General features: G+C 34.0%; 2 protein-coding genes across 2 annotated transcripts; both read left to right on the top strand.

Annotated features, from left to right (window-relative positions):
- The first annotated feature begins 26,230 nt into the window (after positions 1–26,230).
- LOC140045418 (uncharacterized) lies at positions 26,231–29,799 on the top strand. The gene is made up of 3 exons (XM_072090298.1): positions 26,231–26,465; positions 28,340–28,496; positions 28,664–29,799. Exons 1-3 carry the CDS (start codon positions 26,459–26,461, stop codon positions 28,926–28,928), a joined length of 429 nt encoding a protein of 142 aa, XP_071946399.1. The 5' UTR covers positions 26,231–26,458; the 3' UTR covers positions 28,929–29,799.
- A 1,081-nt stretch (positions 29,800–30,880) lies between these two features.
- LOC140044351 (toll-like receptor 2) lies at positions 30,881–43,237 on the top strand. Its single transcript, XM_072088830.1, has 3 exons — positions 30,881–31,523; positions 31,920–32,028; positions 40,843–43,237. Exons 1-3 carry the CDS (start codon positions 30,881–30,883, stop codon positions 41,384–41,386), a joined length of 1,296 nt encoding a protein of 431 aa, XP_071944931.1. The 3' UTR covers positions 41,387–43,237.
- Positions 43,238–62,412: the final 19,175 nt, after the last annotated feature.

The following is a 62,412-nucleotide window of genomic DNA, read 5'->3' as shown; positions in this document are numbered from 1 at the left end:
AATTACTTCGGTTTGGATTTGGATTCAATCCTCTGAGCTGCGATTGTAGCCTAGTATGGTTTCGTCAGTGGCTTAACCAAACTAACGCTACGTTGATAAATATTGATGACGCCATATGTGAAAAGAAAAATATAACAATGATGAATTTCGATGCAGAATCTCTCAAATGCTATGACGTCACAATCATTATTATAATTGCAACTTGTAGCTCTGCAGCTTTCTTGTCAGTTGCTGGTTTTCTTATTTATGCATTCCGATGGGACATCAGGTAAGTCTACGTATGTTTTGACTTCACACTCTTTACACTATGTTTGCAACTTGTAGTTCTGAAGCTTTCTTGTCAGTTGCTGGTTATGTATTTCACTGTGACATCAGGTAACTACGTATTTCATGGCGACGTCATTGACACTTGTATCTTGTTAATAGCGTTCTTTCTTTTGATGCATTGTTTTTATTTCAAACATTTAGATTTTTACACTTAATACTTATTTACTCACGGCATCATTTTTGTTTACTCTTTTGCTCTAATGTTGTTTTTCTTTTTATTTTGATTATATATTGGATGTAAAAAGAAGAAATTTGTTATAAAATGAAAATGGGACATAAAGTCTAGTCGAAACTGTCTAATGGCATATCTTGATTTCTTCTACAACCATCTTTAAATTATTGCAATCTTTCACTATTTTATAAGGACATAAATACTATACTAAGCAGTGTAACACGAACAAAACAAAACAAACTTCGAAATGCTGTGAAAAATCCATGCAATACCCAAACATGAGTATGGTGATACGACGCCTTTGTCGCTAACCATGGTTTCAGTGAGTTTCTGCCATCTCATGAATCAGGCGCCTTCTATCCTGGTAAGGCTATGAAAACTGACGGGCAAGAATGAAAATCAATAATTAAACTGACGAAAATAAATGGTATTAAGCCGTTCTTTCAAAATACAGAAGGCGAATCATGAATAAAAATTCTTAAACAAATTTGACACAGCAACTATAAACGGTCGCTCTTCATATGCATTCAACCGACAGTGTGGAGAATGGAGAGTTCAGTTTCATCTGATGTTGGTCCGAGTGTAAGAGCGCAGATTACTGAACGAAGATGAATTAGTTCAGAAATGTACGGTGGGGAAATATGACGAATATAATTATTTGAAAACAAATAAATGAACGTGGATCTTTCACTGGTAACCAATTGAGACGCTGGAATGTACGAGTGAAATGTTCGGGTGTGTTCGGGTATGTTCGAGAAACAAGACGAGCGGTTATATTCAGTAAAAGTTGATGATGAAAGCAATCCGTAAATAAAGAACTCTATTGCAATAATCTATTCCAGATGAACGAGCATACATGTAGCATCTTCATTGAGAAAACGCCTTACTGATTTGATGTTTCGGAGTACGGTAAGATAATTGCAGTCCTCAATTTTTTATATTTGGTAACGTGGTATAGACGTTCAACTGGCCATATGATAATATCACGACATCCGATAGATACAATTTTGGAATTTGTTTACATGATGACGTCATAAAATTAAAATGTTTGTAACACATGTGAAAGAGAATTGATTGAGAAATGGAATACAAATAAGCGCGATGCTCTCTATTAAATGTGATTAACTAGAACAAAAGAGGAAAAATAATATGATGACGTCACGATATCCGGTTGGTACAAATGTTACACGCATTCATAATAAGTTGAAAAAAGTTCCATATTATGAAGTATACTTTTAACAAGTTTCATTAAGAAATGTCGTTTAGTTCAAAACTTATGATCAATCATAAGCTTCATAAAATCACGCGTACGTTACGAAAATCTTATTAATTCACATAAGGTCTGAATTCGGGTAAAGTTACAAAATGTTCTGTTTTCAAGTTTTAGAGATAGACTGCCAACACAATTCGTGGAAAGAAAGAAGAATAACAAAGAAGAACAACAAATATCCTGACAATCACAATTGGGTTATCCACAATACCTTGCGGATAACCAATAAGACACACAACAGGAAGTAAAATAATATTATTTTTATTTCAATTTTTAAAATTTAAATTTAATTCACAAAGAACAGGAAAGAAAATAACTCAAATGGTCGTTAATAGTGGTTTCAAAAACACTTCCTTGGAAGCACAATACTTTATATTTCTAACACACGGATAACATTTATTCCAAGGTGAAGATCTGCTTCCATTACTTACTTATCTGGAGCAACATGAATATTAACATTACTCTGTTTTATGTGTTTATGCTGATGACAAATGTATCTATTTCGGCAAAGGACTGTACCGGTACCTCATACAATCCGTTCAGAATAAACGGAACTCAAGCACCGAATACAACGATTTGTCCACGTGAATGTTATTGCGTATACTGCATTCGTCATATCGATGAAACACATATGTATGCAAGCCATGAAGTAAGGTGTAAGCAGAAGCAATTTCGTCACATTCCAGCCAGAGATATCCCTATCGACGTTAGCTATTTACGTCTTGATTACAATCACATTAGTGGAATCAAATCTGAAGAATTGGCTAATTTTCGAAAAATGGAAGTATTAATATTGACTGCAAATAAATTACAGTACAACTATATAGACGGTGATTCGTTTAATTATCTCACTAAACTTGAAATATTAAATCTGGATTACAATATAGCTCTTTCGCACATACCAAGAGCTTGGTTTTTAAAGTTAACTGCATTAGAAAATATTTACATTAGATATTCAGCTGTAAAGACTTTGCAAAGTGGAGTGTTTAAAAATTGCGTTAATCTAACTTCAATTCACTTAACTGGAAACCAGCTAACAAGTTTACCTGCTGATATAGTAAGAAATCACAGATTTCTAAAGAACGTTGATTTTTCGCGTAATTCTATTACCAATCTGGAAGATAACATGTTTGTGGATTCTTTAAACATTTCCTATCTTTTTATACACAACAACCAAATAAGATCAATTAATAAAGATGTTGGAATTCAGAATTTAACTAAATTACTTCAGTTTGGATTTGGATTCAATCCTCTGAGCTGCGATTGTAGCCTAGTATGGTTTCGTCAGTGGCTTAATCAAACTAACGCTGTGTTAGCAGATCTTGATGACGCTATATGTGTCAAGAAAAATATAACAATAATGAATTTCGATGCAGAATCTCTCAGATGTTATGACGTCACAACCATTATTATCATTGCAACTTGTAGCTCTGCAGCTTTCTTGTCAGTTGCTGGTTTTCTTATTTATCTGTTTCGATGGGATATCAGGTAAGTCTCGTATGACGTCACAATCATTATTATCATTGTAACTTGTAGCTCTGCAGCTTTCTTGACAGTTGCTGGTTTTCTTATTTATGTGTTTCGATGGGATATCAGGTAAGTCTACGTATGTTATGACATCACAATCAGTATTATCATTACAACTTGTAGCTATGCAGCTTTCTTGACAGTTGCTAGTTTTCTTATTTATGTATTTTGATGGGATATAAGGTAAGTCTACGTATGTTATGATCACACTCCTTACAATGTGTTTGCATCTGTAGCTTTTAATTACTTGTTCTCATCCATAACATTTAAACAGACGTAGTACGTTTTAAATTTACATTATGTTTCACTCATTTTTACCAAAGCAGGAAACAATAAACAACATATAGGTGCGCCTCGGTCACTTCCTTTCATTTCGCTTCTAACTCTAGGAAAGTGAATACCATAAGCACAGTATTTTAGGTTAAACGATGTGCAAGTTAAGAAGGGAGAAATATTCAAAAAGAGTTCTACGTAGACATCTTAATCAGAGGAATTGGCAAACCAGGAATCTTTCTTCAATTTTTAAGATTATCTACAACAAACTATACGCACTAAGTTCAGACTACAGGCTGAATTCTTCCACCCAACACTTCCAGATATTTCAGAATGTTCTTATTTCAGGTTTTAAAGTCCATTGCTTCATTAAGCCTTCTACTTGAAGTCAGCTGTACGTGTTATAAATACAACCAATTTCGAATCAATGGAACAGCAGACAGAAACACTACAACTTGCCCAGACAGATGTCATTGTAAATATTGCCCAAAATACCTGAAACACTCGGCGACGATGCGACATATAGTGAATTGCCAACGTAAAGGATATTCACGTATACCTTCACATATTCCAGTGGATGTAACAGAACTTAACTTAAGTGGCAATGAACTAACAACTATTAGCAATACAAGTTTGATAAACTTTTCACAGCTTGATAAAATTGATTTGCGTTACAATAGCCTACAATTTAGTTATCTTCATATCTTTGACAGTCAAGCAAATCTAAAGACTATATTTCTGCACTTTAATTTAAATTTGATTAACCTTCCTAAAATATGGTTTCGAAACTTGCGGTCGTTACGTTCTATATCGATAACACATTGTCTTGTAAAACTCTCGACAAGGATTTATTTGAAATTGTGGTCAACTAGAGAATGTGTATCTTTCTGGAAATCAAATATCAGAACTTCCTATCGATCTGTTTACGAAACACGATGGGAAGCCACAGGACGGTGCTCATGATTAATTTATGCATGAGCTTTAACAAAGTGGGCGGAGCTTAGCGTGAAATTCCGTCGTCTTTACTTTTTGAAATTTTACTACGGAATCGGTTAAACCATGGTTAAACCCCGTTTCCGAAGGCAGTTTATCGGTTAATTATCAGTTAATTTTTGGCTGCGGAAACACGACCTATAATGAGGAACCATTATTGGTCATTTCAATCATATTATTGAGAAAATAATTATTTACTTGTTCCTTATAGCGCGCCCTCTTTATGTATCGGGCTTAGGAAGAACATTGAGGAAATAAATTGATTTGTGTTGAAGTGCATTGTTTTCTTAGGCTTAGGTTTAAAGTCAGTTCTATACTTGATAATTTCAACGATAATTTTTCATCAACGGAACAACAGAGATTATATAGTACAATTTTGACCAGACAATTCGACTGTAAGTAGCCTCTGTCCTCAATTGTCAAGGTGATGTCAACCTCCATGGTCTCCAACCCAACGTAACTCCACTTGATAATAAAAGCACAAATTATCAGCATGAATATTAAAGTTATTCTGTTTTGTGTATTTACGCTGTTTGTAATTGCTGTACCTTCCACTTCGAAAAAGTGTAAATTATACAATCCATTCAGAGTAAAACCAATGATAATTATATATAAAAAAAGGAGGCAATTTACACAAGAAATACAATACAGGAACATTAAAAAAGTAAAATATTAAAAATAAAATAGAAAAAAAAACACCTAAAAGCACCAATAAGAATCGCATAGCTGTACTGGGTGATATATACTGATTATTCATTTAGAAGCGAGATAAGGTATGGTATTGCACTTTTTTTATATCTTTCAACTCTGCATTGTTGTTGTCCATGACGTCACAACCATTATTATCATAGCAACTTGTAGCTCTGCAGCTTTCTTGACAGTTGCTAGTTTTCTTATTTATGTATTTTGATGGGATATAAGGTAGGTCTACGTATGTTATGATCACACTCCTTACAATGTGTTTGCATCTGTAGCTTTTAATTACTTGTTCTCATCCATAACATTTAAACAGACGTAGTACGTTTTAAATTTACATTATGTTTCACTCATTTTTACCAAAGCAGGAAACAATAAACAACATATAGGTGCGCCTCGGTCACTTCCTTTCATTTCGCTTCTAACTCTAGGAAAGTGAATACCATAAGCACAGTATTTTAGGTTAAACGATGTGCAAGTTAAGAAGGGAGAAATATTCAAAAAGAGTTCTACGTAGACATCTTAATCAGAGGAATTGGCAAACCAGGAATCTTTCTTCAATTTTTAAGATTATCTACAACAAACTATACGCACTAAGTTCAGACTACAGGCTGAATTCTTCCACCCAACACTTCCAGATATTTCAGAATGTTCTTATTTCAGGTTTTAAAGTCCATTGCTTCATTAAGCCTTCTACTTGAAGTCAGCTGTACGTGTTATAAATACAACCAATTTCGAATCAATGGAACAGCAGACAGAAACACTACAACTTGCCCAGACAGATGTCATTGTAAATATTGCCCAAAATACCTGAAACACTCGGCGACGATGCGACATATAGTGAATTGCCAACGTAAAGGATATTCACGTATACCTTCACATATTCCAGTGGATGTAACAGAACTTAACTTAAGTGGCAATGAACTTACAACTATTAGCAATACAAGTTTGATAAACTTTTCACAGCTTGATATAATTGATTTGCGTTACAATAGGCTACAATTTAGTTATCTTCATAATATCTTTGACAGTCAAGTAAATCTAAAGGCTTTATTTCTGGACTTTAATGACAATTTGGTTAATCTACGTAAAATATGGTTTCGAAACTTGCTATCATTACGGTCTATATCGATAACACATTGTCTTGTAAAAACTCTCGACAAGGATTTATTTGAGAATTGTGGTCAACTAGAGAATGTATATCTTTCTGGAAATCAAATATCAAGACTTCCTAGTAATCTCTTTCACAATCTGCCATTCCTAAGTAAAGTGGATATACGCTACAATCAACTTGGTGTTCTCCATAACGATATGTTTCATGGTTCACCAAATGTAACACGACTTTATATGGAAAACAACAAATTAACAGAAGTAAATCAAAGAGTAGGAATTCAAAATTTAACTAAGTTTTATGAATTTGCATTTGGATTTAATCCCTTCAGTTGCGACTGCAACCTTGTTTGGTTTCGTCAGTGGATAAATCGAACTAAAGTAAAATTGGTTGAAATGGAAAACGCAAAATGTGAAAACAGAAATGGAACGAATTTATTACAATTCGATGCAGCTTCATTGACATGTTATGACCCCGGGATCGCTACAGGCACTATCATTGCAACTTGTACCTCTGCAGCTTTGCTATCAGTTGCCGGATTTCTTGTTTATCTGTTTAGATGGGATATCAGGTAAGTCTATGTATGACATGAGTCACACTCATACCAATCATTGCAACTTGTACCTCTGCAGCTTTGCTATCAGTTGCTGGATTTCTTGTTTATCTGTTTAGATGGGATATCAGGTAAGTCTATGTATGACATGAGTCACACTCATACCAATCATTGCAACTTGTAGCTCTGTAGCTTTGCTATCAGTTGCTGGATTTCTTGTTTATCTGTTTAGTTGGGATATCAGGTAAGTCTATATATGACATGAGTCACACTCATACCAATCATTGCAACTTGTACCTCTGCAGCTTTGCTATCAGTTGCTGGATTTCTTGTTTATCTGTTTAGTTGGGATATCAGGTAAGTCTATATATGACATGAGTCATACTCATACCAATCATTGCAACTTGTACCTCTGTAGCTTTGCAATCAGTTGCTGGATTTCTTGTTTATCTGTTTAGTTGGGATATCAGGTAAGTCTATGTATGACATGAGTCACACTCATACCAATCATTGCAACTTGTACCTGTGTAGCTTTGCTATCAGTTGCTGGATTTCTTGTTTATCTGTTTAGTTGGGATATCAGGTAAGTCTATGTATGACATGAGTCACATTCATACCAATCATTGCAACTTGTACCTGTGTAGCTTTGCTATCAGTTGCTGGATTTCTTGTTTATCTGTTTAGTTGGGATATCAGGTAAGTCTATGTATGACATGAGTCACACTCATACCAATCATTGCAACTTGTACCTCTGCAGCTTTGCTATCAGTTGCCGGATTTCTTGTTTATCTGTTTAGTTGGGATATCAGGTAAGTCTATGTATGACATGAGTCACATTCATACCAATCATTGCAACTTGTACCTCTGCAGCTTTGCTATCAGTTGCTGGATTTCTTGTTTATCTGTTTAGATGGGATATCAGGTAAGTCTATGTATGACATGAGTCACATTCATACCAATCATTGCAACTTGTACCTCTGCAGCTTTGCTATCAGTTGCTGGATTTCTTGTTTATCTGTTTAGTTGGGATATCAGGTAAGTCTATGTATGACATGAGTCACACTCATACCAATAATTGCAACTTGTAGCTCTGTAGCTTTGCTATCAGTTGCTGGATTTCTTGTTTATCTGTTTAGTTGGGATATCAGGTAAGTCTATGTATGACATGAGTCACACTCATACCAATCATTGCAACTTGTACCTCTGTAGCTTTGCTATCAGTTGCTGGATTTCTTGTTTATCTGTTTAGATGGGATATCAGGTAAGTCTATATATGACATGAGTCACATTCATACCAATCATTGCAACTTGTAGCTCTGTAGCTTTGCTATCAGTTGCTGGATTTCTTGTTTATCTGTTTAGTTGGGATATCAGGTAAGTCTATGTATGACATGAGTCACACTCATACCAATCATTGCAACTTGTAGCTCTGTAGCTTTGCTATCAGTTGCTGGATTTCTTGTTTATCTGTTTAGTTGGGATATCAGGTAAGTCTATGTATGACATGAGTCACACTCATACCAATCATTGCAACTTGTACCTCTGTAGCTTTGCTATCAGTTGCTGGATTTCTTGTTTATCTGTTTAGTTGGGATATCAGGTAAGTCTATATATGACATGAGTCACACTCATACCAATCATTGCAACTTGTACCTCTGTAGCTTTGCTATCAGTTGCTGGATTTCTTGTTTATCTGTTTAGTTGGGATATCAGGTAAGTCTATGTATGACATGAGTCACATTCATACCAATCATTGCAACTTGTAGCTCTGTAGCTTTGCTATCAGTTGCTGGATTTCTTGTTTATCTGTTTAGTTGGGATATCAGGTAAGTCTATGTATGACATGAGTCACACTCATACCAATCATTGCAACTTGGACCTCTGCAGCTTTGCTATCAGTTGCTGGATTTCTTGTTTATCTGTTTAGTTGGGATATCAGGTAAGTCTATGTATGACATGAGTCACATTCATACCAATCATTGCAACTTGTAGCTCTGTAGCTTTGCTATCAGTTGCTGGTTTTCTTGTTTATCTGTTTAGATGGGATATCAGGTAAGTCTATGCATGAAATGTGTCACACTCATTTCAATCATTGCAACTTGTAGCTCTGTAGCTTTCTGGTCAGTTGCTGGATTTCTTGTTTATCTGTTTAGATGGGACATCAAGTACGGAAAGTCTACGTTTGTTGACGTCAAAGCCATCATTGTAATTTAACTTATTGCTTTATTCAAGGTTCATTATGTTTTTATTGCTCTTCAGTTTAATATATGTTATGACGTCACAATCATTATTATCATTGCAACTTGTATAGCCCTGCAGCTTTCTTGACAGTTGCTGGTTTTCTTATTTATGTGTTTTGATGGGATATCTTTATTTTATTTTATTTCAACAATATTTCACGAGGGTGGTCCATCCAGCCGAAGCTGATCATTAGGGACCCTCACAAAAATACATCATGACAAGACATAAAGAGGTAACAATAAAAATTAAATTAAAATAAATATAATTTATAAAGATAAAATAAAGCACAAACAATTTAGAATAAAAATTAAATAAATTAAATTAAAAGGTAAGTCTAGTATGTTATGACAATCATATCATTGCAACTTGTAGCTCTGCAGCTTTCTTGACAGTTGCTGGTTTTCCTATTTATGTGTTTTGATGGGATATCAGGTAAGTTTACATATTATGACGTCATACTCCTTACCGTATTTTTGCAACTGTATAGCTTTTAATCACTTGTTCTCATTCATAACATTTAAACAGACGTAGTACGTTTTAAATTTACATTATGTTTCACTCGTTTATACAAAGCAGGAAACAATAAACAACATAATACTGAGGTGGGCCGCGGCCTTTTCCTTTCATTTCGCTTCTAACTCTAGGAAAGTGAATACCATAAGCACAGTATTTTATGTTAAACGGTGCAAGTTACGAAGGGAGAAATATTCAAAAAGAGTTCTACGTAGACATCATAAACAGAGCAATTGGCGAACCAGGAAACTATACGCACTAAGCTCAGAAAGGCTAAATTCTTTTTTCCATGTTTCAGAATGTTCTTATTTCAGGTTTTAAAGTCCGTTGCTTCATTAAGCCTTGTACTTGAAGTCAGCTGTACGTGTTATAAATACAACCAATTTCGAATCAATGGAACAGCAGACAAAAATACTACAATTTGCCCAGACAGATGTCAGTGTAAATATTGCCCAACATACCTAAAACACTCGGCTTGGATGCGACATATAGTGAATTGCCAACGTAAAGGATATTCACGTGTACCTTCACATATTTCAGTGGATGTAACAGAACTTAGCTTAAGTGGCAATGAACTTACAACTATTAGCAATACAAGTTTGCTAAACTTTTCACAGCTTGATACGATTGATTTGCGTTACAATAGGCTACAATTTAGTTATCTTCATAATATCTTTGTCGGTCAAGCAAATCTAAAGACTTTATTTCTGGACTTTAATTTAAATTTGATTAATCTTCGTAAAATATGGTTTCAAAACTTGCGATCATTACGGTCTATATCGATAAGACATTGTCTTGTAAAAACTCTCGACAAGGATTTATTTGAGAATTGTGGTCAACTAGAGAATGTATATCTTTCTGGAAATCAAATATCAGAACTTCCTATCGATCTATTTCACAATCTGCCATTTCTAAGTAATGTTGGTATACGCTACAATCAAATTGGTATCCTCCATAACGATATGTTTCATGGTTCACCAAATGTAACAAGACTTTATATACAACAAAACAAACTAACAGAAGTAAACGAAGAAGTTGGAATTCAAAATTTAACTAAACTTGTTAAATTTGGATTTGGATTTAATCCCTTCAGTTGCGATTGCAACCTTGTTTGGTTTCGTCAGTGGATAAATCGAACTAAAGTAAAATTGATTGACATGCAATACGCAAAATGTAAAAACCGAAATGGAACGACTTTATTACAATTCGATGCAGCTTCCTTGACATGTTATGACGTCGGGATCGCTACAGGCACTATCATTGCAACTTGTACCTCTGCAGCTTTGCTATCAGTTGCCGGATTTCTTGTTTATCTGTTTAGATGGGATATCATATCAGGTAAGTCTATGTATGACATGAGTCACACTCATACCAATCATTGCAACTTGTACCTCTGCAGCTTTGCTATCAGTTGCTGGATTTCTTGTTTATCTGTTTAGATGGGATATCAGGTAAGTCTATGTATGACATGAGTCACATTCATACCAATCATTGCAACTTGTAGCTCTGTAGCTTTGCTATCAGTTGCTGGATTTCTTGTTTATCTGTTTAGTTGGGATATCAGGTAAGTCTATATATGACATGAGTCACACTCATACCAATCATTGCAACTTGTAGCTCTGTAGCTTTCTTGTCAGTTGCCGGATTTCTTGTTTATCTGTTTAGTTGGGATATCAGGTAAGTCTATATATGACATGAGTCACACTCATACCACTCATTGCAACTTGTACCTCTGCAGCTTTGCTATCAGTTGCTGGATTTCTTGTTTATCTGTTTAGTTGGGATATCAGGTAAGTCTATATATGACATGAGTCACACTCATACCACTCATTGCAACTTGTACCTCTGCAGCTTTGCTATCAGTTGCTGGATTTCTTGTTTATCTGTTTAGTTGGGATATCAGGTAAGTCTATGTATGACATGAGTCACACTCATACCAATCATTGCAACTTGTACCTCTGTAGCTTTGCTATCAGTTGCTGGATTTCTTGTTTATCTGTTTAGTTGGGATATCAGGTAAGTCTATGTATGACATGAGTCACACTCATACCAATCATTGCAACTTGTACCTCTGCAGCTTTGCTATCAGTTGCTGGATTTCTTGTTTATCTGTTTAGTTGGGATATCAGGTAAGTCTATATATGACATGAGTCACACTCATACCAATCATTGCAACTTGTACCTCTGCAGCTTTGCTATCAGTTGCTGGATTTCTTGTTTATCTGTTTAGTTGGGATATCAGGTAAGTCTATATATGACATGAGTCACACTCATACCAATCATTGCAACTTGTACCTCTGTAGCTTTGCTATCAGTTGCTGGATTTCTTGTTTATCTGTTTAGTTGGGATATCAGGTAAGTCTATGTATGACATGAGTCACACTCATACCAATCATTGCAACTTGTACCTCTGTAGCTTTGCTATCAGTTGCTGGATTTCTTGTTTATCTGTTTAGTTGGGATATCAGGTAAGTCTATGTATGACATGAGTCACACTCATACCAATCATTGCAACTTGTACCTCTGCAGCTTTGCTATCAGTTGCTGGATTTCTTGTTTATCTGTTTAGATGGGATATCAGGTAAGTCTATGTATGACATGAGTCACACTCATACCAATCATTGCAACTTGTACCTCTGTAGCTTTGCTATCAGTTGCCGGATTTCTTGTTTATCTGTTTAGTTGGGATATCAGGTAAGTCTACGAATGGCATGACGTCACACTCACCAATCCTTGTAATGTAGCTCTGTAGTTTTACTATCAGTTGCTGGTGTTCTTGTTTATCTGTTTAGTTGGGATATCAGGTAAGTCCACGAATGGCATGACGTCACACTCATACCAATAATTGTAAATTGTAGCTCTGTAGCTTGTTTATCTGTTTAGATGGGACATCAAGTACGGAAAGTCTACGTTTGTTGACGTCAAAGCCATCATTGTAACTTAACTTATTGCTTTATTCAAGGTTCATTGTGTTTTTATTGCTCTTCCGTTTAATATGATTGGTTTGGTGTAGGTTTTAATTTAATTTAAAACATTTCGTGTAAATAATACAGTTAAAGATTGGTTGGTTTCAGGAGTTTGACTGCACAACTATTAAGTGTGCTGTCTGATGCAAAAGTGAAAGCCAATGCATTTTATCTATTAATTACGATATCACATACTTATAATAATGTAATTTATTGTGTTTTAGACCCTAGCCAATGTATTGCTTTTAATTTAGGCCTTTAAATAAATCTGTTCATCAAGTTTATAAAATAGATTCTTATATCTTCTGATTTTATCTTAACTGATTGTGTTGAGTACTTGGTGTCTCAAATAGTAATAAGGAAATGATTGTACACATTATTGATTCTTTAATGCCAGTTTTTTATTCTAAATTATTTTATAAGCATTTAAGTTCGCAGTTAAGACGGTTTCAAAACATAGTTGTTTGCCGTATATGATATATACAGAAGATCTGCTATTTAGCCTTGTACTAGTCTTTAAAACACTGCAGAGAAGCAATCGGACATAATGTCCTCTGTGTAATAGACATTACTTCAATATTTGTATGAAGATCTGCTATTTAGCCTTGTACTAGTCTTTAAAACACTGCAGAGAAGCAATCGGACATAATGTCCTCTGTGTAATGGACATTACTTCAATACTTGTATGAAGATTTGCTATTTAGCCTTGTACTAGTCTTTAAAACACTGCAGAGAAGCAATCGGACATAATGTCCTCTGTGTAATGGACATTACTTCAATACTTGTATGAAGATTTGCTATTTAGCCTTGTACTAGTCTTTAAAACACTGCAGAGAAGCAATCGGACATAATGTCCTCTGTGTAATGGACATTACTTCAATATTTGTATGAAGATCTGCATCATATACCTTAATTACTTTTTAATACTCTGGGGACAACATGAATATCAACACCATTCTGTTTTGTGTGTTTACGCTGTTTGTAATTGCTGTACCTTCCACTTCGAGAAAGTGTACATTATACAATCCGTTCAGAATAAACGGAACTCAAGCACGAAATACAACGATGTGTCCACACGAATGTTCTTGCGTATATTGCATTCGTCATATCGACCAAACACATATGTATGCAAGCCATGAAGTAAGGTGCACACAGAAGCAATTTCATCGCATTCCAACCAGAGATATCCCTGTCGATGTTGGCTATTTACATCTCAATTATAATCACATTAGTGGAATCAAGTCTAATGCATTGGCTAACTTTCGTGAAATTATAGTTTTAACATTGGTTGATAATATCTTACAGTACAATAACATAGAGGATGATTCGTTTAATAATCTTATTAAACTCACTACATTATACCTGGATTATAATCGAGCTCTTTCTCACGTACCAAGAGCTTGGTTTTTAAAGTTAACTGCGTTAAAATCTGTTTACATTAGATATTCAGCTGTACAGACTTTACAAAGTGGAGTGTTTAAAAATTGCGTTAATCTGATTTCAGTTCACTTAACTGGAAACCAGCTCATACGTTTACCTGCTGATATATTAAGAAATCACAGATTTCTAAAGAACGTCGATTTTTCGCGTAATTCTATTACCAATCTGGAAGATAACATGTTTTTGGATTCTCTAAACATTTCACGTCTTTTTATACACAAAAATCAAATAAGAACAATTAGTAAAGATGTTGGAATTCAGAATTTAACTAAATTACTTCGGTTGGGATTTGCATTTAATCCTCTGAGCTGCGATTGTAGCCTAGTATGGTTTCGTCAGTGGCTTAACCAAACTGACGCTACGTTGATAAATATTGATGACGCCATATGTGAAAAGAAAAATATAACAATGATGAATTTCGATGCAGAATCTCTCAGATGCTATGACGTCACAATCATTATTATCATTGCAACTTGTAGCTCTGCAGCTTTCCTGACAGTTGCTGGTTTTCTTATTTATGCATTCCGATGGGACATCAGGTAAGTCTACGTATGTTATGACTTCACACTCTTTACACTATTTTTGCAACTTGTAGCTCTGCAGCTTTTGTGTCAGTTGCTAGTTTTCTTATTTATGTGCTTCGATGGAACATCAGGTAAGTCTACGTACGTTATGACGTCACAATCTACGTACGTTATGGCGACGTCATCTTGTATCTTGTTAATAGCGTTCTTATTCTTACTTTCCTTTGTATGTATTATTTTTATTTTAAACATTTCCATTTTTACATTTAACACTCATTTACTCACGGCATCATTTTTGTATAGTCTTTCGCTCTAAATGTTTTTGTTCTTTTTATTTCGATTATATATTGGATGTAAAAAGAAGAAACATTTTATAAATGAAAATGGGACATAAAGTCTAGTCGTAACTATGTAATGGCATATCTTGATTTCTTCTACAACCATCTTTAAATTATTTGCAATCTTTCACTATTTTATAAGGACATAAATACTATACTAAGCAGTGTAACAAGAATATTTACACCATGGCAGTATTTGCGCTGTGAGGAAATAATTTATTACTTATACGCAAACAAAATAACTAAGCATTTATATAGTTTTCAGTTCCTGAGCAGCTTTTTCAATATTTCATTAAGTTTTCAGAAAGGTTAAGTAGGCCTATCGTTTGATAGTGTTATTGATTACTTTCATGGCGTACGATATAGGTTTTCTAGGGATACCGTATTGATTAATATTTATTGGTTACTATAGTTTTGAAATGCTAAAGCGCAAAAACAAGACAAAACAAACTTCGAGATGTTGTGAAAGATATTCAAGGAAAAGTCCATGCAATACCCAAACATGATGATCAATACGCCCTAACCATGGTTTCAGTAAGTTTCTGTCATCTCATGAACCAGGCGCCTTCTATCCTATTAAGGCTATGAAAACTGACGGGCAAGAATGAAAAGTAAACTGACGAAAATAAAAAGGTGTTAATCCGTTCTTTCAAAATACAGAATGTGAATCATGAATACAAATTCTCAATAATATAATTATTTGAAAACAAATAAATGAACGTGGATGTTTCACTGGTAACCAATTGAGACGCTGGAATGTACGAGTGAAATGTTCGGGTGTGTTCGGTAGTGTTCGAGAAACAAGACGAGCGGTGATATTTAGTAAAAGCTGATGAGGAAAGCAATCCGTAAATAAAGAACTCTATTGCAATAATCTATTCCAGATGAACGAGCATACATGTAGCATCTTCATTGAGAAAACGTCTTACTGATTTGATGTTTCGGAGTACGGTAAGATAATTGCAGTCCTCAATTTTGTATATTTTGTAACGTGGTATAGACGTTCAACTGGCCATATGATAATATTACGACATCCGATAGATACAATTTGAAATGAAATTAAGTAACCCAAGTTATTCTATTTTTTTTTACATGATGACGTCATAAATTAAAATGTTTGTAACACATGTGAAAGACAATAGATTGAAAAAGAACATGGAATACGAATAAGCGCGATGCTCTCTATTAAATGTGATTAACTAGTACAAAAGAGGAAAAATAATATGATGACGTCACAATGTCCGGTTGGTACAAATGTTACACGCATTCATAATTAAAAAAAGCCCCATATTATAAGTATACTTAACTTTTAACAAATTTCATTAAGAAATGTCGTTTAGTTCAGAATTTATGATCAATCATAAGCTTCATAAAATCACGCGTACGTTACGAAAATCTTAATAATTCATATAAGGTCTAAATTCTGGTAAAGTTACAAAATGTTCAGTTTTCAAGGTTTAGAGAGAGACAAAAACAAAGAAGAAGAAGAACAAAAAATATCCTGACAATCACAATTGCGTTATCCACAATACCTTGCGGATAACCAATAAGACACACGACAGGAAGTAAAATGATATTATTTTAATTTTAATTTAACAGTTTCAGTTTCAGTTTCAGTTTTAAGGGATCGTCTTTTATATTGTTTGTTTTAACTTAAATACAAAACTTTTCAGTTTGACGCTTAAGGAGCCACATATATTGCTAGACATGCATTTATAGGTCATTGTTATGTTTTGTTTTAGTAATCTGGTTCACATTCAAGAAACAGGATTAAAGGAGCACCTTGGGTGTTGGACTTGAATAACGAATATCACTCGCATTATTTTTAGGGCAGTTACAATGTAGTAGGCCTACTTTTGTCTCATCAGTATTACAGCGTAACATTGCCAGTCACGATGCAATCTACTATCTTGTGGATAGTCTCTTTGGAATTACACAAATAATATTCCTAAAACTTTGACGATGTCATCTGCATCTATGTGACGATTATGGATAAGTCAGGAGGATGTATGTAAATGAGAAACAGAATGGGTCCCAGAATACTGTGAGGAACACTAAAATAAGGAACTCTAAGATGGACGTGACGAGTCTACCCCTGACGGTCTAGATAGAAGAGCTGATCCCCGCTGAACCATGACCAGCACTGCAGGAATAACTTAAAGTCGATCAAAAATCTCTTTCTTATATTTTAAAATTGGTATTTTTTAAATATTAACTATCTACTGTATTGTTTCCAGGTTTATCCATTTGAAATTGTATCCATCTGTTTTTTTGTATTTGATGGTTTTATGAACGCACTGTATATGAGCGTTTCCACCATGGAGTGTCACTGCAGCTTAAATAATTAATAATAGATACCAGGCCTTATGGAGCTGCCTGAGTGGATTTAAATAAAGACAAATAGAACAAATAGGATGGTTGAATAAGATACAAACAAACAATAAGATAGTTAATATAGAACAGTGTGTACCTTGGTTCACAAAGAACAGGAAATAACTCAAATGGTCGTTAATAGTGGTTTTAAAAACACTTCCTTGGATACTTTATATTTCTAGCACACGGATGAAATTTATTTGCTTCCATTACTTACTTATCTAGGAAACATGACTATTAACATTACTCTGTTTTGTGTGTTTACGCTGTTTGTAATTGCTGTACCTTCCACTTCGAAAGAGTGTACGCCATACAATCCGTTCAGAATAAACGGAACTCAAGCACAAAATACAACGATACGTCCACACGAATGTACTTGCCCATATTGCATTATCGAGGAAACACATATGTATGCAAGCCATGAGGTAAGGTGTATGAGAAAGCAATTTCGTCACATTCCAACCAGAGATATCCCAGTTGATGTTGGCGCTTTACGTCTCAATTACAATCACATTAGTGGAATCAAGTCTAATGCATTGGCTAACTTTCGTGAAATGACAGTTTTAACATTGGTTGGAAATATCTTACAGTACAATAACATAGACGATGATTCGTTTAACAATCTCACAGAACTTAAAATATTATACCTGGATTATAATCGAGCTCTTTCTCACATACAAAGAGCTTGGTTTTTAAAGTTAACTTCACTAGAAAATGTTTACATTAGATATTCAGCTGTAAAGACTTTGCAGAGTGGAGTGTTTAAAAATTGCGTTAACTTGACAACAGTTCACTTAACTGGAAACCAGCTAACAAGTTTACCTGCTGATATATTAAGAAATCACAGATTTCTAAAGAACGTCGATTTTTCGCGTAATTCTATTACCAATCTGAAAGATAACATGTTTTTGGATTCTCCAAACATTTCAAATATTTTTATACACAAAAACCAAATAAGATCAATTAGTAAAGATGTTGGAATTCAGAATTTAACTAAATTACTTCTGTTTGGATTTGCATTCAATCCCCTGAGCTGCGATTGTAGCCTAGTATGGTTTCGTCAGTGGCTTAATCAAACTAACGTTACGTTTGTAGATCTTGATGACGCTGTATGTCACAAGAAAAATATAACAATAATGAATTTCGATGCAGAATCTCTCAGATGTTATGACGCCACAACCATTATTATCATAGCAGCTTGTAGCTCTGCAGCTTTCTTGTCAGTTGCTGGTTTTCTTATTTATCTGTTTCGATGGGATATCAGGTAAGTCTACGTATGTTATGACGTCACAATCTCTATTGTCATTACAACTTTTAGATCTGCGGCTTTCTTGACAGTTGCTGGTTTTCGTATTTATGCATTCCGATGGGACATCCGGTAAGTCTACGTATGTTATGACGTCACAATCATTATTATCATTGCAACTTGTAGCTCTGCAGCTTTCCTGACAGTTGCTGGTTTTCTTATTTATGCATTCCGATGGGACATCAGGTAAGTCTACGTATGTTATGACTTCACACTCTTTACACTATTTTTGCAACTTGTAGCTCTGCAGCTTTTGTGTCAGTTGCTAGTTTTCTTATTTATGTGCTTCGATGGAACATCAGGTAAGTCTACGTACGTTATGGCGACGTCATCTTGTATCTTGTTAATAGCGTTCTTATTGTTACTTTCTTTTGTGTGCATTATTTTTATTTTAAACATTTCCATTTTTACACTTTGTTACTCATTTACTCATCATTTTTGTATACTATTTCGCTCTAAATGTTTTTTTCTTTTGATTTCGATTATATATTGGATGTAAAAAGAAGAAGCATTTTATAAAATGAAAATGGGACATAAAGTCTAGTCGAAACTATGTAATGGCCTATCTTGATTTCTTCTACCTCAATCTTTAAATTATTGCAACCTTTCACTATTTTATATGGACATACATACTATACTAAGCAGTGTAACAAGAATATTTACACCAGTGCAACATTTGGGTTGTGAGAAGAAATTTCACGCAAAAAACATAACTAAGCATTTATATATTGTTCAATTTCAATTTCATTAAGGTTTCAGAAAGGTTAATTATCATTGATAGTGTTATTACCTTCATGGCATACGATATAGTTTTTCTAGGAAACTGATTTTAATTTGATATTAAAATATTTATTGGTTACTATAGTTTTGAAATTCTAAAGCGCAAAAACAAAACAAAACAAACTTCGAGATGCTGTGAAAGATATTCAAGGAAAAGTCCATGCAATACACAAACATGATGATCAATACGCCCTAACCATGGTTTCAGTAAGTTTCTGTCATCTCATGAATCAGGCGCCTTCTATCCTGGTAAGGCTATGAAAACTGACGGGCAAGAATGAAAATCAATAATTAAACTGACGAAAATAAATGGTATTAAGCCGTTCTTTCAAAATACAGAAGGCGAATCATGAATAAAAATTCTTAAACAAATTTGACACAGCAACTATAAACGGTCGCTCTTCATATGCATTCAACCGACAGTGTGGAGAATGGAGAGTTCAGTTTCATCTGATGTTGGTCCGAGTGTAAGAGCGCAGATTACTGAACGAAGATGAATTAGTTCAGAAATGTACGGTGGGGAAATATGACGAATATAATTATTTGAAAACAAATAAATGAACGTGGATCTTTCACTGGTAACCAATTGAGACGATGGAATGTACGAGTGAAATGTTCGGGTGTGTTCGGGTATGTTCGAGAAACAAGACGAGCGGTTATATTCAGTAAAAGTTGATGATGAAAGCAATCCGTAAATAAAGAACTCTATTGCAATAATCTAATCCAGATGAACGAGCATACGTGTAGCATCTTCATTGAGAAAACGTCTTACTGATTTGATGTTTCGGAGTACGGTAAGATAATTGCAGTCCTCAATTTTGTATAATAACGTGGTATAGACGTTCAACTGGCCATTTGATAATATTACGACATCCGATAGATACAATTTGAAATGAAATTAAGTAACCCAAGTTATTCTATTTTTTTTTACATGATGACGTCATAAATTAAAATGTTTGTAACACATGTGAAAGACAATAGATTGAAAAAGAACATGGAATACGAATAAGCGCGATGCTCTCTATTAAATGTGATTAACTAGTACAAAAGAGGAAAAATAATATGATGACGTCACAATATCCGGTTGGTACAAATGTTACACGCATTCATAATTAAAAAAAGCCCCATATTATAAGTATACTTTTAACAAGTTTCATTAAGAAATGTCGTTTAGTTCAGAATTTATGATCAATCATACGCTTCATAAAATCACGCGTACGTTACGAAAATCTTAATAATTCATATAAGGTCTAAATTCTGGTAAAGTTACAAAATGTTCAGTTTTCAAGGTTTAGAGAGAGACAAAAACAAAGAAGAAGAAGAACAAAAAAATCCTGACAATCACAATTGCGTTATCCACAATACCTTGCGGATAACCAATAAGACACACAACAGGAAGTAAAATGATATTATTTTAATTTTAATTTAACAGTGTGTACCTTGGGTCACAAAGAACAGGAAATAAAATAACTCAAAATATAGTGGTTTTAAAAACACTTCCTTGGAAGCACAATACTTTATATTTCTAACACACGGATAACATTTATACCAAGGTGAGGATTTGCTTCCATTACTTACTTATCTTCCACGGAAGAAAAACTACATACATACATCGCTAATTATTCAGGAAGAAAGTTTATTTGTAACACTGCTTACAGATGAAGTGGACAACGGTCATCTGCAGTATATCATATCAATATCTTAATTATTAGCGTTACGTATCTGGTACAACATGAATATTAACATTACTCTGTTTTGTGTGTTTACGCTGTGTGTAATTGCTGTACCTTCCACTTCGAAAAAGTGTACGCCATACAATCCGTTCAGAGTAAACGGAACGCAAGCACGAAATACAACGATTTGTCCAAACGATTGTTATTGCGTATACTGCATTAGTCATATCGACCAAACACAGATGTATGCAAGCCATGAGGTAAGGTGTAAGCAGAAGCGATTCCATCACATTCCAACCAGAGATATCCCAGTTGATGTTGGCACTTTACGTCTCGATTCCAATCACATTAGTGGAATTAAGTCTAATGACTTGGCTAACTTTCATAAAATGAACGTTTTAACATTGGTTGATAATATCTTACAGTACACTTATATAGACGATGATTCGTTTAATAATCTCATTAAACTTGAAATAATATACCTGGATTACAATCGAGCTCTTTCTCATATACCAAGAGCTTGGTTTTTAAAGTTAACTGCGTTAAAATCTGTTTACATTAGATATTCATCTGTAAAGACTTTACAAAGTGGAGTGTTAACAAATTGCGTTAATCTGATTTCAGTTCACCTAACAGGAAACCAGCTAACACAGTTACCTGCTGGTATTTTCAGAAATTACAGATTTCTACAAAACGTAGATTTTTCGCGTAATTATATTACCAATCTGGAAGATAACATGTTTTTGGATTCTCTAAACATTTCACGTCTTTTTATACACAAAAACAGAATAACAACAATCAGTAAAGATGTTGGAATTCAGAATTTAACTAAATTACTTCAGCTTGGATTTGCATTCAATCCCCTGAGCTGCGATTGTAGCCTAGTATGGTTTCGTCAGTGGCTTAATCAAACTAACGCTGTGTTAGCAGATCTTGATGACGCTGTATGTCACAAGAAAAATATAACAATAATGAATTTCAATGCAGAATCTCTCAGATGTTATGACGTCACAACCATTATTATCATAGCAGCTTGTAGCTCTGCAGCTTTCTTGACAGTTGCTGGTTTTCTTATTTATGTGTTTCGATGGGATATCAGGTAAGTCTGGTATGTAATGACGTCACAATCATTATTATCATTGCAAATTGTAGCTCCGCAGCTTTCTTGACAGTTGCTAGTTTTCTTATTGTTATAGGACATCAGGTAAGTCTACGTATGTTATGATCACACACCTTACAATATTTTTACAACTGTAGCTTTTAATCAATTGTTTTCATTTAAACAGACGTAGCACGATGTTTTAAATTTATATTATGTTGCTCTCGGTTCTGTAGAAGTAATCACCATACGAAACAGGAAACAGTAAACAACATATACTGTACATAGCTGCGCCGCGGTCTTTTCCGTTCATTTCGCTTCTAACTCCAGGTAAATGAATACCATATTATCACAGTATGGTGGTCGCTAACAACATATACTGTAGGTGGACCGCGGCCTTTTCCGTTCATTTCGCTTATAACTCCAGGAAAGTGAATACCATATCGCAGTATGGTGGTCACTAACGAGGGTGCTTGCTTACGATGTATGGTCCTTTTAGGGAGGTGTTCGCTTACGAGATGGCCGCATTTTGAAAGTTGGATGCTTACTACTAGAGGTGGTTTGTTTGTTCATACACTTCCACGGAAGCAAAACTATACGTACATACATACATCGCTAACTATTTAGGAAGAAAGTTTATTTGTAACACTGCTTACAGTAAAGTGGACAACGGTCATCTGCGGTATATCATATCAATGTCTTAATTATTAGCGTTTCGGACAACATGAATATCAACGCCATTCTGTTTTGTGTGTTTACGCTGTTTGTAATTGCTGTACCTTTCACTTCGAAAAAGTGTACGCCATACAATCCGTTCAGAATAAACGGAACTCAAGCCCGAAATACAACGATGTGTCCACAAGAATGTACTTGCGTATATTGCACTCGTCATATCGACCAAACACAGATGTATGCAAGCCATGAAGTAAGGTGTAGAGGGAAACAATATCGTCACATTCCAACTAGAGATATCCCAGTCGATGTTGGCGCTTTACGTCTCAATTATAATGACATTAGTGGAATCAAGTCTAATGCATTGGCTAACTTTCGGGAAATGACACTTTTAACATTGGTTGATAATATCTTACAGTACAATAACATAGACGATGATTCGTTTAATAATCTCACCAAACTTGAAACATTATACCTGGATTATAATCGAGCTCTTTCGCACATACCAAGAGCTTGGTTTTTAAAGTTAACTGCGCTAACATCTGTTCACATTAGATATTCATCTGTAAAGACTTTGCAGAGTGGAGTGTTTAAAAATTGCGTTAATCTGATTTCAGTTCACTTAACAGGAAACCAGCTAACACAGTTACCTGCTGGTATTTTCAGAAATTACAGATTTCTACAAAACGTAGATTTTTCGCGTAATTATATTACCAATCTGGAAGATAACATGTTTTTGGATTCTCTAAACATTTCACGTCTTTTTATACACAAAAACAGAATAACAACAATCAGTAAAGATGTTGGAATTCAGAATTTAACTAAATTACTTCAGCTTGGATTTGCATTCAATCCCCTGAGCTGCGATTGTAGCCTAGTATGGTTTCGTCAGTGGCTTAATCAAACTAACGCTGTGTTAGCAGATCTTGATGACGCTGTATGTCACAAGAAAAATATAACAATAATGAATTTCAATGCAGAATCTCTCAGATGTTATGACGTCACAACCATTATTATCATAGCAGCTTGTAGCTCTGCAGCTTTCTTGACAGTTGCTGGTTTTCTTATTTATGCATTCCGATGGGACATCAGGTAAGTCTACGTATGTTATGACTTCACACTCTTTACACTATTTTTGCAACTTGTAGCTCTGCAGCTTTTGTGTCAGTTGCTAGTTTTCTTATTTATGTGCTTCGATGGAACATGTACGTTATGGCGACGTCATCTTGTATCTTGTTAATAGCGTTCTTATTCTTACTTTCCTTTGTATGTATTATTTTTATTTTAAACATTTCCATTTTTACATTTAACACTCATTTACTCACGGCATCATTTTTGTATAGTCTTTCGCTCTAAATGTTTTTGTTCTTTTTATTTCGATTATATATTGGATGTAAAAAGAAGAAACATTTTATAAATGAAAATGGGACATAAAGTCTAGTCGTAACTATGTAATGGCATATCTTGATTTCTTCTACAACCATCTTTAAATTATTTGCAATCTTTCACTATTTTATAAGGACATAAATACTATACTAAGCAGTGTAACAAGAATATTTACACCATGGCAGTATTTGCGCTGTGAGGAAAGAATTCATTACTTATACGCAAACAAAATAACTAAGCATTTATATAGTTTTCAGTTCCTGAGCAGCTTTTTCAATATTTCATTAAGTTTTCAGAAAGGTTAAGCAGGCCTATCGTTTGATAGTGTTATTGATTACTTTCATGGCGTGCGATATAGGTTTTCTAGGGATACCGTATTGATTAATATTTATTGGTTACTATAGTTTTGAAATGCTAAAGCGCAAAAACAAAACAAAACAAACTTCGAGATGTTGTGAAAGATATTCAAGGAAAAGTCCATGCAATACCCAAACATGATGATCAATACGCCCTAACCATGGTTTCAGTAAGTTTCTGTCATCTCATGAATCAGGCGCCTTCTATCCTATTAAGGCTATGAAAACTGACGGGCAAGAATGAAAAGTAAACTGACGAAAATAAAAAGGTATTAATCCGTTCTTTCAAAATACAGAATGCGAATCATGAATACAAATTCTCAATAATATAATTATTTGAAAACAAATAAATGAACGTGGATGTTTCAATGGTAACCAATTGAGACGCTGGAATGTACGAGTGAAATGTTCGGGTGTGTTCGGTAGTGTTCGAGAAACAAGACGAGCGGTGATATTTAGTAAAAGCTGATGAGGAAAGCAATCCGTAAATAAAGAACTCTATTGCAATAATCTATTCCAGATGAACGAGCATACATGTAGCATCTTCATTGAGAAAACGTCTTACTGATTTGATGTTTCGGAGTACGGTAAGATAATTGCAGTCCTCAATTTTGTATATTTTGTAACGTGGTATAGACGTTCAACTGGCCATATGATAATATTACGACATCCGATAGATACAATTTGAAATGAAATTAAGTAACCCAAGTTATTCTATTTTTTTTTACATGATGACGTCATAAATTAAAATGTTTGTAACACATGTGAAAGACAATAGATTGAAAAAGAACATGGAATACGAATAAGCGCGATGCTCTCTATTAAATGTGATTAACTAGTACAAAAGAGGAAAAATAATATGATGACGTCACAATGTCCGGTTGGTACAAATGTTACACGCATTCATAATTAAAAAAAGCCCCATATTATAAGTATACTTAACTTTTAACAAATTTCATTAAGAAATGTCGTTTAGTTCAGAATTTATGATCAATCATAAGCTTCATAAAATCACGCGTACGTTACGAAAATCTTAATAATTCATATAAGGTCTAAATTCTGGTAAAGCATAAAAATGTTCAGTTTTCAAGGTTTAGAGAGAGACAAAAACAAAGAAGAAGAAGAACAAAAAATATCCTGACAATCACAATTGCGTTATCCACAATACCTTGCGGATAACCAATAAGACACACGACAGGAAGTAAAATGATATTATTTTTATTTTAATTTAACAGTTTCAGTTTCAGTTTCAGTTTTAAGGGATCGTCTTTTATATTGTTTGTTTTAACTTAAATACAAAACTTTTCAGTTTGACGCTTAAGGAGCCACATATTATTGCTAGACATGCATTTATAGGTCATTGTTATGTTTTGTTTTAGTAATCTGGTTCACATTCAAGAAACAGGATTAAAGGAGCACCTTGGGTGTTGGACTTGAATAACGAATATCACTCGCATTATTTTTAGGGCAGTTAAGGCCCGGTCACACCTTACCGATATTTTAGACCGATATCGATACAAAAATATCGGTATAGTGCATAAGAGCGGGGGCGGTCACACTAGAGCGATAATCGAGACGGTCATCGGGAGCCAAATCGGTCGAATTAGCGATTTTTTTTTTGGTATCGCCCGATAATTTTGTTTTTAGCCAATCAGATGATGGTACGTCATACCTGTCATCAACAGTGAATTTCTCCACTCCTCCTCTCCTCCTCTGTGGCGCGATGGCTGACACAACATCAGACGTTGTTTTGGAAACACTGATTTTGAACGTTCAAATAACACAGTTCTGTATGACAAGGGACACGCCGAATACAAAAACAACATTTAAAAAAATGATATATGGAACGAGATTGGCGAGAGGGTTGGAATGACTGGTAAGTGAATAACTAACAGCTATTATTCCAAGCTAGGCGGGCGTCTGTAATTTCTAGGCCTAGGCCTAGGTAGTAGTACTAGGCCTATATGTAGTAGTATTCAGTAGTCCGCAGATGTCAGTCAGAGCGCGCGCACGGGTACGACTGTCAACCAATTATCATGTGGTGGACCAGCTTGGCCTAACTAGTAAGCGTAGGCCACAGAATGTGATTTATGGAATGAAAAATAATTAAAAAAACTAGGCCTAGTAGTACTACTAGTAATATTGCATAATAATCTTCACAATAGATTTTATTCAATTACAACATTAACAAATATAATATATATAATATATATAATATTATTATTACTCTTGAATAATTAATAGAGTATCAATACTAGTAGTAGTACTATAGATAGTAATATTGCATAATAATCTTCACAATATATTTTATTCAATTACAAGATTTTTAACAAATATATTCAAGTTTAAGTCATATCATTTAAAATATATTAAAATAATAAAAAGATGTTTTTTCCCAACTCTGAAATGTAATTTAAAACTAAAATATATTACTATGATATGAAATTATTTTAAACATAACATATTTAATGACAAAAACTTTTTTACACCAGCCCCTCCACAATAATTTTCACAATGTTACAGCAAACCAACCATTTTTTGTTAGGCATTATTATAATATTATTAATTAATAATAATGAAATGTATCTCATTTCATCTACTATTTTATTTCATAATGAATAATTAAACTGCTTTGCCAAAACAAGCATTCCTTTACCATGGCACTTCACCCGCTGGTGACATAAAGTACTCTTTGAATGTGTGCCTGACTGCTATTGCGTCATTTGAGGCATGATTTCCTGTTAAACGCAGGTTCTGAATGACTTTATGATGTGCAGACCTTTGAGAATCTACTTGTGCATTGATACAGTGTCACCCGTCTTCTGTAAAAAATGGTGCAGTACACATGTAGCTTTGATTATTTTGTCCACATTGTGTTGCTGTAATTGCATTCGCCTTTGGTAGACACGCCACCTTGCTGCCAAAAAGCCAAATGCATTTTCCACTATCCTCCGGGCTCTAGAAAGTCTGTAGTTGTAAATTCGTTTGCTGTCATCAAGTTCACTGCCAGAATAAGATCTCATTATATTTGATTTCAGTGGAAATGCCTCATCCCCAATAATGACATAGGGAACTTTACCAAGCTCTGGTGCATTTGGCAATTCTTTATCAGCTGGAAAGGCCAATTGATGGGCTTGTATCGCTTTGCCCATTGCACTTTTTGCAAATATGCCAGCGTCACTTTGGGAACCATATGCTCCCAACATCAATCAGTATGAAACGGTACATGGCATCTACCAGAGCCATCAGTACTACAGAAAAATTACCTTTGTAATTGAAGAAGGTTGATCCTGTATATGGTGGGGCTTGAATAACAACATGTTTCCCATCTATGGCCCCAACACAGTTTGGGAACTGCCACCTTGTTTCGAATGCAGCTGCTACTTCTTTCCATTCATTTTCTGTTGGAACAGGCATATATTGAGGGTGCATGCATTGCCAAATAGCATCACACACCTCAGGCACAATGTTGACAATGGTTGATTTTCCGACTCTGTAACTAAAAGAAATAGTTTTGTACGAGTCTCCAGTAGCCAAGTATCTGTAAAAAAAATATAAATGGTTTTAATTTATTCCTTGACTTTAAAATGTACTGTGCAGTATGCAATGTGTTGATTTGTATAACGTTTCAACACAAAAAAATAGATAAAAATGTTTATTGTAACTATTAATTATTTGTACTACAGTAGTACATGATATTTATATTTTCAATGTTATTTTTAAAACTACACTTTTTTGTTATATTTACAGGAGACTTGGCACGCAAGAAATGGGGCAACATCAGGGATGCTTACAGCAGCAGTAAACGAAAAGCTGCATCTAAAAGTGGAGATGCCAAAAAGTACATAAAGAAGTACAAATTCGAAGACATCTTGTCCTTTTTAAAACCATTTATCCAACACAGAGAGTAAGTAAAATCGAATGTTAATAATAATAATTAATTCACTTCTGTATAAATAGTAAACAACATAATATATTTACTAAACAAATGAACATTTTGCCTGTGGTTCAAATGTATATCACATCAAAGGTAATATAAGTCTGTAGACCATTAACAATTGTTTTTCATTTCAGGACCTCAAGTAACCTCAATAGTCCAAGTGAACTATTAGTATTAAGTAAAAGCAATACTAGTATTAGTGATGAGGACATTCCAGACTTGCCACACACATCTACACAAAAACCCACACCAAAAAAAAGAAAGTTACCAGATGACAGTGACAGTGTTGACATTGACAAATCAATTTTGAAGTATCTGGAAGATCAGAAAGAAAACAAGAAAGACGACATTCATTGTTTTTTTTTTGTCAATGGCCGAAATTTTAAGAAAACTGCCTGAAAGGGCCAGGGCTGACATCCGATTTAAAATTCACAAATTGGTCCATGAGGCTGAGATAGAGTATTTGCTTTAGGTTTTAAATTTTATTGTTAAATTTGACTTTATTTTATAAAAATAATTGTATAAAAATTGATTATTATTATTGTTCCACAACACTTTCGGGTTGTTGAAAATGTTGTTTTTGTACATTAGCAACATTGACAAGAAAAATAAATTAACTTGTATTTTTCCGGGATGACACTATATCTTTAAAATTGCAGTATTTTAAATATTTTAATTTAGCTGGCAATACTTCAAAGAAGGCAATTAAAATAAACGTTTTTAATTTTGAATTAACCAGTGTTGAGGTCTCCTTTGTTTGGGTATTTATTACTTAACTTTTATTTCATTTTTTAAATTTAACAAAATAATCTCACAGCAATATTAATGCCGAAAATGTGGGGTTACTGATCAGTAGTGGTCTTGGCCTAGGTCTATAGTAATTAGTTGTAACTCACCCTAGTCTTGTAGTAGTACTATGCCTAGTGCTACTACTAGGCCTAGGCTGTTACTAAAGTAGGTACTACTGTACCCTAGGCGCTAGAGAGGCCTGCTCTAGTTAGTGGCCTGTAGTACTAACTAATTATGATTAGTGCTCAATTAATTTATTATATTTAAGAATTATATACTTACCTAAGACATATTGCTAGCCTTTCATTTGCACTTACACTCTTTCTAAAAAAGGTGTCTTCCTTTTGTATTTTACCTCGTACCAAGTCTAAAATAGTATAGAACTGTTGCTCTGACATTCTGAAGTATTCATAAAATTTGTCTTCATGAGAAGACAATTCTCTGAACAATGTTTGGAATTCCCCATACATTGCCCTAGATTCATTAAATTGGGTGTACCCACAATCTACGTCTTTTTTGTCGACATTTTTGTCTTCTTAATAACAAATACATCAGAAGTACTTCTTCGCTGTCGTCTGCCATCATGTATATTTTAACTTTAATCAAAGATAGTGTAGTACTACACTATCTTTGCTTTAATTACTATCCATACAACAACAACTTTTTTTAACCGTTGGGGGCGTCATCACAACGAAACGATTTCGGTTGAAGTGTGACCGCGATTGAGAACGATAAGTCACGACCGATATTTCACGTCCGATAGGTATCGGTTAGGTGTGACCGGGCCTTTACAATGTAGTAGGCCTACTTTTGTCTCATCAGTATTACAGCGTAACATTGCCAGTCACGATGCAATCTACTATCTTGTGGATAGTCTCTTTGGAATTACACAAATAATATTCCTAAAACTTTGACGATGTCATCTGCATCTATGTGACGATTATGGATAAGTCAGGAGGATGTATGTAAATGAGAAACAGAATGGGTCCCAGAATACTGTGAGGAACACTAAAATAAGGAACTCTAAGATGGACGTGACGAGTCTACCCCTGACGGTCTAGATAGAAGAGCTGATCCCCGCTGAACCATGACCAGCACTGCAGGAATAACTTAAAGTCGATCAAAAATCTCTTTCTTATATTTTAAAATTTGTATTTTTAAAATATTAACTATCTACTGTATTGTTTCCAGATTTATCCATTTGAAATTGTATCCATCTGTTTTTTTGTATTTGATGGTTTTATGAACGCACTGTATATGAGCGTTTCCACCATGGAGTGTCACTGCAGCTTAAATAATTAATAATAGATACCAGGCCTTATGGAGCTGCCTGAGTGGATTTAAATAAAGACAAATAGAACAAATAGGATGGTTGAATAAGATACAAACAAACAATAAGATAGTTAATATACAGTAGAACAGTGTGTACCTTGGTTCACAAAGAACAGGAAATAACTCAAATGGTCGTTAATAGTGGTTTTAAAAACACTTCCTTGGATACTTAATATTTCTAGCACACGGATGAAATTTATTTGCTTCCATTACTTACTTATCTGGGAAACATGACTATTAACATTACTCTGTTTTGTGTGTTTACGCTGTTTGTAACTGCTGTACCTTCCACTTCGAAAGAGTGTACGCCATACAATCCGTTCAGAATAAACGGAACTCAAGCACAAAATACAACGATGTGTCCACACGAATGTACTTGCCCATATTGCATTATCGAGGAAACACATATGTATGCAAGCCATGAGGTAAGGTGTATGAGAAAGCAATTTCGTCACATTCCAACCAGAGATATCCCAGTTGATGTTGGCGCTTTACGTCTCAATTACAATCACATTAGTGGAATCAAGTCTAATGCATTGGCTAACTTTCGTGAAATGACAGTTTTAACATTGGTTGGAAATATCTTACAGTACAATAACATAGACGATGATTCGTTTAACAATCTCACAAAACTTAAAATATTATACCTGGATTATAATCGAGCTCTTTCTCACATACAAAGAGCTTGGTTTTTAAAGTTAACTTCACTAGAAAATGTTTACATTAGATATTCAGCTGTAAAGACTTTGCAGAGTGGAGTGTTTAAAAATTGCGTTAACTTGACAACAGTTCACTTAACTGGAAACCAGCTAACAAGTTTACCTGCTGAAATATTAAGAAATCACAGATTTCTAAAGAACGTCGATTTTTCGCGTAATTATATTACCAATCTGAAAGATAACATGTTTTTGGATTCTCCAAACATTTCAAATATTTTTATACACAAAAACCAAATAAGATCAATTAGTAAAGATGTTGGAATTCAGAATTTAACTAAATTACTTCTGTTTGGATTTGCATTCAATCCCCTGAGCTGCGATTGTAGCCTAGTATGGTTTCGTCAGTGGCTTAATCAAACTAACGTTACGTTTGTAGATCTTGATGACGCTGTATGTCACAAGAAAAATATAACAATAATGAATTTCGATGCAGAATCTCTCAGATGTTATGACGTCACAACCATTATTATCATAGCAGCTTGTAGCTCTGCAGCCTTCTTGTCAGTTGCTGGTTTTCTTATTTATCTGTTTCGATGGGATATCAGGTAAGTCTACGTATGTTATGACGTCACAATCTCTATTGTCATTACAACTTTTAGATCTGCGGCTTTCTTGACAGTTGCTGGTTTTCTTATTTATGCATTCCGATGGGACATCAGGTAAGTCTACGTATGTTATGACTTCACACTCTTTACACTATTTTTGCAACTTGTAGCTCTGCAGCTTTTGTGTCAGTTGCTAGTTTTCTTATTTATGTGCTTCGATGGAACATCAGGTAAGTCTACGTACGTTATGGCGACGTCCTCTTGTATCTTGTTAATAGCGTTCTTATTGTTACTTTCTTTTGTGTGCATTATTTTTATTTTAAACATTTCCATTTTTACACTTTGTTACTCATTTACTCATCATTTTTGTATACTATTTCGCTCTAAATGTTTTTTTCTTTTGATTTCGATTATATATTGGATGTAAAAAGAAGAAGCATTTTATAAAATGAAAATGGGACATAAAGTCTAGTCGAAACTATGTAATGGCCTATCTTGATTTCTTCTACCTCAATCTTTAAATTATTGCAACCTTTCACTATTTTATATGGACATACATACTATACTAAGCAGTGTAACAAGAATATTTACACCAGTGCAACATTTGGGTTGTGAGAAGAAATTTCACGCAAAAAACATAACTAAGCATTTATATATTGTTCAATTTCAATTTCATTAAGGTTTCAGAAAGGTTAATTATCATTGATAGTGTTATTACCTTCATGGCATACGATATAGTTTTTCTAGGAAACTGATTTTAATTTGATATTAAAATATTTATTGGTTACTATAGCTTTGAAATTCTAAAGCGCAAAAACAAAACAAAACAAACTTCGAGATGCTGTGAAAGATATTCAAGGAAAAGTCCATGCAATACACAAACATGATGATACACCCTTGTCGCTAACCATGGTTTGAGTGAGTTTCTGCCTTCTCATGAATCAGGCACCTTCTATTCTAGTATGGCTATGAAAACTGACGGGCAAGAATGAAAACTAAACTGACGAAAATAAATGATATTAAGTCGTTCTTTCAAAATACAGAAGGCGAATTATGAATAAAAATTCTCAAAACAAATTTAACACAGCAACTATAAACGGTCGCTCTTCATATGCATTCAACCGACAGTGTGGATGATGGGGAGTTCAGTTTCATCTGATGTTGATCCGAGTGTAAGAGTGCAAATATTACTAAACAAAGCTGAATTAGTTCAGAAATGTGCGGTGGGGAAATATGACGAATATATTTGAAAACAAATAAATGAACGTGGATGTTCCGTTGGTAACCAATTGAGACGCTGGAATGTACGAGTGAAATGTTCGGGTGTGTTCGAGAAACAAGACGAGCGGTGATATTTAGTAAAAGCAATCCGTAAATAAAGTACTTTATGCAATAATATATTCCAGATGAACGAGCATACATGTAGCATCTTCATTGAGAAAACGTCTTACTGATTTGACTTAGTAAGATGTTGCTTTAACGGCTGTCTGATGAATAGTGAAGAGTCAATTGTTACCTACTACCTGTGTACTTCTGGAGACAGAAAATAGCCGCTAATAGAAAACGTTGGCCCCTCGATAATGAGGGTGCGGTTGCTTAAGATGTGTGGTCGTTTTAGAGAGGTAGGCGCTTACGATATGGCCGCTTTTTTAATGTCGGTCGCTTAATAGAGGTGGATCGAGAGACTGATAGCTAAGTGAAGAAATGAATGTACACACATTTAGAGATTGGTTTGTAAATAAATATATTATTTTCTACATTTGCTGGCGATAGTAACTCCATCTTTGTGACGATTATGGATAATATCAGGAGGTAAATGAGAAACATAATGGATCCCAGAATACTGGTTGGAACTACAATTGAACGGCGATAGGAAATAGTCTATCTAGACTATTGAGTCTAGATAGAAGAGCTGAACCCTGTTGAACCATGACTACCACTGGGCCACCACTACATCAATACCTAAATTTGAAGTCGATCGAATATCTTTCCCTTATATTCTAACATTTGTTGTTGTATTCCATTTGTATTTTGATGATTTGTTTGCCACCATGGGAGTGGTGTGCAGTTTCAAAATTGTATAATAAATGCCAGGCCTTATGGAGCTGCCAGAGTTGATTGGAAAAATGAAAAATAGAACAAATAGAATTGTTGAATAAGATACAAAACAAACAATAAGATAGTTAATGTATAGAAACAGTGTGTACCTTGGTTCAATAAGAACAGGAAGTAAATAACTAAAATTGTCGTTAATAGTGGTTTTAAAAACACTTCCTTGGAAGCACAATACTTTATATTTATAGCTGCACACGGATGAAATTTATTCCAAGGTGAAGATTTGCTTCCATTACTTACTTATCTGGGAAACATGAATATTAACATTACTCTGTTTTGTGTGTTTACGCTGTGTGTAACTGCTGTACCTTCCACTTCGAAAGAGTGTACGCCATACAATCCGTTCAGAATAAACGGAACTCAAGCACGAAATACAACGATGTGTCCACACGAATGTACTTGCGTATATTGCATTCGTCTTATCGACCAAACACATAAGTATGCAAGCCATGAGGTAAGGTGTATAGGGAAACAATATCGTCACATTCCAACCAGAGATATCCCAGTTGATGTTGGCACTTTACGTCTCGATTCCAATCACATTAGTGGAATTAAGTCTAATGACTTGGCTAACTTTCATAAAATGAAAGTTTTAACATTGGTTGATAATATCTTACAGTACAATAACATAGACGATGATTCGTTTAATAATCTCGCCAAACTTGAAATATTATACCTGGATTATAATCGAGCTCTTTCGCACATACCAAGAGCTTGGTTTTTAAAGTTAACTGCGCTAACATCTGTTCACATTAGATATTCATCTGTAAAGACTTTGCAGAGTGGAGTGTTTAAAAATTGCGTTAATCTGATTTCAGTTCACTTAACAGGAAACCAGCTAACAAGTTTACCTGCTGATATATTAAGAAATCACAGATTTTTACAGAGCGTCGATTTTTCGCGTAATTCTATTACCAATCTGGAAGATAACATGTTTTTGGATTCTTTAAACATTTCCTATCTTTTTATACACAACAATCAAATCAGAACGATTAGTAAAGATGTTGGAATTCAGAATTTAACTAAATTACTTCGGTTTGGATTTGGATTCAATCCTCTGAGCTGCGATTGTAGCCTAGTATGGTTTCGTCAGTGGCTTAACCAAACTAACGCTACGTTGATAAATATTGATGACGCCATATGTGAAAAGAAAAATATAACAATGATGAATTTCGATGCAGAATCTCTCAAATGCTATGACGTCACAATCATTATTATAATTGCAACTTGTAGCTCTGCAGCTTTCCTGACAGTTGCTGGTTTTCTTATTTATGCATTCCGATGGGACATCCGGTAAGTCTACGTATGTTATGACTTCACACTCTTTACACTATTTTTGCAACTTGTAGTTCTGCAGCTTTCTTGTCAGTTGCTAGTTTTCTTATTTATGCATTCCGATGGGACATCAGGTAAGTCTACGTATGTTTTTTATAATAAATATATTATTTTCTACATTTGCTGGCGATAGTAACTCCATCTTTGTGACGATTATGGATAATATCAGGAGGTAAATGAGAAACATAATGGATCCCAGAATACTGGTTGGAACTGAATCAATCATTATTATCATTGCAAATTGTAGCTCCGCAGCTTTCTTGACAGTTGCTAGTTTTCTTATTGTTATAGGACATCAGGTAAGTCTACGTATGTTATGATCACACACCTTACAATATTTTTACAACTGTAGCTTTTAATCAATTGTTTTCATTTAAACAGACGTAGCACGATGTTTTAAATTTATATTATGTTGCTCTCGGTTCTGTAGAAGTAATCACCATACAAAACAGGAAACAGTAAACAACATATACTGTACATAGCTGCGCCGCGGTCTTTTCCGTTCATTTCGCTTCTAACTCCAGGAAAATGAATACCATATTATCACAGAATGGTGGTCGCTAACAACATATACTGTAGGTGGACCGCGGCCTTTTCCTTTCATTTCGCTTATAACTCCAAGAAACTGAATACCATATCACAGTATGTTGGTCGCTAACGAGGGTGCTTCCTTACGATGTATGGTCTTTTTAGGGAGGTGTTCGTTTACGAGATGGCCGCATTTTGAAAGTCGGGCGCTTACTACTAGAGGTGGTTTGTTTGTTCATACACTTCCACGGAAACAAAACTATACGTACATACATACATCGCTAACTATTTAAGAAGAAAGTTTATTTGTAACACTGCTTACAGTAAAGTGGACAACGGTCATCTGCGGTATATCATATCAATGTCTTAATTATTAGCGCTACGTATCTCGGACAACATGAATATCAACGCCATTCTGTTTTGTGTGTTTACGCCGTTTGTAATTGCTGTACCTTTCACTTCGAGAAAGTGTACATTATACAATCCGTTCAGATTAAACGGAACTCAAGCACGAAATACAACGATGTGTCCACAAGAATGTACTTGCGTATATTGCATTCGTCATATCGACCAAACACAGATGTATGCAAGCCATGAAGTAAGGTGTAGAGGGAAACAATATCGTCACATTCCAACTAGAGATATCCCAGTCGATGTTGGCGCTTTACGTCTCAATTATAATGACATTAGTGGAATCAAGTCTAATGCATTGGCTAACTTTCGGGAAATGACACTTTTAACATTGGTTGATAATATCTTACAGTACAATAACATAGACGATGATTCGTTTAATAATCTCACCAAACTTGAAATATTATACTTGGATTACAATCGAGCTCTTTCGCACATACCAAGAGCTTGGTTTTTAAAGTTAACTGCGCTAACATCTGTTCACATTAGATATTCAGCTGTAAAGACTTTGCAGAGTGGAGTGTTTAAAAATTGCGTTAATCTGATTTCAGTTCACCTAACAGGAAACCAGCTAATAAGTTTACCTGCTGATATATTAAGAAATCACAGATTTCTACAGAGCGTCGATTTTTCTCGTAATTCTATTACCAATCTGGAAGATAACATGTTTTTGAATTCTTTAAACATTTCCTATCTTTTTATACACAACAACCAAATCAGAACGATTAGTAAAGATGTTGGAATTCAGAATTTAACTAAATTACTTCGGTTTGGATTTGGATTCAATCCTCTGAGCTGCGATTGTAGCCTAGTATGGTTTCGTCAGTGGCTTAATCAAACTAACGCTATGTTCGCAGATCTTGATGACGCTATATGTCACAAGAAAAATATAACAATAATGAATTTTGATGCAGAATCTCTCAGATGTTATGACGTCACAACCATTATTATCATAGCAGCTTGTAGCTCTGCAGCCTTCTTGTCAGTTGCTGGTTTTCTTATTTATCTGTTTCGATGGGATATCAGGTAAGTCTACGTATGTTATGACGTCACAATCATTATTATTATTGCAACTTGTAGCTCTGCAGCTTTCTTGACAGTTGCTGGTTTTCTTATTTATCTGTTTCGATGGGATATCAGGTAAGTCTACGTATGTTATGACGTCACAATCTCTATTGTCATTACAACTTGTAGATCTGCGGCTTTCTTGACAATTGCTGGTTTTCATATTTATGTGTTTCGATAAGGTATCAGGTAAGTCTACGTATGTTATGACGTCACAATCATTATTATCATTGCAACTTGTAGCTCTGCGGCTTTCTTGACAGTTGCTGGTTTTCTTATTTATGTGTTTCGATGGGACATGGTAAGTCTATGTATGTTATGACGTCATATTTCGTTACTATCTTTGCAACTCTTTGTAGAACTTTCTTGTCAGTTTTTGGTTTTCTCATATTATTTCGATGGGTCATGGTAAGTCTACGTATGTTATGACGTCACATTTCTTACTATCTTTGCAACTTTCTGTAGAACTTTCTTGTTTCTGGTTTTCTCATAGTATTTCGATGGGACATAGTAAATCTACGTATGGTATGACGTCACACTCTTTACCCCTTTTATTTGTAGTCAGTCCTCGTTCATGTTGCCAACATGAAGTGAGTGGCCGAGCGGTTAAGACAGTGGAACCGTAATCACGTATCCATAACATCGGCAGGGGTTCGAGGCTCACTCACTCCATGGTTCTGGTGGTAGAACGAGTCTTCTCGGATAAGGACTATAAACCGTAGGTCCAGTGTACACAACTTGCTCGTGTGCACTTTAAAGAACCTAGTACATCTTTCAAGACGAGTAGGGGGTTACCCCGGTGTATTAGTACATCACAGTCACTGATCACCAACTGGGCCCTCTGGGAGATCAGTCTTTGACTGAAGAGGTCACCCAGTATAAAGATAAAAAAAACAAACAAACAAACCTGAAGACTTTCATGTAATTATTTATTTATTTATTCCATTTTTCATTTAGTTTTACTTATTTATTTGACCAACATTAAAAGAACAAACTAAAACAGGTAAAGAAAAACATAAACCACCAAGGCCACTTGTTTCTAAACCTATTACTTCCGAAAGTGAATGTTTGCCTAATACTCGATAGATTTAACCTCGTGAAAAGGAAGCGAAACCGGAAATTGACATCAGAACTCATGAAAGATGGCAAATGTGAGTACAGGTTTCAGCAAGACTTACGTCATTATTATTATTATTTATTTATTATTGTTGTTGGTAGTGGAAAATGGAACAAGAATTACTGGTTGTACGTCATACAATCCGTTTAGAATAAATGGAACTCAACTACCAAACACAACGAAGTGCCCACAAACTTGTACCTGTAAATATTGCCCCCACTTTTCGTCATCTGAAATATACATTGTTCATTCTGTTAATTGTAGAGAGAAATCATTCAAACATATTCCTAAGGAAGATATACCTGTTGATGTTGGACTTCTGCGACTTGATGAAAACCATATCACCACAATTGAATCAGACGATTTAGTTAATTTCTACGATATGACTTTACTAAATCTGGACGGTAATCTTCTGGGATATACAACAATAAGCGATCAAGCGTTTGATGGTCTCTCGAAGCTAACATTTCTTCAGCTAAACTACAACCGTGCTCTTACACATGTTAAAAGAATTTGGTTCCAGAAATTGATATCATTAGAAGTTCTATATATGAGATATTCTTCAGTTAAAACTATACAAAGTGGAAGTTTTAACAATTGTCGTAAATTGAATACAGTTTATTTGACTTCAAACTTGATTACCAGTTTCCCTCCTGATATCTTTAGAAACCACCCGTTTCTACAAAATGTCGACTTTTCACACAACGCGCTCAGTAAAATACATGATGACGTTTTTTTAGGTTCACCAGAAATAGCATATTTTACAATTCAAAATAACAAAATAACGACATTAAATCAAAAAGTCGGAATTCAAAATTTAACAAAGTTAGTTAAGTTTGGATTTGCTTACAATCCACTTAATTGTGATTGTAATCTTGTATGGTTTCGTCGATGGATAAATCAAACTAACGTCACATTCATTAACACTGAACATACAACATGTAAAAACAAAAACGAAACGAGTATTTTAAATTTCGATGCAGACTCTTTAAAATGCTATGATGTGACGGTGATTATTATCATTGCAACTTGTAGCTCTGCAGCTTTCTTGACAGTTGCTGTGTTTCTTATTTATTTATTTCGATGGGACATCAGGTAAGTCTACGCATATGACGTCACCCTTCTTACAGTTGCAACTTGTAGCTCTGCAGCTTTCTTGACAGTTGCTGTGTTTCTTATTTATTTATTTCGATGGGACATCAGGTAAGTCTACGCATATGACGTCACCCTCCTTACAGTCGCTACTAGTAGCTCTGCAGCTTTCTTGACAGTTGCTGTGTTTCTTATTTATTTATTTCGATGGGACATCAGGTAAGTCTACGCATATGACGTCACCCTCCTTACAGTTGCAACTTGTAGCTCTGCAGCTTTCTTGACAGTTGCTGTGTTTCTTATTTATTTCGATGGGACATCAGGTAAGTCTACGCATATGACGTCACCCTCCTTACAGTCGCTACTAGTAGCTCTGAAGCTTTCTTGACAGTTGCTGTGTTCCTTATTTATTTATTTCGATGGGACATCAGGTAAGTCTACGAATATGACGTCAGCCTCCTTACAGTTGCAACTTGTAGCTCTGCAGCTTTCTTGACAGTTGCTGTGTTATTTATTTATTTCGATGGGACATCAGGTAAGTCTACGCATATGACGTCACCCTCCTTACAGTTGCAACTTGTGGCTCTGCAGCTTTCTTGAAAGTAGCTGGTTTACTTACTATTTATTTAAATTGGACACCAGGTAAGTCTACGCATGACGTCACCCTCCTTACAGTTGCAACTTGTAGCTCTGCAGTTTTCTTGACAGTTGTTGGTTTTCTTACTTATTTATTTCGATGGGATATCAGACAGGTAATTCTACGCATGACGTCATCCTCCTTACAGTTGCAACTTGTAGCTCTGCAGCTTTCCTGTCAGTTGTGGTTTTCTTATTTATTTATTTCGATGGGACATCAGGTAATCTACGACGTAACCCTCTTTACAGTTGCAACTGGGTAAATCTTTCTTGACACTTGGATACCAGATAAAAACTTAAGACAAAAAAATGTCACACCACACTTTTATCCTTTAAAAATAATAAATAAACGGAAAGATAAGAACATCAGCTTCCTTGAACACGGGTACAAATATGCTTAAGCATACTTTTATTTTAAAACAGCAAGTATCCAGACTCAATTTGACCACCATAAACAAATTAGTGCGTTAACATGTTGACGAAATGTTAGGGTTGAAGTTGTTACATCATTACACGCAAACGTCTTATTTTTGTTGTAGAATTAAATGTTTAATTTGGTAAACTTTTGTAACATATCTGTGGTGACTGGAATTTATTTATCTAATGTATTCTTTAAATTGTTATTTTAGGTACTGGAATCAGAGACGTCTGCTTCGGAAACAGTATGAGAGATTGGAAAATGAAGGCCCACCTCCGGTGGATGGTGTTCAAATTCGATACGATGCGTTTGTCTCGTACAACAGCAAAGACCAGGACTGGGTCTTAAAGTCAGCATTACCGATGTTAGAGGGCCCAGAGTTCGGATTTAGTTTATGCGTGGACTTTCGAGACTTCGTTGTTGGTGATGCAATCGCTGACAATATTTCGAACGCAATTAAATACAGCCGCAAAATGCTTATCGTTGTTACCAAGAACTTTGCGAAAAGCGAGTGGTGTTACTTTGAAATGGAGATGGCAAGGACCCGTATGTTCGATAACCATGAAGATATATTTGTTGTTGTAATATTGGAGTCTGTTCCCAGCAGGAACATGCCGACATTACTTCAAAAAATATTGAGAAAGAAAACGTACATCGAATGGCCTAAGCATCCAGATGGTCAGAAGGTGTTTTGGACTCGCTTAGCAGCAGCATTGAACAGTCCTAACGCGCATCACGACCGTCTTATAAACTAGTACGATTAACAATATATAGGCCTACACAGAATGGCAACCAAGAACTGGAAGATGGAGAGATGGTACCACCAAGCGATATCTGTGTAAGGCGCGCGCGAACTAGCCGATAGCTTAGAGAGATCATGATGGGGGCTACATCCAGCACAGGATGACATGATGATAATGATCGAAATAAACACTTACTTATCAAAAAGAAGCACAGCGCCCTCTCCTTTCCAACATTACTTTAAACTTTTTCATACGCGACAGCATTGCATTATTTCCTAGTTACCTAGTTATTCGCTATAAATTAACCCACCATAATGATTGCAACTGAACCTGCGCGGAACGAATCAACCCTTAAACAAATTTTCTTTAAATGTTGTCACCTGACATGAAAAAATGACATTATTTAGGGCATATTATGAGACAACAACACGAATGCCATAAATGAACCTAATATAACCTCAAAATGTAGGGTACTCGCAGGCGTCCTAATAGATTTTTGTCGCTATTTCGAATTATTTACATCAATCAACCTATTTTATTGTGGCAGAAATTAAAAACGAACATATACTCGGTTTTGATAGGATACATAAACATTGTTATTGGCGACACATCACGGAATTGGAGCGATGACAAAGAGCCTGAAACACAGCCGGTTAAATTTGTAACAGATCTAGTGGAGGCTAGGCTTAACGATCAAGACAATCAGTACTGACGGCCTGGGTGTCTAGAGGAGCCGCTGACAGAAAATATTGCCGATAGCAACTAGAGTTTTCAATGCAAGTGTTTGGCCTATGTGGGGTGAACATCCTGCAACAATCAGACGATAAAAAGAAGTGCGTGCGTTGGCAAGCAATTTTGGACGGGCAATCGGGAACCACGGATCTCAGATAATTTATTTGGCTTAATATAGGCCTAAAATTAATTACAAAGTAGTAATCTGTTGATATTTGACATTCATCGACACCTCCTTTGGCCAATCAGATTTAATATTGTAAGACTCGTAGCCCCGCACATAGCTGATGTAGTACAATAAGTATGACTTTATGAGTGTCTACATGGTTTATGATGTAGTACAGTTTAATTTACGCAATTCTATCTACCACCTAAAAATATGTCCAAACTTATCATATAAACTGAGTCGCGGCAACAATAGCACATTTCGCAAAACACATCAAAAACCATTTTGTAGCCAAAATGTCTGTAAAATGAAAACTGTGGATCAGAATTAAGCCTATAGATAATCACGGAGGCGGGTCAACGATCGGCTAACTTTGCGCATGTCACAGATGTCCTGTGTACATTATGCCAGTTACGGGGCCGCTTTATTTGTCATTAACTACACCACTCCAGGGAATTAATAGATATCTCAGGAGGGCGTTCTGAACCTAGGGAGGGCGTACCACGGCGCCGTGTGTCATGCGCAAACTTGTGGAAATTGTAAATTACCAAAACAGATTTGTGGGAAGAGCAAACATGATCTAAAAGGAGTAAAATGTTTTTTTTAACTTCGTTCTGTACTGTGACATCGATTTTGAGCCTATTCACTACAAGCTATGCTTTCATTTAGGCTCCTCCAATTTTTTTATATTGTTAGTAAAGTGAAATAAAATGATATGATATGATGATAACCCGAATGCCAAACGCAGCATAGTCGGCCGTAGTAAGCCAATTCTAAATAAACCTATAGGCCGATTGGTCGTATTATCTAATTAAATAGATAACATGAAAAGATCCTCATAGGGCTAGGCACAAGCAAAGAATGTATAGTTAATAACACTCAAAATCATTTTGTATATATAACTGAACTTTCATCACGATAATGATTTTGGTAAAACCACAACATCTTAACAGAAATATTCTTTAGGCCTAAATAAAAAAAAACTTTTGTTGACGATGCTCGTACAATTTTGTAAAATATGTAAAATAGAAGATGATTATCAACAATATATCAACACTTGTAAAAATGTGCACAAAACTGGACAAAATTTTAAAGATGTATTGTCTCTTCAAACACAAAAAATGAAGGTCAAAATATTCTAAATTTAAATTGGTCATATCAAAGTAAAATTAAAGTTATTAACTTTAAGTCAAAAATTCGAGCCAAAAACAAGTTTACGTAATTAACAGGTAAATTAATTGATTACAAATCGTTGCGAGCGAAGGAAAACAAAAAAATGCAAACCACGAGTATGCATTATGCATGATGCTAATTAGGATTGTTTACAACTCTCGACACGGTTAAGAAGGTGTTCTCACACAGATCGCGAGGAAGTTTTTAGCCAAACAAGCTCGTTGCATTATGAGATATGTTTTTATCAAAAACTTATTTTTTGAACAAAAAAACGTCTATATTTTTTTTCTCGACTAATTCTTGGTGAAAGTTAATAACTATTATGACACTTCAAAATGACCCACTTTTTTCGAAATCTTTTAATTTTTATTTTTTTGGAATTAGTCAAAGGGACAATACATCTTTAAGGATATTAAACAGTATTAATAGTGTCTTAAATAAATGTATAACAACAAATGATGATAAGATTGAGAGATTTTGTAAATATGTTAAAATAGAAGATGATTATAAAAAGTTCATCAACACTTGTATATAAAGGTGTACAAAAACTAGACTAAGTTTAAGGATATAATAGTTATGTTAAAATAAATGTATAACAAACGTGGATATTTCTTTAAGCTCATTATATAGCCTAGTTATGCGTAATTCCGATGAAAAATAGTTATATTGTTAATGTTATATTTAGCGCAATATTTTTAAAATGTAGACATTTATTTTAAGAACATTAAACATAATGCATGATTTTATTAAAGATTAATTTTTTTAATGAGACTTACAAACTGGTGTGTTTATTTGATTTGAAGAATGCGTTAAAGATATATTGTCCCCCTGAAAAAAAACATTTTATTTTGTTATTTTATAAGTAAATTTTCGGAGTTTTTTTAAAATATATTCAAAGTCTGATTTTATTAATCTTCATTTTTCATGTTTTTGGAGGACTTGAATAAATAAAAGAGATTCAATGAGAATAGCATCATAGCATCATTGCTACAGTAAGTTCATTTGTATCTAGTTTCATTTTCGTGCACTATGTGTGTATTAGAACACATTAACTATCGAAGGTCTTCGATGTCAATCTTGTTCATTGAATAGGTTAACATTTGAACAGAACTTAACTTATCATTAACGGAGATATAAGTCATTAATTTGCATTGCATTTTTTTCTGAGCTTTTCTCAATGAGATCATAACATAGAATTTAGAATGAAAAATATTTTTTTTAGTACAAGAATCATGAATATTTACGAGTCTCATATTTGTCGTTGTCTGGTTTATCAATGCTTAATTAGCAAAAACATCTTTGATGATTTTGCTTAAGTCTGTTCAAAATAATCTATGTATTATTTTTCTTTATTCTTATGACGAATTCCAATTTCATAAGATGAAAAGAAGCAATGATTCGGATAAATTCATTCATGCATTCTTTATTTCAGATATAATATCCATAGAAAGAACACCATATTATCTACTATTGTTATCTCTGGTACGATTACCGCTGTTATTAATTTTACTTCGAAATTTGGAGGTGAGACGTAAATAAATATTATATTACAAATATTCGTAAGCCTACTGTCTCAACTTGGAACATTCTTCAGTTTCTATACAAAACGCGTTTTAATGATGGCTTAAATAAAACAAATGCATGTACTGTATATAAATAAACGCGTTTTAATGATGGCTTAAATAAAACAAATGCATAATACAAAACGCGTTTTAATGATGGCTTAAATAAAACCAAACGCGTTTCAATGATGGCTTAAATAAAACAAATGCATGTACTGTATATAAATAAACGCGTTTTAATGATGGCTTAAATAAAACAAATGCATAATACAAAACGCGTTTTAATGATGGCTTAAATAAAACCAAACGCGTTTCAATGATGGCTTAAATAAAACCATATACTGTATATAAATAATAAAGAATACAATGAATTAAATTGCTTAATATCAAATGTATTGTTTTAAAATTATAAATAATGTTGTCTTGTTACAAAGCGTTTTTGATTATATAAATTAAATTAAATTGCTTTAAAACATTTTTGTTAGTAATCAAACTTAGTCAATATTAATGTTGAAAAATATACAGATTCTCCAAAAATAAAATATATTTAAAATTAATTTAATCTCTATAACGCTAATTTAGAAATTGTGTGGCCAGCCTAAGCCTGAACATTAGAAAACATAGTGCTCGGCATATGGAAATAAGGCATTTATGACCGCCGTTCATGGTCATCCTGATGCCTCACCGAGCCAATTCAGGAGGCCTAACATGGAAATGTTGATAATCACGCTAAATATGTTTAAAGAGACGAACTTTGCTTCATCATATCAAAGATAATTAATAATTACAACTAAACTTTTTTTTAACTGTTTTTAGGCTATAATTTCCAAGAAAAAAAACCTAAAATTACAATCTACGAAACGAAAGTGTGTGTTATGATGAAAAAAATAATAATTTAAGAAAGGTTGAAAAAATGTAAAGATAAAAAAAAAAGGAAAAAGAAAATGTAGGTAGCATGTAGATGTGTTATCTATGGCAATTATAATTTTGATACACGATTCAACATTTCTATCAATGGTTAACAATACATTAAAGATGTATTGTCCCCCTGAAAAAATAATTCTTAACAAAATTTTTGTTAAGCATGTCATTTTAATGTAACATAATATTTATCCACTTTGACCAAAAATTGGATCGAAAAAAAATGTATTTACCTGAAAAACTGTAATTTAAAGCAAAAAATGGCCAAATTGGCTGCCAGCCAGTGGGTTTTTGGTTGAATTTAACCATTCATTTTGTAATTTTATAAGTGAAAACATTAATTTTGTTCAGTTTTTTCCTACAGAAATGATTTACTTTATTAAAGCTATAAAATAATATATTCAAAGTCTGATTTTATTAATCTTTATTTTTCTTGTTTTTGGGGGACAATACATCTTTAAGAAATGGTTATAATAATTGCAAGATGAAATAACTTGTCACGAAAGACTAAAAAACGAAAAGAAAAATTGCATTTGTATATAATTATATATATAAGGCCTATAGGCTAATCAATGTTTAAAACTTTCTCCAATTTAAAAACAGACGTAAAATGCGCTGACACAAAAAACGCACATTATAACTAAACTCTCACTCCGTACGTGATGCTGTACCATTTTACTGAAACTGTTTATCAAACGACAGACAATCCGGATTAACACGAGTTAAGAAAAAGTATTATCAACCATTACTAGTGATGATGTTTACTTAACAAACTCGTTGGTTTTGTTAATAAAAGTGATTCCAAATCCGATAGAGTAAAGCAGATCGACATGTTAAGTGTTCAAAATTAAGTACAAACTTACAAACATCAAACATACACACACGCGGCAACAGAAGGTCAATATTATGTAAAAATTAATGAGAAATATAAAGAGTACCGGAAAGTATATTCTAAAAAGATAAGTTTTTATAAATTTAACACACTAGTTAATAACACACTAGTAACGCTTATGTAGCCGTAGGCTAAGATATACACACTTGACCTGTCGAAGCACGGCCGCCGGGTACTGAGTTGTTACTCGTCGAGTGTTTTCATACGGCGACCGGGTGCTAGGCTTTAATGTTAAGTGTTCCTTTTATTAAATCATACACGCTCCAACGCGATTTCAAAGGCGAAATTTGAGAAGATAATCCACGCGATTGGTATATTGGTGCTTCGACTAAGATATCGAAGTCAGCAATTTATATTTTTATATGAGATTAATTTTATAACTAAATACCAATAAACGGTTTCAATATTCTAAATTGAGTGTCGGTTTTCTAATTCGGGCTCTTATCCTGTTCGGTGGCTCTTTGTAAAACTAAAAGTGAAAAATTATCCGACGAACATAGTGCGTTTTGTTCTGCTACGTTCCGTCAATTTGGCGCCATTAGGAAACGATAAAAGGACGTTATAACAGCGGAGTGCGTCTGTTCATCGAGTTTGGGATACGAATTGTTCGCTCAATCTGATTTAATCTCATAATTGTGATAAAATACCCCTACAACTTATCATCCATACTATAATAATTGTATCAATCAAACGTTTGCAATATCAGGCGGATGGTACGATTCGTTTGTGTTTGTGATGCAAAGACCGATCCCAAAGCGACTACCGGATTACCGCCAATGGCAGTTAACTGTGAACCGCTCAGGGAAAGTAAATCCATTAGACTATATATCTAATCTATAGCAATCATAAATAACAAATGATTAGGCTAGTCCATGACATTTTGTCTCTGTTTGGGTAACAAACATTAGTTTATTATATAACGCTTTATTCATATTGTTGAGTCGGCACGGATTTAAAATGGACAGTCAATCGGTTGAATTGTGTAATTTCGACTTTATCTAATGCGAAAACTAATTCACGGAGTTAACGGCATGTATAGATATAAAACTGTGTCGTGTTCACATAGTTCAAACTGCCACCAGGTATTTTAAAGGATATAATAAAATTAGGCTATGATTTATATATAGTTTTTATCTAAAATGTAAACAATAATGAAACAGAAATTAAGTTTAAACACACAAAGTTGACGCGTGCGTATCATTCGTCATGTGTACAATTATAGGTCCAAGTTGGCGCGCGCGTATCATTTATCACGTGTACAATTATAGGTCCAAGTTGACGCGCGCGTATCATTCATCATGTGTACAATTATAGGTCCAACTTAACGCGCGCGTATCATTCATCAAGTGTACAACAATAATAGGGCAAAATAAACGCGCGCGTATCATTCATCATGTGTACATTTATAGGTCTAAGTTAACGCGCGCGTATCATTCATCTCGTGTACAATAGGTCCAAGTTAACGCGCGCGTATTATTCATCATGTATACAATAGGTCCAAGTTGACGCGCGCGTATCATTCATCATGTGTGTACAATTGTAGGTCCAAGTTGACGCGCGCGTATCATTCATCACGTGTACAATTATAGGTCCATGATTTCATCAACTTGTATATCGATTTATTTATTTTCTTTTAAAGATGAAATGATATCCAATAATAATGATTGTCATATTCAATTCACATTTTGTTGATAATGAATCATATAACCAAAATGTTGTTGGATAGTCCAACATGGTAACACAACTTATGACATTTCTAGCAGGGAGGTATAGAGGCTAGAATCAGCTAGCAGATCACTCTCTAGGCACCTCGCGATTGAGGGAAGATATTCAACTAATACTGAAAGACTAACAGCCTCGCCTGCCATCTACACTATTAATCCTCCCTAATCCTAATTTGATCCGCATTATATGAGGTTTTAATGAGACTAGGATAAACACACAGGTTGTCCTTTGGCGTAGATTCAGCTGTGCTATTCAGTCACCCTGCATCACTTAAATCTATCTGTTGACGTGTTAAGCCGTTTTTACGTGCTAGCTTCCGTTCTATATGTCCAAGTGGCATAAACACATTACAAACAATCATTATTTCTGCCATTTGTTTTCTTTAACTTGCTTGAATTCTGTGGCGGTGGATTCTAATTCCACTGATTTGGATAAGCTTTCGGCCGGATAGTCCTCTATAATCTCGTCTAATAATGCGTGATTTACATGGTGAAGACTGAAATAATACTAAATAATAATAAACACCGAAGTTAAACAATTGTATTTTAGTTAAAAAACTTAGAGGCTTTTACCCAAAAAAAGTATAGGCTTGGTAACAGATATTTCTAAATTAATTTAGTTTTACAACCAGATATGGTAGGCCTACATTTAAAACACGAACATTCAATGTTAAGGCAAGAGGATCGTCAATATTATACTTATCAACAAAAAAATTGATATATAGAAAAAAAATAAGAAGAAACACTTCCGGGTATTTATTTTATTAGATTCCATCGAATATAAGTGCGTGTATATAATGAAATAATTGGAATTAAAATAAAGTTATAATCTCAAAAGGAAAAAAATGTCAATTTGATATAATATTTAGAACCATAAATCGGTAAAAAAAATAAGAAATAAATAAACAAATAAATACGCGTTGTTCAATAGATAAATCCATAATAAGTAATATCTAAGGAATACCGCTAACAGTCCGTGGTGCCCTTGACTGTGACATTTCTAGCCGCCAGTAACATTTTAAGCTCGCATAGACTCTCTTACACTTTTTATAATTGGGGCTTAGAAATGAAAATCCCTTCTTCCGTTTCAAGTCACACGCTGCGAATCTGATGTCAAACTAAGCGTAGTCCCATAGGAATGTGGTCTTATAAGAACATTAGTGAATGTCATTGGTTACTTAAGGGGGTGTACCGAAATCAAGATTATTAACATTCTATCATTCCCGAAACATCAATTTCCGATGTATTATCAAACTGAAACTATAAGAAACATTATTTTGTATATGTTACTTAAGAGTTTTAAACTGCATTCGAATTTTGACATTACAAATTAATTCATAATTGTTTTGAAATGTTTATAATTTTGCTGAAGATAATTTTAGAATCGCTATATTGATGAAAAAGCTTTCTATCTCCGCAACGCAACCGGGCGTACGAGCAAAGCAACCGGGCGTAGGTGCAAAGCAACGGGCGTACGCGCAACACAACCGGGCGTACGCGCAACGCAAGCGACAGTTTCGACGACATCCATTGTTGAGTTGCTTACGTCCGATCTTTAATAATTTGAGTCTAAACCGAATGAATTAAAAGCTCTTTTAAACAAAATACAAACTATACTAGCTTTTATTTCACTGTACTTTACCTACATCAACCACTGTGATATTATCAACTAGTATGTTTAATGAAATAATATGTTTTAACTGCCACCCAAGTTATTATTTAAAATATATAGTCTAGTCTTTCAATCTATTTTCTTCTAATTGAAAAAAACAAATGTCAGGAATATTATTATAGATAAATGTACGTATAAAATTATTAAAAATGTTAATTGAGCATTAGAAATATGTAACTCTATTTGTCTGCAATATCAACGAGAAGGATGACGTCACTGAATAAAATCAAATTTATCAAAACTGAACATTATTTTGCAAGATAATGTCGCCTACAATTAAAAACAAGTCAACACATTAATCCGGTTAATTTGAACTTGTAAAGTATGTAAAAGAGTTGATCGCTGATTGAATTCTATCTATAATAGTGAAACACATTCAAATTGACGACAGTTTCCGAGATTTTTAGACCTAAATGTTTCGACTTATACAGCGATCATGAAAACGCAGTGGAAGAACTTGTTTGCGATATGAGACTAAAACAAGGTCAGTGCTGTTTCACAACTTGAATATTTCCGGATAAAGAAACGAAAGCCATGTTTTAACTAGTTGTATAAATTGCAGATATTCGTGCCGTTCTGTAATAAGTTGGGATCCTCTGGTCCGCAAGGAGTTACTCACAGAAAAACTAAACATTATAAACACGACACAGTAATGACCCGTTGCGCCTTTCATATGTCAATTTCCGCCCTCTAAGTTTCCGCTTTTTATAAAAGTTTATCTGAATGTTACATGATGCACAAACAATAAATGTTTTAAAGGTTAACTTTTCACAAAACTGTTTTTGTTTTTTTTAGAAAGTGTTGCTAATCTGATGGTGAATACGAAATTGATATTTAAAAAAAAACAACACCGACACACTCGCTTATGAATCGTCAAACGGGTTATATCTCCGTGACATCCAATGAGATGTTTTTTATTTTTTACGCTGACAGTGACACCACAAAGAAACACCTGGTGTCTGCGTATAAATGCAGAGATGCGCGCACGCACAGAAACTGCTGATGTTTGTTTGTGACGTGTACGCGCTGTACACGTTTATCTTTCATTTACAATTGCGCACAGTTCCTATTGACATGAACTGACACCTGGTTCCATATCTAGACCAGGTTATAACCTAGCTAAGACCGAAGGATTATTTTTCACAGGTTAAAATCATCTGTTTTAACAGTTGACAAGAGCAGAGCCTTGCAGATAGTGAAGTATGCTTTAGTTTTGACAACTTTCCATTAGCAGTCGTAGCAAGTAAAAAAACAAAACAAAACAACACGGGTAAACGTCGTGAACGTTCATGACTGATTATACGAAATATTGACAGTAATTTGTTGAACTTGGCCAGTCAGCCATGGCGAATGTTCGCTTGCAAAAGCCCAGATGGGAGCATATCACAGATCAGGAAAAGAGCAATAACTGTATCGTGTAACATTCTATTGAAAAAGATAGTTTGAAAGAAATTCCAGTGATTTAGATGGATATGTAACTCTCCACCACAGGTGGTATGAGTCCCTGAGGGACCGAAGCATTTCCCATTACAAGCTGTAACAGCCTAGTTTAGGCGGGTGACGAGTCCAACTCACGTCTCAGCTAGGCCAGATGGTGGACCTACACAGTCACCCGACTATCCACAGAGGAAGACTCAATTAAGGGACACAATTGCTGCTAAGAGCCTACATAATATTTGTAATAGCATACGACACTTATCAATGATTTTATTCGTTACATTTCAAACTTCAAACGCTTTCTATTGAAAACTGTTGACTTTGGTACAAATTTGAACTTTGACCATTAAGAAATTAATTCATAATTTTTCTGAAGTATGTTTAATTTTACTACATTATTATTAGTTAATGTCCTGACGACAGAGTCCCATAAGTGTTCCTTATAACAAATCTTCCTAAATATAAAGTAACAATTATTTTTAGGCTTATCCACAATTGCAAACCTCGATAGCAAGAAAATAGTAATTATTAAGTAACCAATTAAGAAAGATGAAATTGAAGAAACTTAGTACAAATCACAAATCAGATTCGGCGGAAAGATAGCAAAGTTACAAAAACAATTCAGTGAAGAAAAAACTATTAAAACAATGTTTAACATTTCAGATTTTTAGTTTGTGTACTAAGCTTATGCAAAAATGTTTTGAGTTTATAAAAAAATGTAATATTAATACAGTTAAACAGATTCCAAATGTCATAACCTGTCTTTTTTTTTGGATATTTTCAAAACTATTATAAAATCATTGAGGATAATTACCAAAAAAGTGTAGCACGTACAGAGATAGTACATTTTTGATGAACCAAGTCCCGAGTTTCCTTTCTAAAGAATTTAGTGAATGTCCCTTGGTCTCAAGAGGGCATTTAGTCTCTAGTAATTCTCCCTTGTAATCAATGAAGCTAATTACCCAAATCAGAATAAATCTCCTCTTGGCCTATTTGACTTTTTAAATAAAGTTTTGATAAGATTCTTTATCAGGAAATTAACGTACACTATGAGGTCTTTAAGAGGGAAGATGTGATAGGCTTTCGATCCTTGTTAGGATTACATTACGTCCTATCATAGTCAATGGTTATGGTCCCACTGGTACTAGGTTGAACACTGGTCAGTAGGGGACTCCCGCTCGACTTTATGACGCCCTCTCTTCCCCTCATTACAACTTCCTGTTACTTATTCAGCCCCGTTCTTTAATATTGTGACTTCTCGTGAAAAGCTAAGCAGCGTTAGGGCATGAGTATTGTATTGGCTCGGTGTTCTCATAGCATTGATTTAAGGTTTCTTTTCTAATGGTATACAAACTCCTATGGGAACGAAAATGGGAACATGTTCATCGACCCCAGTCACAGTATTTAATTTAAGTTTTCACTTGAATACCCAATGGTATCTAAGCTTATTTATTTTTAGATATCTTGCAAACCGTCTATGGCAAATACATATCAATGCTCACTGTTATTGATCTTGCCTACCGATAAATGTCGTCTACCCCAATTTATCGTTTCATGACATGTTTTTAATTTGGTGCAAGTCTGGTTGTAATGTGTTCCTAGATAAACCTATGAATAGCTTGCAAGACTTATTTTAAGCTCTGACTACACTAATACTAGTTTGACAAAAAAAGTGCCCAAAATATAGTAGTAAAATATGCCCAAATATGTGTTTTTAATTTAGTGTAAGTCTGGTTGTAATGTATTCCTATATATAAACCTATGAATAGCTTGGAAGACTTATTTTAAGCTCTGTCTACACTATCAAACTTGACTAAAATCTCCGCAAATATAGTAGTAATATTGTCAAATAATTATGTTAGTGGTAGCCCTATAACATCATTATGTCCATATATTGGCACATCACATTGTTTTGTCACAGTTTGATAGTGTAGACAGAGGCTAGTTTTACAGATGACAGCCCGTTATGCTTGGTTCCCACTAGAGACGCGCAACGCAAGGACGTACGCGCAACGTAAGTGATTTGACCAATCAAAAGCGATTGCTCATCCAACTGTCGCTTGTCATTTGTCAACTCGCTTGCGTTACGTCTCTACGTCATTGCGTTGCGTCTCTAGTGGAAACCAAGCTTTAAAACCAATCGGTTTTCTATAAATGAAGAAAGTACGTATATTTTAAAATCTTTTATTGAAATTCAAATTTATGTTCGCTCTTTGATTATAATTATAATATACAATTATGATGAATTTAATATTTTAATTAAAACTAGGCCTACAAAATGGCCTAATAAACATTTGATTTTATTTATCTTATTTAATTTTTGTTTTGTTGATAAACTAAATTTACTCTGTAGAACTATAATAGAACTATCATTATTATACACTTTAGAGAAAATTGAGATGCAACAAATAAAGCATAAATAAACCTTCAATAAATAAAGCATAAATAAATCTTCAATCGATGAGAGATTTCATTACGGCGGCACACAATCAACTTAACGATTACAAAATGAGAACCGGAAAATTAAATGCGGTCCAAAGTGGGTTTTAGTAACTCTTGTGTCGTCAAGATTTTTATCTATTATTACTAAGCTTAAAACAAAGACTGATAAGTATGTATCTCACGCTAGAAAGAGAACTAGTCAATAAACAAAAACACTTTAAACCATCTTTGAAAATTCGTTTCACATAAACATGATTTAATCGCAGAGTGTTATCAGTTTAATCTAAGCCTAAGTCTCCTGGATTAAGACCGTCGCTCGGCTTTTTCACACCGGGGTTTCAGCTGCCGTCCAGCCTTCAAGTTCAATGCTGTGGTAGCTTGGTGATTCAAGTTTAGGCCTAACATCCTAGAGTACCGAGTGTATGGATACAGATCGTGCTGAGAGGTGCAGACCAACTACATTATAACCTAGGTCTGTATCACTAAATCGTAAATATTAAATATTTAAATCTATGGAATGTAATTGATCTTAGTCTGTATTTTCAATAAAAATTACTAGCAGATAATTTATTTAAAAAATTGTAATATTAATCTAATTTAATGTTGTTAAACTTTGTACAGTATAACAAATAAACAAAATATCTGAACGTATATAAAATGTACATTTAATATAAACAACTATTTATCGATTCGGTATCATTGTTTATGTTTGTCGCCCTCTAACAGCGAAAACAACGTGAACTTTATATGGCAGAATACACAATATAAATGTAAAAGTTTTATGGTAGATTTTAGGCCTAACATTTTTAACTTGTTCCACGGCAGTTTTGGAAGTCAAATATGAGCGATTATTTATAATACGTATACAATGAAACCCTCTCCGGGATTACCTTTTCTCCCTCTTAATATAAAAAAGGCCTAGTTTTGTGATTTTCTGCTCTGAACCAGAAATTATATTACTTAAATGTTTAAGTTAAAATATTTCAAGAAAAAAATCAATGTCATCGAATCGTAGTTGTTAAAACAAGGTTTTAAGGGGGATGATGGATCCGTTTGGGTTAGGTCTCAGTAACGAATTACTGCATTGGGCAAGGTTTCGTAACGAATTATTGCGCTTTGGTTAGGTGGCAGTAACGAATTATTGCGCATTATTACGTCTAATTGATTTGATGAATATGTTTTGTTTTAATAAAACTTTACATAATGTTAATAGTATAGCGTGTTATATAACTCTAACATATTTTATGTGTTTAATAATAATGACATCATTAAATGAACAATAAATGAACAACAGGCCTAAATAATTGTTAGGTCATCTCTTTCCTTGTTTTTTAAAAAAATTTTAAATATGTATATAATGTGATGTACTTTTAAAATCAATACTGAGATGCTTATAGTGTTATCACGAAAATATAATAAAAAATAAATTATATTAATAATAATATATTTATAAATAAATTGGTTAAACGAAATTCACTCGAAAAAATAATATTAATATTTTCTACTGAATAATTTAGCCTTAGAACTTTGTATTCAGTAATCATATTATTATCTAATTTGCAATTAGATTTGTGATGACGTCAATATAGAGCGCGCATTTTTTGTTTTGCGTCATCAGAAATCTGTTCATATCTTTTAATTAAGCTCATTTAAGAAAACAACTGGCTTCGTTATTTAACTTATTGTTTTGTTTTCGGATTGTTTTCAGAATTAAGTCTGTGTTATAATCAATACACAAAAGACCATGATGTAAAATGTGGAATCCTAGCCCTAGATAAACAAACATGTATTCGATAATGAGGCAGACGAACACCTCTCAAAGCCGCCTCATTTAACTTGAACCATCAGTGTAGAAATTATTGATACCGTAATAATGTAAGACGATATTGAGGTACCTGTACATGAATCCGAACAATAACTTACGCTAATTATAATAACCGGAAGTAATTTCGCATAGTTAATACAAATCATTACTCTTTTTTTGTAAATTAATCTATATTTAGCTGAAAGTTGCTATAGACAAAAGTTGCTTTAGATAAAAAGTTGCTACAGAAAAAAATTGCAATAGAAAAAAGTTGTTATGGAAAAAAGTTGCTATAAAAAAAGTTGCTATAGAAAAAAAGTTGCTATAGAAAAAAAGTTGCTATAGAAAAATGTTGCTATTAGACCAAGGTTAAAAGAAAGAAACCAAAAGTTGCTACGTTTGCTAGACCAAATATTATCTATAGCACAAGTTGCCGCCAAAGTTTTCCATTTAATTCAATTTTATTTTCATAAGATACATCATTATGTAAAATGAGAGTGCACTTATGTTGGAGAAAAAGTAAGCCCAGATGGCTTTAAGGTTCCACCAAAAAAAATCAAAGGTAAATATAAATAAATAAATAAATATTTCAAGAGTAGTCAATAACGAAATAAAGAGAAATAAAGAAGCTCAAAATTGATTGCATAGAGTTTCGTTTAGAGTTAAACGTTCTTACGTTCAATGCTTAGCAAAAGTATTACAGCTTAGTGACGTTATTATTATTCACAACTAGAGATTGATATCGATCAATAAGTAATAAAAGCGAAACATTATTACAACAGTCAGCGCGTTATGAACCACTTGATATATTTGCGTTTAGCTTTAATCATAAGAAAAATAAATCAGAACGAAATGTCTTCTTTTAAGCCTTTAGATACTTGTAAATATTTTCATAGAGATTAAGTTTCGCCAGCCGTGTTCAGTTGCATCTGCAACTTGTTATTGTTGGCGCTTAATTTCGTCTAATAACTGTTAATAATTATGATAACAATAAAGAAGACGATCTGACCATGTATTACTATTGTGCATTGGTTTGTATGTTGCCATTATTAAGGGGTTTTGTTGTAATTAGGTTGTGATGTGTTTACAGATTAATGTTATTAAGACAAGTGTTGATAGTACACAAAGTAAACACTTGTAAAAGACGCTAAATTACACAGATAAACTGTTCGCTGAACTCTTGTTCATCAGTTTGTTTTACAAAATTGTCATCTATAGAAAAAAAATGCTCGTGAAGATTCTTCATTGACACTGGCACGCGTACATTTTCGCCCTTTATTCCAATACAGTAGGCCTACGTTCATAATAAAGTAGGAAGGAACAATTCTAATCATTTGAATAGGTCACTTTGAAAACGTTATTCACTTCACAGAAACAAATGTGTACAATGTACTCAACGATTATTTCGTAACTCTTAATTTAATAATAATGTGTACAATACTGTAGCCCTACTGTATAAAACAGTTGGAGATTAAACGTCAAATACAACTCAAACGGTAGCAATACCCTATATCAATTTGTTAATGTACCGTACAAACGAACAACACGTTTTGTATGGATTTTGTAATAAACACATTAGGCGCGCGCCTTTACTAAATGATGGTATGTTTTTGTACGTGTGCCTGCGCGTCATATTTTATGTGGCCAAGTGTTACGTAATTATTAGCATAGTTCCGTAATAATATTCGCGTTAACAATAATTCCCGTTAGTTTGTTATTGTTTTCTTAATTTAATTGTATTAATGTTATTATCTTTGACTTGTCCCTGTACGATCGGCCGGCCTGTTTGTTCATTTTTAACTAAACTTCTGCGATATAATGTTATCTTTTACAAATCATTAATCTTAAAACTTTCAAAACAACACGAAACAAACCATTAGAAAATATTTATCTACCGATCCGCTTCTTTACTGTGAATCCATCTAAGCTTTATTTCCAACTTTCTTGATCCGTCCGCTTATAAACGCATTGTTACGCGACAAACGAATTCAGAAAACGCAGGCAGATCTCTCTAGAGAGACGCGGCCGTCCAAGATTGCACGGCGTTTAACCTCTGATAAAAACACTACGATAAATTGACATTAGCGGATAACTTGCGTAGATCCAAGACCCTGAAGAGATAAACTTAATTTTCCCACAATCAAGTAAAACCTCACGAACTGGTGCAGGTAAAATTCGAGTTAGTACTTAAATTAAGTACGCAAAAGGAAAGTTAGTGTAAGAAATCGACGAGACACAATCCACACAAATGAGAATGTCCGTCAGAATGACTTAGATTACACGATCTTCTAGGATATTAAGGAAATATCACAAAACACACAATAATTATTATGAAATATTTAAACGTTGTGGATCATCCATCATGTGATATCAAGTACGAGTTCACATCTAAACACATACAACTTGCAAAACATAATACCGTTATATGCTTACATTAACAACTCTAGTTGTTATTGTTAAAGCATTTTCTTTGTTGTATACGTTACATTACACGTTTTGGTTACGTCCAATTGACGTCATTGTAGACTATTATTCTACATAATCATGCTACTAATTATCATCTAAAATAACAATAAATATGATTTAGATATTGTTGCTTTTGTACTTGTGGTAGATATGATTATTTAATTACGGTACGCTCCGATCATATCGACGCTCATCAAGTTATTACGTCATAAATTAAGTTACCAGTACTTAATTTACGGTTCTTCCCACACACAATTATTTTTATTTTTACAAACTTTTATTTACATTCTTGATTTTTTATTTGCAATTGTTTGTTTTGAATTAAAAATAAAATTATTTTCATTATATATTTTTAAAAATAGTATTTGAAAAATTAATGAATTTATTTCTTCTTATTCTCTGGAATATGAATGATTATTACCAGATCAGTAGCCTGATTTATTAACAAAAGTCACAGATAATTAATATTAATGCTTATTAAAATGAGTTTTTTATTGATAACGAGTCGCTTTTAACACTGACGTATACGTATCATTTTATTTATTAATGTTGGCAAATAAATAAACAACACATTTGTGCCGAGAGGTAGCAAAAAGAGGCCAAAAGCTTCGGTCACGTCAAATTATGGTTGCCAACTATTTTGGTTGTCGTCCTCATTCTCATTCTCATTCACAACGGAACTTATGTTGTATAAACATTGTCGGGTTCTTTATTAGTTTGTCGTCAAAGTTTAATATATCTGAAAGAGTATTATACTAAAGTACATGTACTTCGAGTTAATGTACTTTAAAATATATAACATAATTGTTAGAATGTTGAGGTGTTGTTGTTACATTATAAATGTGATGCCAATGTAGTTTCTGTCATTGCTTTCTTTTTACATGCTTAAGAGCTGCTTGGGAGACGATCTGAACTAAAAAACCTTTAGTTATTTTTGTATTCACTCCTGTATTGTTGCTTTGTAAATACGGTACCCTTTCTTTCTTTTTTTTTATACTGTACATAATTTAACGTTTGTTGATGTTATGTTTTGTTTGTTTTTTTTACCGCACCACAAATGGTTTTTGTTTTTTTGTGAGTGCCACCGTTCTAAAGGTGGAGTGTCCAAATTAAATAAATAAATAGATATACATAATGCCCAAAATAAACCATCTTAAAGGTAAACATTTATTTTATTTATTTATTTATTATAAATGTAAAATGAGATAGATGATAATGATCATGTATAATGAAACTAAATATTTTATAACGATGCTTGGAAACAAAAAGGTTATTTGGACCAAACGTCTTTGTAATACATTTTTAAAGTTCTTTCGTAAGTGTATAGAAAGCTAATGAAAAAAAGAGGTAATACGGAATACAAAGATTTAAAAATGTTACTGATGAAGTTTGTCAAATTGTAATGACATTTGGAATTAACAAAAATGTGATATATAATATGATTTTATATAATGACATGAAAGATAATATGAATGTGAATAAAAGTGGTGTTTACGCCACGAAAGAGAAAAAAAACTGCCAGGTTTGTTGATGGTGTTATGCTTTTTGGAATGTATATTAATAATCGTAAGTTGTGTTGATCAAGTGCCCAAGGGTACATGACACATCCTAGCTTTTTGCTGCCTTACAGGCTAGCTTATTGTCGGGTTTTCTTTCTGATACAAAACCTAAGCTCTGCTCTTTAACAAGTCACAGCCAAGGTAAACTCGGATGTGAGAAATAAATAAAAATCCTCAATCAACATTGTAAGAAATTTAACTACATTTATAATAATTTAGCAGGACATGCAACCTTAAAATTAAAAAATATAGGCCTATATATATTTTGATATAGCCTAAATAATAATAATTAAAAAAAATTACGCGTCAACACAATTTCGTCAACACGTATAGTCATTTTACTGGTTTAGAATTAATGATACTAATCGAAACCAGAGGAAAATGTTTTCACTAAAAAACACACACATTCCAGACTGAAGATGACCAATATGATGAACCGATACGAAACTCCACATTTCATTTCATAAACATTAATTATATCGTTATCGCACGCATGTGCTGTTGTTATTATTATGAAATACTATGTTAACTGTATACTGAGTTGAAAATTTAATAAAAGATAATAGACCCATACAAATGTCATGCGCAGGTCCAGGGAGACGAAGAAAAGGCTCTAACTATATTTCCCTTCTCGTGAAAGTGGCAACAATATTGATCACCTGAGTGTCAATATTTTAATGAAAAAATACCATAATATAAATATCAAATTAAAAATATCATATCGATAAGATTGGACAATATCGATCTTCATCAGCTCTTGAACATTGAACTGCTTAGTAATAAATGCATCATAAAATCATCATAATTCATATTTTAAAAGTATTGAGGCGCCTTCATGTTTTAACCGTTTTAAAATCAAATTACAATTTTTCAAGATTTTACACGAAATCGCTAAAAATGTGCGGTGTAGTGGCTTAGAAAAATGAATAGGTTAGCCACCTCCTGGTATGAATATCATGGCAACCAATATTATCAATTTCCAGTGGAATTAAAGAGGATTAGGCCTAAGACAAACAAACCGTGTGAAGATTTATCAAATCTAAGATATGTAGGCCTAGGGACCGCTAGGCCTAGGAAATGCCTCGGGTGAAGACTCGGAGAAAGCTACACTGGCGCCGACTCAACTAGATTCTAGACCAACCTGGGAATACCAATCTAAGGCAATTTTAAATGAACTTAATAATTTGAGATTACAAGGTGCCTTAATATGCTGTTTGACATGCTATATTGAGTAATGTTAAAATAACTTGAGCAGAAATTTAAGGTCGTTGTAACTTCACGAATTTATCCCATTTTGTTATTTAGCTATTATTATTGTTTTAATTGTATACTGTATTTTAGGCACGTATTTCAACCCATTATTGTATAATTTTAACCGTGTACAAGTGACATTCGAAATTATATTACGTTTAAAAAATTTACAAAATAATGCTAAATTATTATAGAAATTAAATATTGTTATAGTATTGTGTAAATAGAGTTCGCCTAACTATAGTTGTTATTTACTGATAAAATACTGTTACAGCTTTTATTAGTTGAATTATACAATATATATATAAATATATAATTATACTTAAATAAAAATATCCAAATCCATCAAAAATATTATATTTAATAAAAGATTAATTCGTTAGCACTCGAATGAATTCACTAAAGACAATTTTATGGCACATTATTACTGGATAAGAATTTATGCTAACTTCGCAAGGGATGAGGTGGTGGGGGAGGGATGCGTAGGCCTACACCACCACTCTTCTCTTTGAAATATGCCTGGCGTAAATCCATAATTAAGATAAATGTATTACACTGGTACACCATTAAAATTGATTTGTGAATATAAAACGCACAACATGTGTAATTTGCTCTATAAAAATGTATCATAAAACATTTTAAAAAAATGGGCCTATACTGTACATATCAACATATGTTAGAAATAAAATATAAAAACCAAGATGTGCAGTGATTTCAATAGAATTCGATAGTGACACTATTCACTTCAAAGTGATTCATAATTTTACAACCAATATTTTATCGCCAATAAAATTACGTAAGCGCAATCCTAACCATTTTATAGTTTGAGGTTTTCTTTTTAGTTTTTTAACATCAGATGTCAAGGCTACACGTAACGATGTACCCTCGGGGCCCACGTCACGATGTACCCTCGGGGCCCACGTAACACATTTTAAAATTAATACAATTAATATTTTAATCGAAAGGGTTGAATCTAGTGTTTGAAAACGTGGCAATCTCGCGGCTGGTATATACCGTGAAAGTTGATCAACGAAAGAAATATACTTCGTATAAGGCCGCGTCCACACTAGAGACCGATTGTGATCACGCGTCGTGTGCGTTAAGCGTAACATAGTAATACTTAACCCAAACGCGTGAAAACTGTTCTGGGTATATGAATCAGGCGTAAATACTCAGAACCCGCTAAATGTTCGACCGCAAAAGCGAACCCGATACGAGAATTAGCAGGCGCTTCACA

This window comes from Antedon mediterranea, chromosome 3, assembly GCF_964355755.1.
Source record: "Antedon mediterranea chromosome 3, ecAntMedi1.1, whole genome shotgun sequence".
NCBI lineage: Eukaryota > Metazoa > Echinodermata > Crinoidea > Comatulida > Antedonidae > Antedon > Antedon mediterranea.
Note: the sequence above shows the minus strand (reverse complement) of the source record. Positions and strands in the feature narration are given on the sequence as shown.

What these genes read in the sequence shown, in the direction of transcription:
- LOC140045418 (XM_072090298.1), top strand. An exon ending in CCATTTATCCAACACAGAGA is followed by an intron (nt 28,497 to 28,663) that starts GTAAGTAAAATC and finishes TTTTCATTTCAG; the next exon opens with GACCTCAAGTAACCTCAATA.
- LOC140044351 (XM_072088830.1), top strand. Translation starts at nt 30,881, where the DNA reads ATGACTATTAACATTACTCTGTTTTGTGTGTTTACGCTGTTTGTAACT. An exon ending in AAAGAACGTCGATTTTTCGC is followed by an intron (nt 31,524 to 31,919) that starts GTAATTATATTA and finishes ATATCAGGTAAG; the next exon opens with TCTACGTATGTTATGACGTC. An exon ending in GCATTCCGATGGGACATCAG is followed by an intron (nt 32,029 to 40,842) that starts GTAAGTCTACGT and finishes TTGTTATTTTAG; the next exon opens with GTACTGGAATCAGAGACGTC.